General features: G+C 35.6%; 2 protein-coding genes and 1 long non-coding RNA gene across 3 annotated transcripts; 2 read left to right on the top strand and 1 right to left on the bottom strand.

Moving 5' to 3' along the window:
- Window positions 1–12,107: 12,107 nt before the first annotated feature.
- LOC143627132 (uncharacterized) lies at window positions 12,108–16,171 on the bottom strand. Its single transcript, XR_013152541.1, has 3 exons — window positions 15,823–16,171; window positions 15,676–15,744; window positions 12,108–12,411 (listed from the first exon to the last, which is right to left on the bottom strand). It is a non-coding gene; the product is annotated as an uncharacterized LOC143627132 (long non-coding RNA).
- Window positions 16,172–26,869: 10,698 nt separating this feature from the next.
- On the top strand, window positions 26,870–33,070 carry LOC143627158 (E3 ubiquitin-protein ligase HOS1-like). Its single transcript, XM_077097048.1, has 10 exons — window positions 26,870–27,007; window positions 28,046–28,433; window positions 28,525–28,659; window positions 28,726–28,901; window positions 29,020–29,412; window positions 29,514–29,672; window positions 30,484–30,975; window positions 31,787–31,924; window positions 31,998–32,485; window positions 32,572–33,070. Exons 1-10 carry the CDS (start codon window positions 26,936–26,938, stop codon window positions 32,747–32,749), a joined length of 2,619 nt encoding a protein of 872 aa, XP_076953163.1. The 5' UTR covers window positions 26,870–26,935; the 3' UTR covers window positions 32,750–33,070.
- Window positions 33,071–37,608: 4,538 nt separating this feature from the next.
- Window positions 37,609–40,658, top strand: LOC143627157 (transcription factor MYBS3-like). Its single transcript, XM_077097047.1, has 3 exons — window positions 37,609–38,346; window positions 39,190–39,398; window positions 40,113–40,658. Exons 1-3 carry the CDS (start codon window positions 38,046–38,048, stop codon window positions 40,656–40,658), a joined length of 1,056 nt encoding a protein of 351 aa, XP_076953162.1. The 5' UTR covers window positions 37,609–38,045.
- Window positions 40,659–72,089: the final 31,431 nt, after the last annotated feature.

Genomic DNA, 72,089 nt, shown 5'->3' with positions numbered 1-72,089 from the left:
TTTCACACTTATGTATGCGGTGAAGACCGGCATATCCGTGTGGAAAATTCATAAGTATAAATGTAAAATCATCAGCGTCGATGTTCTAAGGAGAATCATTTCCATTAGAAGTGGCTCTGGGCCTTTTCTTTACAAATTTGGAATTGATCTACATGCAAACTGTGTAATTGAGCTCCCTTCCATGTTGTTGGGATGGGAGTGCCATCGAGCCGATATGCACCTGGTTCGGGATCTCGTTGTTTACGCAGTATGTAGTCTCCAACATTGAAGCTGCAATTTTATTCGTGTTTTCCCCAACTGGGGTTCTACACGCATCAGCCTGCTCAGCGTTCATTGCGCCACGAGGTGCGCGAGCGTCCCATCTCTGACAAATGCTTCGACCATGTCCTTTACGTTTGTGCATTCTTCAGTGTTGTGGCCTTTTGTCCTGTGAAAGTCACAGTATTTGCTCCGATCAGCATTGTGACGATGTCGGATTATTGGAGCCTTTGGCCATGGGAGCTCCTCAGTGGCGAATATCTCGGTGACGCTTTTGGTGAGTGGCGTCCATCTGGAGTTCTGGTTCGACTGTACGTTATCCCTTCCGCCTAACCGATGTTGCAAGCCGGATGAGGTGTCAAAGTTTACCCTTGACTGCCAAATGCCTAGCTTCCGCTTTTTGTTTAGTCGGGCGGTAAGGACGTTGTTTCCTCTTGTTTTCTGGGTGTAGAGGTTTGTGCTCTGGGGGAGATCTCTACCCAGTTGCTTCTCCGTTTCCGCAAAGCGTTTAGCTGCTGTCATGATGGCGTCCCATGTGGATGGCATGCCATCTTTACCCGTTAAGGTGCGGATGAGCTCTGGGTCGTTCGGGCCCTGGATAAAAGCAGCGCGAACAAGATCTTCGCTAATATTACCCAGACTTAGCTTCTTTGAGTTGAAGCGAGTGATGAAGTCTGGCAAAGATTCATCTTTTTCTCGAATGCAATTAAGGATTGTCCATTGCTCCTCGGTATACTTTCTTTGTTGGCTGAAGTGTTGGCTAAACTTCTGCTGGAAGTCTTCCCAATTGTAGATGTGGTGGACCGGTAGACGATCGAACCACGCTCTAGCTGGCCCAACAAGCGTCATTTGGAACATGTAACACCACGTAGGTTCCGTCCAACTACTGACGGTTGCCCCCGCTATGAACCTGTTCAAATGATCGTCTTGATCAAATATACCATCGTACGTGCCGATGTTGGACATCTGTTTGGCACTTTTCGGGACGATTGCTTCCGCAATGTCCCTTGCAAATTTGGACGTTCCCGCCTTTGCAGCAGTTGGTGTAAATGTTTTCGAGAAGTCACGTGGATTTCCACCTGTGTTTTTTGGTTTGAAGGTTTCTTCAAAACGCCTTCTCGGTTCGGAGTCCGTTTCCTTACGCTTCCCTTTCGTCCTATGACGAGGGTTTGCGTCACTATCGGATTCCTCCGAATCATCGTCCAAGTATTCTTCGAATTCCTCAGGCTGTTGGAGTGAACGTAAGCGTTCATCCAACTAAGCTTGGAATTCTTTTTGACGTGCTTCCGCCCACGCTTTGACTTCATCGAGTGTTTGGCGGGGGAGCCTCGTTCTTTGTCTCCCTAACTGGGTATCGGTGAATCGCAGTGGCGATTATTTACTGCACTTGCCCCAGCTTGGGTAACTGGGGTAGTGTTCGTAAAATTTACTGCACTTGCCCCGGCTTGGGTAACCGGGGTAGTGTTCGTAAAAACTGTGTAGTCGCCGGTATTCCCCCCAGTAGTTGGGGTTGTGGTTACCGGAGTTTCTTTAACCATCTTTCCAGAAGTTTGAAAAAACTGAAAAGAAATGAAGTTCTAGCTTTTATGCACGGATAGCGCCAATGAAGAAACACTAATAGACCCCGGGCAGATTACGGATAATCTGGGGGTTAGATAGATGTTTCCCACGAGGGGTTAGACCCGGCAAAGATGGTTCTTCTGATAACCTGCAAAAAACAGACACCGTGAGCTCGTCACTGAGAAGGGGGGTACCTCCTTGTGACCACCCTCCGGCGTGAGAATCAGACTAGATTGCTCTTGAATATAAGTGTATATTAAGAGATTGCTAGAGCAGATATCAGGTATAATATGTAAGATACAAGATAGTATATGATGAGATGAGATGATCATACCATTTTGGGTATTTATAGCCGAAGGTAGGTTTCCAAGAAGGTGTAGCCGGCTGAATAGTATTCCTGTTCTACCAACTGTGGCCTACGCGCGTGCCATGCTGGTAGTTGGTGGGTAGGCAGCGGCTGACAGTGACCAGGCCTGCTGTGTACTATTCCTTTTCCACCAACTGCCGGCTATGCACGTGGTATGACAGGAGTTGGTGAGTAGGCAGCGGCTAATAGTGACATACAGTACAAGAGCATGCTGCTCGCCATACTGTTGTCAATGAGCTGTCGTATCTTTGGTCAGATCTTTTGCCCATACCTCGTCACGTACAGTACAAAAGATCTTCCCGTATCGTACGGACTGGCTTATTTGGGCGGGAGTATTCCCCCTCCCGCCTTTGTGCGGGATTGTTCCCGGCTTTGCTCAATCCTTCAGGTGACAACTGAATTATTGAGAGCTAAGTGCCTTGTGCGTGTAGCCTTGCTGCGCGGGTGGCCTTCCCTGATGGCTTGTATCCGCAGCTGCGGGAACAGGCGGAGTACTTCACCATTGGGAGGCATTTCCTGCGGGAACAGCTTGCGTACTGCGCGTAAGGACGTCACGTCTTTGAGCATTGTGGGTCCTGCGGATCCAGTTGATTTCTGCGCAGACGTCTCTATTCAAGGTGAGTCTTGCGGGTCCAACTGGGCTCTGCTGGGACCTACCTCTTCAGAATCTGTCTAAAAGTATTGTCTTTTTTGCTCATATTATTTGTAAGTTTTATTTTGTTTCAAAATATGAAATGTAAGTTAATGATATAAGTTAAATACACAACTTAATATGTGATTACAAAGTTCTTATAATTCCGTGCAAACTAAATAATCTAGGTGTATCAAAAACTAGATTAGTCTTGATCAATCGTCACTCTTAACATCCTAACTTGTATAACCTATTTAGGATGTTAAGAGTGACGATTGATCAAGACTAATCTAGTTTTTTGATACACCTAAACAGTTTAAGTTAGCGAAAACCACAAAATAACGAAGTCCAGGGGTAACGCCCATAGTTATCAGGGTTGCAAGTTTGCAACAACCTTGGTGGGGTCTAAGGAGCAAATAAGCTTGTGGCTGGGGTTTAAGTGTTAGGCTACCATATCAGCTTGAATTTTTTTTTTTAAATTCAGTTGTTTTGTAATGCATTTGTAATGCACTCGAAGTGGCTTTGCAATGACAAAGTTATATTGAGTTGTTTGAATTTGTTAATCGGAATTAACTATGTAATTTAGCATCAAATGTGGCCTTCATATTTGGATTAGGTCTTCAAAACTAAAGTTGGGTGATCTGAGTTAATTTGGGTATTCGAAACCAAAGTTGCCGATTTAAACTTACTAATGGAACATAAAAACTAAGGGTTCTTTATTTTTATTTAATATATTTTTAATAGAGGGTCTTGAATGAATACAAATAGTAGTGAGCATGAATCAGGTCTTACATGTGATAATTGAACTAATCATATTCGCTTAGAATACAATATGATAAGTTCCCAGGTTATATAAATACCAAAAAATCGGGCAAAGTTTTGCAAAGTAACAGTCATCTACCGCATCATAATATTGTCCGCTTTGGCTGGACAAGCCAGCATTGCCTCGCGGATTTAATTTTAGTTTCCCATATGGAGACTTTCCTGGAGGTTACCAATCATGATACTACTCTAACTTATGCACGCTTAACTATGAAGTTTTTCTCTCATATACTGTCATTAAGCGTCCAAAACGCGTTATTATGGGCAATGTATCTACAACCTTATAAAGATGGCTAATGGCTTTGTGCACCTTCCTAAACAATGTGTGATGTTAGTCTGTTACATAGCTTAGAAACTACACAAAACGATGATCACACTCACAAACGGTTCCAAGACCCGAGGGACCCGTATACCCGAACCAAGTATTAACAATAGGATCGGTTACTTGTCTTTTCCATTAAACCAGTTTAGGTTGGGTTCGATTGAACAACCACTAATAAAGAGAGAAAATGTGGTAAATAATAGGGAATATTTCATAGAATAGTAACCAACTTTCACAAGTGTTTCAATTAGGTCCCTTATGCATATTTTTCTTAAATCGGGTCACTAAATCTTCAACTCGAGTTTCATTGATTTTTTTGTTTGTTAAGAAAGAAATGGAGGATAATAATAAGGTGAAAGTAACGCTCAAAAAAGATGCGTGAGAGAGACGTGTGTGTGGTCCAACATGATGTCGGACGATGATTAGCTGTCCCCAGTGTTGCGTGTTATAAAGTCCCACGTGTTCCCTAAACCTCAATAATGTATCTCTTGTGGGTCCCACCAAACAGTGGGTTTTTTTCCCTTAAGCCGTACGAGGCCACTTCGTGCCTGCCCATGTGATGGCACGTGAACTTGGGCCAATCCCATGAGGGGGAGGTTCCATATCAAATATTCCTCCAATCAACTTGTTTCTTGTCCATTTACCATTTTGTCCTTTACCTTTATTTCTTTTCTTTTCTTTTCTTCTCTTCTTTTTTATTCATAATAAAATATTTAATCTTTAATACATGTTTGGTTGTTTATGTATATTGATTATGATCTCATATATAGTGAATTATAATCACACAATAATATATTTAATTATTCTGGTTTTGAAATAAATTAAAAGATAACAGGAGGGGTGCAAATAAGTCGAGCTAGCCGAACAAAGCTCGTTTAGTTATCAAACTCCAGCTGGAACTTGTGTATTTTTAAATTTTACTTCTTTTGAACTTCTATTTATTAGAGCCACACATTGGCTTTTTAAGGTACTACAAGGGACAACTTCAACTTAGGTTTGTTGAAGGTTTTTTCAGCATATGCAAAACAAGTAAAAACGTATATATATATTAAATAATCAATAATAAATTATCCAAACACGATCTTGAGAAAACAATTTACGAGACGAACTCAAGTTTGAAAAAAAAAAGAACTCATGAGTCGAGCTTTGTAAAAAGGGTTAGAAACGAGCCGAGATTGAGCCTAGTTGAGCTCGGGTTTGGCTAGTTTACACTCATAGCTAATACTAATGTAATTTCCTATATTGGAAAAACAGAAATATATCACAATCCAAAATAGAAATTATTTGTAATTAATAGCATTTTAATTATGTATATTCAAATCAAGATAATTTGGTGGGGTATAATATTAAATAGCAATAATCGGGGTGCAAGGTTCCAATAATTTGAAAGGAGAAGGGAGTTATGAGTTAGGTCCATTCATGTCTTCATCATTGAATCATAAAGAGGTTGGTTTCCACATGGATAGTTTTTGTGCATTACATTATTATGGTTTAACACATGATATTTTTGGTCACACATCATTGTCAACAGGGTATTGATTTTAAGTATGGGTTTTATCTTATCAATACCAAACTGAAAAAAAAAACATGAAAGAGTCATTAAAAACTGGTCTAACTAAAATATTGTATCAAATGGTGTTTATTTCTATTCAGAATGTTTTATTTTAACCAAATATTTTACAAATGATGTTGCGGAAGGATGGTAGGATTGTAGGAGTTGATTACTCGATCTTGAACGGGTTGGTGTGGGTTGGGAGCTACAACTTAAGCGAGCAATACAAACAGGTTGGTTGGCGAGTACTACAACCTAGAGAAGAAAGCACAAATATGACCATTGTCATTGGGTTGGGGTAATAAATTAAAATTATAAAAACTGAAAATTAAGAATAAAAATACAATGTTTACGAATATGGTCCTGGTAAACGTCTATAATATTTCGGATAACCCCGTCGATTATCAGATGTATCATACCCACAATCTTTTCCAAACTTTATATCCAAATCCTTGTTCCGAGTATTTTGAATTTTAATTTAACTCATCGAATTCGGGTTCATTTGTCATCCACCAATATAATCATTCTAACAAACTTATAATTTTTCTCACCAAAGTGAGAAGAGGATTCAAAAATTTATGGTTTGCAACTTCTAGGAACGTGAGAAGAGGATTCAAAAATAAGATTCTATTTAATATTGATTAACAAATGCATTAGTCATAAAATTAGAATGTCAAGTTGCATTGGACACCATGATTAATAGTCTTGTAATTCGTACGTGGCAAATCACACCACTAATCTCAAACAGCAAATTAACAGCAAAGCATTGTTTTTGCCCCGCTCGTGCAAACCCTAATTTGGTCAATGGTCAAAAATACCCTCTGTTATGTAAATATATTAATAAATAATTAAGTAATAAACAAACAACCTCAAAGTGACAAGATCTCTTTATTATTAGGTTCTCCTACTTGTCCCTAGATCTAATAATATTTTATCTTAGCTAATCATGCTTAATATTACCTAATCATATAAATTATTTAATATGTCTTGAAAGTATGACTAAAATTTGATATGTAGATTAAGGCTGAATTATGTGATGAACTCATGAACATAGTGTATATTTTTTCCCTCTTTTGAAAGATATAGTTATGTGTTATCCATGAGACTTAAACTCAAGATTATTGTATTGTCTCTGTCACTTGCCATCAATCAAGTGAACATAGCTTATAGTAATTTCGCTAATATATAAACATTTATATGTATATAATTTACTTGTTTTTTTTTTGTCTAATTTGCTTTGTAGCCATAATAATACAAGTGCTTTTATAAAATTTATTTTCTACTCACTGTTTCTTAATTTTTTAGTGTATTATCATACCTTAATGTGGATTCACATTAATTTATAACTTGTTCTTCTAACCAACTGTTGTCTTAAGCATCGTTGAAAAACATGCCGTACATTACATTTAGGGTAGAATTTGCCGTAACATGAGCTTACCTCTTAACAAGAATTATTATAGTAGGATCATGGCTAGAGTATTTGAGATACATTATTGCACTAAAATGTTCAAGGTTTATCTCAAGACCCTACTACTCATCGTATTAGGTTTGCCACCATTCATGACTTAAAATATCATGATGCTATTACTGAAAGACGTTTTTATCGGAATATTTTTGCTTCTCAATTCGGCCAAATCGCAATGATTTTTTGGACTATAATTCCAAATAGTATGAAACTTTGTTCCAAGTTCATAGTCAAAAGAAGTATGATTATGATTACAAATTCTTTGGACTTCTCTCATAACCATGAATCACATTGATACAAGTTGCATAATTTCTTGTAACATATGAGTGAAATGTTCTTGTTTTTTCAACTTCAAGTTTTCAATATAGTTTTTCTTTTTTTAAGGTTGATTATTATAGAATTTAAAAACTTTCATTGTTTTGATAGTTTAACCTTTAAACCATTTTGACTTGTTATGCATTCTTGTTCCAAGTAACTTTCGTTTAGACTTGAACTTTCGTGTGGACTTATCATCAAATTTACTATAGCAAATTCGGTGTTAAAACGTTTACATTTGAAGCCAATAGCATCTTTAAAAATATTTAATTTACTCATATAGGTTACTTAATTAAACACTAAAAGATTATGGGTTTAAGTCACAAGAGGTAAACAAAATTGTTTAAAAAAATAAACCATTTATGATTTCATTTATCTTAACAAAGTTATGGAACTTATAGTTTTGTACATGAGCTAATTCTACTAGAACAATATCGAATCAGAAATTGGGTTCGTATATAATCCAAACAATTAATATATTGATAAAGTGATCATAAACTCATTCCGTTTGGTTATAATTCCCAAAATGGGGAATCTATGTATGCTTCCTTTTCGTTTCTAAGTGTCCCCTTTCTTTCAAATAATATATATTATATTTTATCGACATTGGATCCACCCAAATTATGTATTTTTTTAACGATTAACGAATTCTTAAAATTCACTATATTATGATATACTTGCCTTTCGATCTGGGGGAAAATTCACCTAAGGGTAACGTCAGTGAATACTCATGCGATGATTGTGCAGTGAGGTAAAACTCGTTAAGTTCAAGTATCTAACTAGTGAACGCCACATACTCGCCTAGTATCTCATCATACACAGATGCTACCAAAACTAAATGAAGGGGCATGAATCAAACATGGGTCACATGAAACACCCTGTATATATTTTACCACTTCATCACCAGCTCATTGACCTATCTACGGCTATTTAATTTCCAAAATGAATTATGGGTTGGAAATTTCTGAAATAAATGCCAATGGTGTAATGGATGGATGGTATATTGGTATTACACGTGATATAAATTTGATGAACCGGCGAATTATACATAACTAATTTTGAACACAATTATTTCACTGGATCTACAAAATCATATAACCAGACTACTTGGAATAAATAATCTATACATTAATATATTATTAGATTCTGTTGACAACACTAAAATTCGATCCTATTGGTCAAGAATATATAAACCGTATTTTAAATTTTCTTATATTTTTTTCTACTAGTATCTTTATATTACAATGTACTTATTTACATATAATTTACTTACAAATAGCAATTATCAATAAAGTTGAGTTCCATTTTACCTTTTTTCTTTTCCACTAAATTTGTGCACTCTACACTCTAGGTCTGGGGTTTAAACCCATAATCTCCTATTTCACACTTTAATCACCCGACCAAAATAGGAATTACGAGTTCCGTTTTACCCCATAATTATGTTTTATTTGATTCTAAATAAGGCATAATCTGACACTAAGGCCATGAGGTATACTCTAACTCATCTTAATTCCACATAAGCTCCACATCATCATTTTTTTTTCCACTTCATGTCATCCAAAGGAAATGGTTTAACCCATTTAACTCTATCTCTCTCATATTAATACATAATTAAAATAACAAATCAATTAGTAATTAATACATAATTAATACATATTGTTCATTTTAACCCGTTAAAAGCATAACTCGTGGCCTTTTTAACAGACTTAACACAAATGAGGAGTAGTTTAATCTATATTTTTAAAGTGACATGTCATTTTAACTCATGTGAGGGTTAGTGTATACCTATGGCATAATAGTTAAATATTTATTTTAACTAAAAATTGTGTAAACCATATAAACATCTGTATATCGTACTCACAAACTTAAAGTGGGAAAGAGATAATAAGTCTATTGTGAGGTGACCGTTTTATTTATCTCAGTTAAAGAAGTAGTAGATATATGTATTCTCGTTGTTCCTTAGTTGTCTGTAAATGTAATTTTGTATGGAAAAATATTTGCTACGTGAGTATACTAGTTTAGGTTTTCTTATCATGACTCCATTAATGGTTTATATTACTTTGCTTTGCATGATTTTTATTACTAAAGAATTATGGATATTTAACATATAATCAATATGAGTATCTAGAGAAATCATGTATTTGTAATTAGTTTGAATTCGTAGAGTATATTTTACGAATACAATATTAAAACTAATAATTGGGCAGGTCATTTCAGGGTACCCACACGTGCACTGATGCATGTGCAACTGTCACCTATGATTAATCTAACCATTACTAAAGTTGTTAATGTGTGAAAAGCCAGCTTGGTATTTTCTTTTCATAATTATTTTCAATTTTTTTGTTGCTATTCGTTCTTTTTCAAAAATGCAAATAGTCGTGCATCACTCCAACACGGCAACACCGGTGCCTATAGCGATCGCAATGTGTTGGCAACTAAAATGGGTTATTTCGATTTCGATTACGATATATAGTAAGTATCTTCGATGATTTATGCTATTACGTTAAGACATATATTTTTTGTTTTAGATCATCTAGAGCTTTTTTTCAATCTTAGTTTTGACCATGATAAATATTGAACTGATTGCTTGCCTTTCATTCCATTCAATAATACAATATAAAGGTTTGTCCCATATTTTCAAAAGAGATTTGCATGATCACGAAAATCACAGGAGAGATAAACATCAAATATAAAACAAGATAAATATAAACAAGAGTTTCCTAATTTGTTTTACGTAAAGGTTAAGGCTGATTATGTTGATTTAGTGAATATAGAACAATTCACTGTTATTGTATCGGATGACATTGCACGAGAGCTAGGTTAGATTGGTGGGTCGGTTGAATTACCATTATCTAATTAATTCCAAAATGTTTTGAATATTGCTGACTTTACCACGATTACAAACAACGATAATCTACAAATTAGGATCGACCAATATGCAGACTGCTCAAATTTGGGAATTGGGACCGGCGCAGTGCAATGGTGAAAGATGGAGAGGGTTTTCATTTGGGATATATAATTAGTGAGTGATAAAACATATCCTCACATAATAGACATGTGAGAGCTTTCTCGTCTAAGTTTTAACGATCTTACTGTCGAAACTAAAGTGTGTTACAAAAAATAATCCAAATCTGTTAGCTGAAAAAAGTTTATTACCCAAACCAACTGCTTTCTAGAAACCACACGGACTAACGGCCTAATCAACTCTTATTATTATAAGAGGTGGTTGATTAAGCATTTTGAAAAATAATAATTATTATAATTAATTGGGCCAAAACATATCTGGGCCATGTGAGTGGGCTTAGCTGTTAACCATGTGATTACACATCATATATAATCTAATCAAATCCCATAACTTGGAGTTTTAACTTAAATTCGCACGTGGGATTCGTAATCATGAGTACAGAGTTGCAGTCCAATTCAAGATCATACTTCTTAATGGACCATTTACCATTTAGACCCTCATACCGGCAAATAAATTGAGGAGTAATTTGTAATTTCGTTGGAGGCAAATAGTTCTACTTTTATTTTACCTTTTTATGTTGATTATAATAAATTATACACACGTAAATGTATATAATAATTGGATTTAACTTTTGGATGATTTTGATAGTTTTGAGTAATCAAAATTGTTTTCCCATTCTCATTCATCCTTACAATGGAGTATCGCATTCCATAAGAGACTAAAGTTAGTAACAGTTTGCTACGTGTGAAATTTTACTATGCATGGTTGTTATTTATACAAGAGGTGTAAGTGAATCAAGATTAATTTAGTTAAAAACTCTATCAGAGTTGAGATTAAACGAGTTAGTTCCTAATCTGAAGGTCACAATTATGTGTGAAAGTGTAAATGCCTAATATTTTAAAAAACATATATTTTGAATCTATAATATATGCAAATATAATTATTATACACTAAAAGTTATTACGTATAACGATAAAATAATTAACCAAGTAATAAATGTTTTATGTAAATATAATGTTCATATATATTAATTAAATGGTTAAGCTTGAGTTTTTTACCCCAAGACTCGACACGAGTTTACCACAAGTCTTTCCAGTAAAAACGTAACCAACTTTAGCTTAGTCAAGTACTGATTAAACTCAACTTATTTACCCCGCCGCGTGGTCAAGATATACTTGTGACGATTATCAAAATTTCATACACCATAAATTGATACAAGATACATAATTTAATAGAAAAAAATGTCTTTTAACTATTGGTTAATACTTAAAATATCCTTTTGAAGAAAACATAATCTGCAATTCTGGACTTGTAATTTGACACCTAAAAGCCCAAAGTTACAATAAACTGAACTGGCCCAACATGATAGTTTAGGACTTTAGGCCGAATTGTATAAGCTGAATGCTATTTAGCCCATATAATTTGACTTGTCAGTTGTCACTCCCTTAAAACAACCACAAATTAGATTGTAATGGCTTTGGACCCACCCGCTCAACAGGCCCAACCCATTTGACCAAACCCAAATGGCCTCATTCTTGGTGAAAAATGAAAATTACCATAATACCATATCTGCTAAATTTGAATGGTCAAAAACAGGGTATAATCAGCAGTGAACAAGAAAATTACTCTTATACTGCAACCTTCAAGCAAAAGCCGATACTCGAAAATGTTGATGTTTAATTTCTTGATCAAGTTTTTTGATGTATATGAATGGAGGTTGCTATATAATCTTCGAGAAAATGAATTAAATCTTAGTTAATTATTAATGTAAAGCCGAGTAAGCAAAGTGATTAGAATATATCACATATTAATAGCGAACCGAAAAAATATAAAAACACAAACTTTAACAACTTGCCACTTCCTGACGACATGATCGTTGCTTGGATGTTTTAATTAAATTTCTACCTTTGTGACAGGAACCGAAACAAGTATGCATAACTCATAACCTAAACTAAATTAAGTCTTTGATTGTTATATATGAACTCCCATAAATTAAATAAACTACTAGTTTAAACCTTCTACACATTCATATCCTATCACATAAAGTTTATACCTAAATCAACAATCACTTCTGAATAAACCAGCACATTATCATACCTCAAACTGTGATTCCATCGATTATACACCGCTTCGTAATCCAACTAACCTCTGCTTCTGCAACAAATGTAACATTAACAAATTTCATAAACATGATATTTTAATCTAAAATGAACCAGAGTTCGAAAATTCGGGAGTAATCGACGATTAATCACTAGTCGGTAGGGGTGTGCAGCTATCAGGTAGAACCGAAAAAACCCGATAACCGACCCGAAAAAGGACCGAACCGGACCTAACCTATGCGTATCGGTCTGTCATCGGTTTCATATTTAACCAAATTTCGGTTTCGGTCTCGGGTTCGGGTCTGGACTGAATATTCTGCACGAAACCCGAACCGACCCGAAGAAAGTTGATAGTTAACCCTCTCCGTATGTTTCCACTGAGTACTTAGAGTAAAAAGGAGAAAAGCAGAGTAATTTTTGAAGATTTTATGTTGATGAAGGCGATCTGACTAGGTTTAGAATGGAACGTGAAGAAAATGAAGTGCAGGGTTTATAACCAGAATATTCTCCTTTCTTATTTATTAAACAAAATAAATAATATGATAAGACAACTCCTTTTCTGACACATGCTACATTTTTCACTATTAACAAAGTTTAAAAAGTCAAAATTTTTTAAATTAACTTTCTTTTGGCATTATTGATATTTTACTATTTTTATTAAATAGTTATATTTTAATTTTGTTTTTAATATATTTTATATTTGTAGCTTTAAAAACAGAGACTAATATACATGAAATAAAATAAATTAGTTTTGTTTTAAATTAAATAAACTATACAAATATAAAACAAAATTCATTACTAACAAATATAAGTTTACACTGATAATATAAATAAATCTAGCCTAATATAAGGCTGAGGGGTGTGGGGGGCGCGAGTGGGGGCGCCAGCCAATAATATTGTGACGTGTGGCAGAGAGAGAAACTTGATAAGATGGGTGTTGGTTGTGGTGCTCGCGCCCCGGGACATGGTGTGGAGGGGCGCGAGAGGGGGCGCGAGCGGTTTTTTTTTTTTTTTTTTATAAATGTATTAAAAAAACGTATTATTAAAAAAACTCATAAATTATTTAAAAAAACACACATTAATTAAAAAAACACATTAATATCTAAAAAAAAAATTAAAGTACTAAAAAAAACATTATTCTTATTCTTCGGCTTGGTCTTCTTCGATCAACCTCTTCCGGATACGTTCCTTTTGTTTTTCCATCAGCATTTGGTCGACCGGATTTAGGTTACTGAAGTCTCTTGTAAGGAAGTCCAAATCTCTCATTCTTTTTTTTTCCTTTTTGTCATTAGAGACCACCTCCATGGTTTTGTTGAATTTATTGAGGGATTCAACAAGATCGTTGATGTTTACGGCTTCCCCCTCAGCCGGTTTTTTGCCCCTGGCGTCCCTTCCCAATGGCCGCCTCCTCGGCGGTGAAGACGTTTCCTCCCCCGCAACGTTTAGGTCGAATCCAACCCGGCAATCCGACCCGGCGGAAGTGCTATACGCTCCAGACGAACTAGTTTTAGTCCGTTTCGGCCCTACTTCCGCATCAAGGTCCGGCGCCACCAGCTCAACCCACTTAGAACACCTTCTCAACCTCTCCCACACCTTTACACCGTCCCACGTCTTCACCGTCCCATACCTCCGCAGGCACTCCTGCTTCCACTCTTCGACAGTGAAATTATAAACCGCCAAATCGTCACTGCCACTTGGTCTCATACGACCGGCGTTCCTGTTGAACAGATTAGTAAACAAGGCTTCCCGATCCTTTTTAACTTTTTTATTAAAAATCATTTTTAAAAACGTTAAAACAATTACCGCAACGCCGATCCTCAGAAATGACTATCCAAGCCCGACACAGGGCTTCCTTCTCATCCGATGACCACGGAGTGGTTTTCCGTTTCGTCCTTCCAGTCGAAGCCGAACCCGACCCGTCCGTTGCAACTTGTTTTTTCCGGTGGACGCGTCTTCTTTGTCCCGCAGCTTCACCTTCTGGTTCTTGTGTCTCCGGAACTACAAAGTTAGGAGACGGTTGTATGTTGGATGATTGAAAGCCGGATGATTGTTGCGACCCCGAATAAAACATCGCTTGGTCCGGTGTCGACCATAAATCGTCGTAACTGTAATCTGAATCTAGGTTTGGGTACCAATTTCCAGCCATGTTTTTAAAAAAAGGTTTGGAAGATGGGGTGATTTTGGGTTTTGGGTGTGGTATGTGATATTGGTATGTAATATTGGTGTTGGTTTGGGTTTGATATAGGTTTTATAGAGAAAATAAATTGTATGTTATATTGTTGTTGGTTTGTGTTTGATATAGGTTTTATAGAGAAAGTAAATTTTTTTTTTAATAAAAAACGAGCCCAACGGCTCTATTCACGCAACCGAGAACCCTTCACGCTATTCCCAGCCGCTAGCCCATCCGCGCCTGCCTCTTTTTCCGCGCTCGCGCCCCTCTCGCGCCTCGGTGGTGTGGTGCTCGCGCCCCGGGCTTTTGCGCCCCTTCTCGCGCTCCGCACCCCTCAGCCTAAGAATACATCTAAGTTAAAAGGGGTCTGGTGGTCTAGAACTATAGAGGGTGGATAGGGACATTATTTCAAGGCTTCAATTATTTTATATCAATATAAAATTGTTTTATTCTTAACATTCTTGTGCCTTCTCTTTCTTCATCGATTCTCTGCATCTTCATCACTTCAACAACTCCATGTCTAAAACTTTGATGTTGTAGCATTACCTGGTCTCGGTCTATTGCAAAGGACCGACAGACCGAAATCCTGAAGGACCGAAACCCGACCCTCTACAACAGGTCCGGTCTTCGGGTCCTGTTTCTGTAGAATTCGGGCATCGGGTCGGGTCGGTTTTTTTAACTTTCGGGTCGGGTAAGTCACTTTGCACACCCCTACTAGTCGGCCAATGACCAACTAATATTAGCCAGTTAGCCAAATTAGTTGCTAATTGGCCAAATTGCCCCTACGGCCCTATCCGAGTCTAGTCGGATCAAATCCCCGGCCAATGAATAATTTCCGGTCAACCTTTATAAATTACATATAAAAATGTGTGTGTGTTTGTGTATAACTGAAAATTGCATATAAAAAAGTGTGTATCTTTAACTAAAAATTACATATAAAAACGTATGTGTGTTTGTGTATAACTGAAAATTGCATATAAAAAAGTGTGTATCTTTAACTAAAAATTACATATAAAAACGTATGTGTGTCTATATATATAAACATTAAAAACTGAAAATTACATATAAAAATTTCTTTCCGATTCCCCTCCAACCGACCGACCAGAGCCTAACAAGTTCTACAACACTGAATAAACATACAAAAACTACCTTGATAGCTGTTTAAGCTCGATACGAATCGGCCGAAATCCCTGCCAGGTACAATCCAGGAAACACATTCTGCAATATTCAACATAAACAACAATTCAATCATATACAGATATTCAATCAGCTAACAAATAACATCATAACACATACATCAATCTGCTTCTGTGCAACTTTACTCCTCTTCTTCGGCCTTCGAGACGGTTTCGATCCAGTAAACGCGTAGATATCTTCTTCGATCTCATCCTTCGATAACGAGATCCATAACATCCTCTTCTTCTTCATCTTCCTCTGTTCAAAATCGTTCATCTCCGTAACCACACCGTTACCGTTACCGTCAACGGCATCGATTACGTACCTCCGCGGCCGTAGATTCCACGGCTTCACGTCTCCGTTAACAGCCGTTGCCACGTCATCATCGGTTAACTTCACGCCGAAATTACCTCCGTCACCGTCAACTAACACGGCGTCGTTTTGTTCGTCGTTTTCCGGATTAAAGTTGTTACGATTCCAAGGCTTGACGTGTCCGTTAGCAGCCGTTGCCGTTGCCACGTCAGCATAGATTAAGACGGCATCGTCGGTTTCGGTTTTGAAGTTGTTAGGATTGCGGTGGTTGTTGAGGTCGGGGTTGCGGTTGTGGCGGCGGCGGTGGCAGTAGTTGTTGGTGATTCGTTGGCCCCAGGCTAGGAATGGAAGCGAGAAGTTGTGGAGTGGTTGGTGGTGGTGCTTTGAAGGCATGGTGGACATGATATGATAGGCTGTGTATTGGCAGATGGATGGATGGATTAGTAAAGAACCCTAACTGGAACGTAGAGTAGAGAGAGGAATGACGGAGGTGACGGAGTTGGGTGTGGTGAGTATACAAAACGCATGACCGACGGGATTATTTGTAACACCCCAACCCGGAACAGGCTAACGTGTTACTATTACAGACATCATAACAAAATTCGAATAAGCCTAAGTCAAATTATATTTACTCAAGTAACCGAAAATGAATAGCCTTTAAAAAAACTTGAACTTTATTATTATCTCTCATCACTAAATTCCCAGAATCCCGTATTACCTGAAAACAAAATAAGAAAAACAAAACAAGAAAACACGGCTGAGCCAAAAATTGCCCAGTAACGGAAAGAACAATAGTATAGGTAAGGACAGACGTAAGAGAATAAATATACGAACTTCAATTCAAACTTGAAACCAACCCTTTTTACCTAAACATATACTTAATAAAATTCGGATGTATGATCCGACACTTGGCCAGAACATGGTCAAACGCATGCGGAAATATATCAGAACTATAACAAAAACACCCAGAGCCAGAAACATATAACTTGTAACATATAATGTGTGACGTGTAACATATAACGTGTAACATTTAACTGAACTATAATTAAATGCGAAACATAATCCGATACACGATCGGGACGTAATCTGAATATACTCAAATTTAACCAAATGCGTATACACATATCAAAACGGACCAGAAATATAGCGAAACAAAATATAATTACTAAAATACACGACGATGATGTTAAAATAAATAGGTCGTGTAATACGGAAGCACCCAGAGCCTAAACAGAGGGGTACACAGCTAGCTAGTCCATGCACCAAAGAGACGGTGTGGGTGGCGTGCACACATTGTTCCATCTCAAACAGAAGTCAGGAGTCAGGAGTCAGAAGTCGGAGCTAAGATCGATCTATACGCCTCTAAGTGACCAAGGTACTACATGAGTACTTTCAGAGACGCCGTGAACTTTGATTACGCACTGTCACGATAAGTGCCATGTCAGGAGTCAGGAGTCGGAGCTAAGATCGATCTATACGCCTCCAAGTGGCCCTAATACTTCACAAGTACTAGTTAGAGACGCCGTGAACTTTGATTACGCACTGTCACGATAAGTGCCATGTCGTTGACGCCCCAACGACAAGTCAGAAATGCTCGTGTAACAGAGTACTGAACTAAAGTCGTATAACTAAATTATATTATATAAAATAACTGAACTCAAAATATAACCGACGCGTAACGAAAATCCGTACTACAAAGTAACGGAATAGAGTCAATACTAAAAGTGAACAAAAACAGAATCCGTACTCTGAAGTAACGAAATATAATTAATACTAAGAGGAAACAAAAACAGAATCCGTACTCTGAAGTAACGAAATATAATTAATACTAAGAGGAAACAAAAACAGAATCCGTACTACGAAGTAACGGAATGTATATATAATACTAAGAGTAAATGATAACAGATTCCGTACTACCAAGTAACAGAATATAATTAATACTAAGAGAAAACAAAAACAGAAACCGTACTACCAAGTAACAGAATATAATTAATACTAAGAGTAACAAAAACAGAAACCGTACTACGAAGTAACAAGAAACAGAATCCGTACCTTAACAAATCAAACGTAAACAAATTCGGGTAGTTCTCAATTCGTCACGAATTAGCACCTACATTAAAATTATCTTCCAGTTAACTTACAAAAGTTCAATTAGTTGGTTAACTGATTTTTCCGACGACGAGGACTTTTAAAATTATGATTTATTGTTAGAAGCTTATTGTCATGCTTGTTTTTAGTAATTATTGTCAAGAACGTTTAAGTTTCCAGAAGGTGACAATTTTACTAAACTTTATTTATTCATGTGTTGAAGTAATAAAAAAAAAACAATACATAATACTTTGTTTATTATATAATGCATCTACTATACATGTGTGGATAAAAGAACAAATCAAAAGAAATAATATATCCATACCCAAAAGCTTTAGTTCAAAAATTGCATGACAGAGACGTACATGAGTTGTCGTTTTTTTTTTCTTTTTTTTTTAATAGATATCAATTCAATATAGCTTACTACTTATCTTCTTCCAAATCAAAGTTCTATATTAATCATGTTTTAGTCGCCGGAATAACCAAACTCACACAAGCTTATTTAGGGAACGCGTAGCAGCAGAGAGTCGGAAGTCCTTACCTCAGTAACTGAATGAAACGGAACGAAGAGTTTGACGCGGGAATCGGGTTCCAATTTAACATCTTAGTCGCCGGAAACTAATCGATCAAAATTTTAAGAACCATATTCAACCAAACGAACGATTTATCAAAGAGTAGGCTGTTACCTTCAAGGTGGGGGATTCACGGTGGCGGTACATAGCGGCTTAATGCGGAAACACAGAGAGCGGAGGCGAACGGTGGTGTGTGACTACCCGCGGAGTCAGCGAGAACTCGAGGTGGCTGCGGTGCCCACGTTTCTCCGGCGAGTTGTAGGGATTACGGTGGTGGTGTTGACGGCAGGGAAATATTAAGATTTATTGGATTTTTAATCAATGAACATTCCTTGGAATTGTTATCGTATGTATCTATATTAACGAATTTGAAACAAAATCAAATCCCGATATAGCCGTATGGTTTGTTGAGATAGCCTTACGTAAGTCGGCTGTGAAGAGATGCAGATCATGTGTTCTTCAAACTGGTTTTCACGAAAAGGCAATAATGGTCCCTCTACTTTGTTTCATAATTTATTTCCACATTTACTTAGCAAACATTTTACTTTAGTGTTTGTTTTAAGTAACCTTTTACTTTTGGTTATTATTACTCATGTGTATGTTAAAATAGTATTTATGTTAAAAAGTTTAGCTTATATTTCATTAACGTTCTACCCATTTACGAGATACTAACACTTTTAATTAATGATGTACTTGGAGGTGATAAGACTAGTTCAAAAATTATATCTTGAAATTTTAGGATTAGGTGTGCTTATTATCTATCTATTTATTTAAATTGTTTATTTATATGAGTTTGCAACGATATACTACAATAATAATATTCAAATTCTACTTAATGGTATCATTACTCAAATCATAAGTGATAATATATATATATGTATATATATATATATATCGTTAACAAGTTAACCCACGTATATATATTATCTTACCTCTAATACCATTTGATTACATATCAAATTTGAGTTCCCAACGAAATTCTAAATTCAATACAATTTCCATTAAACCATAATCATTTAAATAATCATCTTATTTTATTATCATAAAATTTAGCTATTATAATTATTATCTGAAAAATTCGGATATTACATTATTATTCTTTTATTTTATTTTTAGGCCATGTGTGGTGGAGGAACGAATTGTGACACGTGGCGCCCAGTCAGCATGGATTGGAAATTTGTTTTTTTGGGTGTAATGATTTAGGGGCTACAAGTTGGGCCCACAGTGTCTTTTTTTATCATTTTCTTTTTATAATTAAACTAATTAATTAAAAACCAATTTATTTAAATAATTAAATAAAAATGTATTAAAATTAAAAAATAAATAAATAAAATACATAAAACTAAAAAAAACACACGAATAATAAAAATAAATTATAATATAAAAACACACCACAACAAAATACATATAAAAATACAAATAAAAAAACTAATCTATTCGTCTTCATCTTCATCTTCATCTTCATCTTCGTCCCCGTCCTCCTCCTCGTCTTCGTCCTCCTCTCCGTCCTCATCTTCGTCCTCAACAGGACGATTATCCCACACGTGTTGAACCAAATCCGCCTTCAGTTGGTTATGTATATCACTTGATGTGAGCTGGTGAATGTTATGCGTTCGTTGGTCTTGGGTTGGTTCATATAACTGTTATAGAACGCTTCCTGGTATATAGTGTTGACATATTGCTTTTCCCTCGTCTTCTAAAATCATATTATGCAATATGATACACGTATACATGGCATCGCTCATTTTTGCCAACGTCCATACACGAAAAGGGTTTTTCACATAATGCCAACGTTTTTTTAAAACCCTGAAACACCTCTCGATATCCTTTCTCGCGAACTCTTGTTTCTTCTTAAAATAATCTCTTTTTTCTTCGATAGGGTCTTGAAACGTCTTGACGATGATCGAGTACTCTGGATATATCCCATCTCCCAAATAGTATCCGTGACGATAGAATGTATCGTTGGCATAAAACGGTAAGACGGGTATGCTACGGCTGATGTAATACTCTAACACGGGTGACGCGTTGAGAACGTTTATGTCGTTGTTGGACCCGACTGAGCCGAAGTAGGCTGACCAAATCCAGAGGTCGTGTGAACAAATGGCTTGAAGACTAACCGTTGGCACTCCATGGTCACCACGAGTGTATTGACCTCGCCATGCGGTTTGACAGTTGGCCCACTCCCAATGCATGCAATCTATACTCCCGATCATGCCTGAAAAAGAATGTTTGCTTTCGTGTACATCATATATGCGAGTCAGGTCGTTTGAAGTAGGAATCCTCAGATAACGACGAGAGTATAATTGTATTATCCCTATACAAATAAATTATTAAACAATATTTATATTAAAAACAATAGTTAATACAAACAATTTAAATATTACCGATGCAAAAATTCTCCAACGCATCTCTCGTTGTTTTCTCAGTCATCTTTAAAAGTCATCGATTAATCGCTACTTCTCACTTCACTGATTTATTTTGGGCTAATCGGTCAGTTAATCGGGCAATGGTCAATTCCAGTAAAAATCGACAGTTTTTGGCGAGATTCCGACCAAAATCAGTGGTTTCAGCGAGATTCAGACTAACATCAATGATTTCTGGCGAGATTCAGACCAACATCAACGGTTCCAGCGATATTCAGACCAACATCAACGGTTTCTGGCAGGATTCAGACCAACATCAACGGTTTCTGGTGAGATTCCATAGAAAAAAGTGGTTTCTGACGAGAATCCAACCAATTTTCGTCCAAAATGTGTTTATGTATGTATAAAACTGAAAATTACGTCTAAAAATGTGTGCTAGTATATATAAAATTGAAAATTATACATTAAAGTCCGGTCCAGTTAATCCCAATTCGTCTATATCACCTCAGTGCATTAGCATTTACTCTATCAATCACTTACCCTTTAACCCCTGTTATGATTCGTTCCTTTTATTGTCTATCATTCTCTACTATCCAATTTTATTTAATATAAAAAAATTGATTAGTGATGGGAAAACCATCATTCAAATGAAGGGAAAAGACCACTTTTTTTTGGGTACTATCATTCCTAATATGGTTAGGGCCGGAGTGGTGTTCAAAGGGTGTCACTCGTGATGTGGCATGCCATATAGGAACATTCCCTAATCCCCCATCAACCATACTAGTTACTAGTTAGCTTATGGATGCGGGAGTGGGGTGGCGTCTCTTGCAACATCGTTAGCATTTAGAGCCCCGACACCATTCCAGCAGGGTTTTAAAGGGGCTTTAGCCCGTTCTGGCATGCGGCGAACGATGGACGTGGGGCATTAATTTGTCCATTTTTTAACATATACAAGCAATTACATTTAACTACATCAACTCAATATCACATTTTACATAAAATCCCACACCACCCCTTTTAAAGCCCATTATATGCTTCTACCAAGCATACGTGGCGCCGTATAGACTTTAAAAAAACTTAAAGACTCTTTCTCCAACCCACAACACATACTCTAAACAAGCCTATTAGTTATATTAATATAACATTAACGAGTCTATTATTAAAATAAGTATATGGGAAATGAATATAAACACTCTCTCATAAATTAAATAAGTTGAGCTAGAGACTAAACATGCTCACCCGTTCATACTCATGCCCCTTATTGTTTTTTTTGTTTTATTGTCACTATTAAAAATGAACTATATATTTGTGTCGCGAATAAATTTATATTATTTAAAACGAGATTATTAATCGAATCCATAAAGTTTAAAACCCAGTTGACAATTGAACTTGAATTAATTTGGTTTTTGGGCTTCAACCTGATTCCAAGTTTCAAACTGTAAAACTATCTAACCATCAAAACCATATTGTAGAAACTACCAACAACAAAAAAGAACCATCTAATACAAATACAAATACAGGCCAATTACAGTTGTTTCTAGAAACTACCGTTACTACCAGATCAAATCACCCTGTAATGGGTTGAACCCGATGTACAATTCTCTTCATTTACTTGCACCATCCTAATCACTGCTCAATTTCAATTATTCCGGTGTGGATAATTGAAAAGGAAATATTGCTTTTTGTCAAAAACAAATGGAACCAGAAGTAGCCCAATTGAACCCCATAATCAAATGGGGTATGGGGTTGGTTTCTTGTGATTGAGAGCTTTTGCTATATTCTTGATTATTCCAATTAATTGGTGGTTAAAACTTGTTGCACGCCAGATGTTCGACGAAATTACGACTTACGTTCGGATAAGTTAAAGGTTGTTCACTTGCATTTGGGTGCTTAAGGGGGTATTTTGAGTTGGAGTTCTACCCATTTTGCTTTATTTTGGAGTTATACCTCCCTCTTTTTATGCCTTAGCGGTTGTTGTGGGGTGCTAGATGGGGGGTGAGCAACCCGTAGTTGCTCCCCTCCTTCGAGTGTGAGGGGTTTGATCTTTGATTCTTGCTCTAACTCATCTCGAGTCGGGGTCTTTAGGGGTCCGGTGTCTTTTGTGATTTGTTTGTTTTCTGTTCTCGTGTGTACATGGCTACCATAAAAAGAATTCGAAACGTAAATACAGGAGGGCTTGGTCCTAGCTCCACTTACGGTTTAAGGCCATGCCCCTTTAAGCATTTCCACGAGTGTAAGGATGGTAGACTTGGGTCCTTGGGGTTTTTCCGCCTACTTGAGCACATGCAAAGTACCCATTTCAAAACGGATACTCGGAAGAACCTTTTAAAAGATGCTATCTCCAAGGATTTTGACCTTTTTATAGATGTTGGGGAAGCCCTTCGGGCGGGGGATAAATGGTTATGTGGGAGGTGCATGATGTTGCATGCCCTAAGCAGGGGGTGCAAGCATGCTGATGGTGTCTATTCTTTTTCTGTGGTTTCTGGAGATGCTGGAGAATTCATCGTTGGGATCCAGAAACCTAATCGTGTGTCTGTGGATAGGGACCCAGGTCCATCTGTAGGAGTGGTTGGGGATGTATCCCTTTTGGAACGGGTTTTCTCCCTTCTCATTCAAACGGTTAAGAGTATCCCCCAAGTTGTCGTTTGGTGTTTGCTCAGACTTTGGCATGCGCTTTACGCAAGGTAGTGGATTCACCAGGCTCGATTGAGAATTGGGTCAAATTACTATTGTTGCCGCGTTGTACTTTAAGGGTGGTGAAACCTTTCACTAGGCAGGAACGCAGGTTAAGGAATCGAAAGTCTTTGCAATGTAGTAGCATTCAGCAAGCACTTGCGGTGTGGAAAGATGGATCTGGTTTTGCTGACTTGGTTCTTTCTCTCTTTGATAACGTGGGAGGAAGCACTTTTTCTAAAAGAGATGTGGGAGGGGAGGAGGGTTCTGAAAACAGTCTCAATATTAAACAATGTCTCAGGAAAGTCAGGGATGGTCATTTCACAGCTGCAGTCAAGGTATTATGCTCAAGTGGGGTTGCCCCTCTCGGAGATTCAACCATGAAAGCCCTCATTGATAAACACCCAGTGGTGCTGCCTCCGTCCTTGCCTTTTAGCTCTGTCACCCTGCCTACCCTCTCTGTGGATGGGGACTGTGTGCTTAGATGTATCCGATCATTTCCTAAAGGGACCTCATGCGGGAGAGACGGGATGCGGGCGCAACACTTGTTGGACGCTCTTAGTGGTGAGGGATCAGTGAGTTCCATGGGTCTGCTCTCACCCATCACTGAAGTCGTCAACTTATGGCTAAGGGGTCTGTGCCCCAAGGTGCTCGCTGAGTTTATTGCTTCGGCCCCCCTTACCCCTTTATTAAAGCCGGATAATGGAATTCGGCCCATTGCTGTGGGGGCTATCTGGCGTAGGTTGGTTTCTAAAGTGGCTATGAAGATGGTTGGGAAGGAAATGACTCAGTATTTAGGGGACTTTCAGTTTGGGGTGGGGACCCCTAATGGGGCAGAGGCGGTGCTTCACAGCACGAACCGGTTTCTTAACTCCTTTCACGCGGACAGTTCTTTAGCTATGCTTACCGTGGACTTCTCCAACGCCTTCAATATGGTCGACCGCATAGCCCTTCTCCGGGAGGTTCATCATCATTGCCCGTCTATCTATCTATGGGTCCAGTTCCTTTATGCCCAGCCGGATAGGTTGTACGTTGGTGATGACTGTATAGGGGCTACTACTGGGGTTCAGCAGGGAGACCCCCTTGGGCCCCTCCTCTTACACCCTCTTGTTCTCCGGGTACAAAATGACTGTAACCTCCCATTTCATGCTTGGTACTTGGATGATGGGACTATTATTGGTGGTGCCAACGAAGTCGCTAAAGCTCTAGACATTATCAGCTTGGAAGGGCCATCATTGGGGCTGCAACTTAATATTAAGAAAACCGAGGTTTTTTGGCCAGCGTGTAATGGGGTGAAAGTCAAAGATGGGCTCTTCCCTAGTGGGATTGGTAGACCAGAGAGAGGGGTAAAGCTCCTTGGAGGGGCTGTTAGTCGAGATCCCTACTTTATTAAGGAGTTGGCGAGGCGGAGAGCATCTCGTGCGGTTGATCTTATGAAACTCTTACCTTGCCTTAGGGATCCCCAGAGCGAACTCCTCCTGCTTAGGTCTTGCATGGGGGTTGCTAAGTTGCGTTTTGGGTTACGAACATGCCACCCCCATATGATGGATGATGCGGTATCCTGTTTTGATAAGGGTATTCGAGAAGCCATCGAAGACATAGTTGTATGTGGAGGTTCGTTCTTTGGTGATCTTCAGTGGCGACTTGCATCTTTACCGATGCGCTTAGGGGGTTTAGGCCTTCTTTCGGCTCATGATGTTGGGGTTTACGCTTTTGTAGCGTCGAGGGCTCAGTCTTGGAAGCTACAGAATCACATCTTAAGGAATAGCGGAGTTGTCGACCTGGACTCAGACTACGTGCAGGCACTGGAACGCCTAAATGGCACTCTCCCAGACTTTGACATTGGCGGTTCTCTAATATGGACACCGCCCCACCAAAGCCTCAAAAAACTTTGGCGAATGCCTTTTTTGGCAAAATCGCTCAGAGCCTGGGAGAAGTTTTTGGATTGTCCTTCCGACAGAAGGCGGTTATTGAATGCTTACAAGGTCCTAATGCCCAAGATTTTTTGACCGTTATCCCGATTGATGGTTTGGGCCAAAGCACGTATGCGGTCGAGTATAGGGCCATTCTTAAGTACCGTTTGATGGTCCCAATGTACCCAGAAGACGAAACATGTCCGATCTGCCGTAAGGCTTGCCTGGATAAATTCGGAGAGCATGCGGTTCATTGCAAGGAGATGCCTGGGTTTAAATACCGACATGATTTGGTGCGGGATGTTCTTTGGGACATTTTAAGGCGAGCTGGGATATCAGCTAAAAAGGAAGCTCCCGTAAACTTCCTTACAGACCCCACGGAAGGGAGATCCACTCTACGACCGGCAGATTTGCTCGTCTTTGGTTGGGCCGGGGGAAAATACGCTTGTGTTGACCTCACAGGGGTATCTCCCTTAGCTGGTTTGAGGGATAATGGGTTTGTAGCTGGGCAAGCAATGAAAAGGGCTGAAACGAAGAAGGTGGAGAAACATGCTAAAGCCTGCGAAGAGAACCAACATGTTTTTGTCCCTTTGGCTTTTGATACATTTGGCTCCTTGGCACCGGAAGTTATCCGTTTCCTAACCAAGGTCCAACGGGTTGTGCATAGCAATGTGTCGACTCTAAAGGGGCAGGGGTATGTCTTTAGCAGGTTAGGGTTTGCAATTCAGAAAGGGGTGGCGGCGCAGCTTGTTGTCCGCCTACCTGCTATGTTGATGTAATATCTATGTTTCTATATAATGAAAAAAGTTTATGGGTTAAAAAATAAAAATCGTACAACGTTGCTTGTTTATGGATTTGGTCACGCTAAACAAAATTGAGTTAAAGTTTTAATTAAACTAGTTTAGTCAGTAAAACTTGATTAACCATTATTCAATATTCAACTCAAAATGATATTTTTGAATTTGAAACTAAACCAAATACTTAAAAAACCGAACCAAATCAGTTATTTCAGTTCGGTTCCCAATTAGTCGGTTTAAAACTAAATAGCGAGTAATAGCCGTAGGGGTCATTTCTTTCGGTCTTTCAAGTGAGTTGAAACTTTGAAATCCAGAAAGATGACCTTAACAAACTTTTGGGCACGTTTTAGCAGTAATAATTCTTAAGGGGCCTTTTATGCTCACATATTATTACTCTTTTTCTCATATACCAACACAGTAATAATAACAATAATAATCAAAACCCTGGCTCTCCCTCTGTATTCAAAAACCCCAAAAATCAAAGCTCCGACCGGAGAATAATAATATTATTATTAATGGACGGAGGAAGGAAACAATCAGCCACCAGTCTCTCACTCCAACCTAATTACAGCTGCCGGAAAGTCCCGGTATATTATTATTATTATTATTAAATCTGCACAATTAGACATCTGTAATTGCACCATAATCGATTCAATTAGTTATAAAACCTATAGAATGTCCATTTAAGTACACTTATAACTTATAGCATGCGCGGATGAGATTTAACCGGTATAAATTGGAGTATTCAAACTGTGTGAAATTGTTCAGTGAGTTAGGGTTTTTAGTCTGTAAACAATCTCGCGTCTAGTGGTGCAAACGAGCCTACCCGAGCCGCTCTCTAGCTACTTGACAGCGGATCGATAATGCTTAACGAGCCTAGCTTTATCGAGCTCAAACTTTGTATGGGAAGATAGTTTAGGGCTTTAGGCTAGTCGACTTTAACGAGCATTGTGTATCTTCTAGTCTTAACTCTTTTAGACTTCTATGTGTTCATTTCACACTACAGAGTCGAGTTCGAGCTGGATTTAGGCTCGTATAAGGTACTACACAGTGCACACTGAGCTTGAGCCCAAGTTAGGCTTGTTTAATGTTTTTCTCAGAACAGATACAAATGTATATAAATTAATTAGGATATAAATTAATTAATAGTAAACGAGCCAAGCCCGATTTGAGCTTGATTCTGAAAAAACAACTCATGATTGAGCTCGGCCTTTAGAAAATAGCTTGAAACGAGCCGGGCTTTGGCTCATATAAGGTACTGCATATAGCTCGAGCCGAGCTTAGGCTCGTTTAGGTTTTTCTCAAAATTTATAAAAATGTATGTAAATTAATTGATAGTAAACGGGCCGATCCTGAGCCGAGCGCCAGCATGAAAAAGTGACTCATGAGTCGAGCTCGAGTTTTAGAAAAATAGCTTGAAGCGAGTCAAGCCCGAGCTCCCAGAAGTCCAAATGAGTCGAGCTTGAGCCTGGTTGTTATAATTAATACGGTGTTTGTCAATCTTTTGGAATTTGAGTTGTCTTTTAAGTGTAATCTGAACAAAGATATGTTATTTTTAGTTATTTTTTCTATAGCAATGCACATGTTGGTTTGGAAGTTTATGCTGCTAGTGGCTTTGATTTCAGGAAGCATTGGAGCACTTAGCATCAATTGATCTGATAGATTTGTGCAATGAAGCTAAAGTTGAGCATTGCAGGGCTACAAGAGACTTAAGAAGCTGTGGATGCAGTGTTCAAAGTGTGTTGAATTCGTGTGGTCACGCTTCTTTATGTGAAGAATGTAGTCAGCGATGTGATGTTTGCCCCATTTGCAGAGTTAGCATACCAAAAACTGGAAACAGAATCTCGCTTCGCCTGTATTACGAGTGCATTGAAGCTGGTCTTATTTCAAAGAGATATGATGACAGGGTTCAAGAAAAAGATGGGGAGAAACAAATTACAGCTGATGTTGAAAGGCTGTATCTGCTTTTTGATGTTGCGATGGAGAACAATTTGTTATCCCTGATCTGCCGTTGTATCCTTTTCACCAAACAGATAACTTTTTGGTTGTAAAATTTGGCATGACCTAGTTAAGTATTCTGTTTTTCTTAACAGTTTATCAATAGATATTACAGATGTTTGTATGGATGAAAATGCTGTTTCTAGTGACCCGGTTGTAGCTTTGTTGCTGGATGAAGTGGTTGTCAAAGACTGGTGCAAGAGAACATTCAAAAATATTATTGCTGAGATCCAGCCTATTTGTATCCTTCAATATATTTTTAATATATTTAGCGCATGTTGTTTATTTTCTTTGACTTCTTTAAAAGATAATCTTAATGTAAAGGAAATGAAGGAAAGGTCAAATGTGCTTCTCAAGTTTACAGCCAGGCTAGGTTGCATATTAACTGTTCTTGAAGTGTTGGAATCATCTTTTAAGGGCTCCCTTTCGGCACAACTTCATGATATTAACCACCTACAGGAGACCATACTAAAGACAAAGCAGGTTTGTTCTTATTAAATTTTATAAAACAAGCATTTCTTTTAGCTTGCTTGATAATGGACTTTGCTTGATGATGCACTCTACCCATCATTTCATATTCTTTTTCTCACTCGAATCCCAGCATATGGAGATGATGATATGGTATACAAGGCATCAATATCTTGAAGACCTAAGTCGGCATGATAGTTTCTCATCATGGTGTTCTGATGTTCGTGAGAGAATATCAATGGCCGTCAAAGTTGCATGGCCGGCCCCAATTGGAACTTCAACTCCAGATGGCGAAATCCTGTTCATTCTAGATGCTTTATCAAATCTTGACAAACAACAAGAGGACACGCCAGATAGAGATTATGAACTAGAGACTGCTTCTTTGCAGAAAGATAAAGGTTTATTACTTTCTAGAGCCAAACTTGAAGGACTTGTAGAAAGCTATCCTTTTCAAACCCTGAGGTCGGCTATTGACATTCTTTTTCTATACGGAAGCTCAGATCTGGTGTTAGCAAAACAAGCAATCGTATCCTTTTTTATTTATTATACAATTTACATTATTCTGCTGATTTTATCTTGTTTTTAACAAAACAAAGATTTAATGTGCCCCCCCTTAACTTAAAGCAGTTCTTGTATTACCTGTTTGACCGACTATGGAAAATACCTGATGATAAGTGGAGATTCAGTGTAGATGACTTTTCTGCTACGTTTAATATAGCCCGGCATTCGATATTGGAATCGTTTACTTTCTATCTCCTTGACGATCACAGTGACGAGGCCTTGCAGGTGATTTTCTTCTCCTTCTCCTTCTCTTTCATAGTTTTAGTTTCTTTGCGAAGCTGTAGTTTATTCATTGCCAAATATGAGTTATCTTATTATATGTTTCTTAAGATTACCATGTAAGTTACACAGAGATCTTTGATTTATTTCACTAAAGCTTAATATATGTTTGCTGCTTAGTGAGAAGGAATCTTTTTGGTCATTGAAATAGTTGTTAAAGCTCATAGCTATTATAAATGTATAGATATGTTACATGCCAATTTGAAACTACTACTTTATGTTTTTCTATAGAGAAACAAAGTTTGAGACTTTTTTAATAGTGTTTGGTCATTGAGATCATGTTTGGTCTACAATAAATGTATAGATATGTTTCATGCTAATTTGAAACTACTATTTCCTGTTTTTAGAGAAACAAAGTTTGAGACTTTATTAATGGTGTTTATTGATACCATTGTGTCTTTCTCCACTATCCTAAACCAGTTACACAGTTTAGTTTTGAATGCCGACTAATGTTGCCATTTAAAAATATAGTCTTTCTACTAAGTAACACTAAAACATATTTTTTCATTATTAGTGGGACATATTGTGCAAAAAGGTAACCAAGTTTGGTCTGCATTCTATTTTGGGTAACCAAACTTTACTTTCATTCACCAAAATGCTCGAACATTCAAGATTCTGACCTGTTTACATAGTCAATATGATGATGTGGTCGCTGACGTGTCGATAAGTTTGACCATGCTGCTATGTTATATTAATGCCTCAGTTTTTTTATGGTTTTACTTTTACATTCTAATTCTTCGCTGGTGTCATTTCATAGGAAGCTTGTTGTCTTCTCCCGGAGATCGCAGGCCCCACAACACACCCGAAGGTAGCACAAACTCTATTAGAAAGACAAAATCTTGATACAGCTCTTATGGTATTAAGGTGGTCAGGAAGTGATAGTGGGCCTGAGCTGGTCTCACTTAATGAGGCTGTAACTGCTGTTAGGGTCAGAGTAGAGTGTGGACTTCTGATTGAAGCGTTTATGTATCAAAGATCAATTTGCACCAAAGTTAAGAAAGCAAGAGCAACACATGAGCTGTCTGATGCTGTTAACGGATTAAATAATGATTCTGAAGGCGAGGTGAATTGGTTGGAGATACTTGTATCAGAAATTTGTCTTCTTTGTATGCGAAGGAAGTTAGTTGACCGAATTATTGGATTACCATGGAATGTAGATGAAGAAAAACATTTACATAAGTGTCTTTTGGATTATGCTTTCGAAGAGCCTTTTACAAATGGAAGTCTCCTAGTCGTGTTTTATTTACAGGTATCATTTCTGTCTTGTCTCTTTCAAGCCTATGTATAACACCTTTTTGTTGCTGACATGGACTCTGGAATATTTGCACACTGTATACGGGTGCATGTGTCAGTTTTGGGCCCAAACTGAACAAAAAATCGTAAATTCGGTTTTTTGGGTTTTTGAAAACTGTCTGATTTCGGTTTTCAGTTTTACAATGGGTTCGGTTTTGGATTTCCCATTTGTTTTTTTATTGCACATTTGGATCTAAAATTTTTGGGCAACACCATTTATTGATTTTTTTAAAAATATTACTTAAAATCAGTTTTTTAGGTTTTGGACTCAAACTGTACCGGAAACCAAAAATTCGGTTTTTTGGCTTTTGAAAACTGTTCGCCTTCGTTTATTTGGTTTTCACAATGGTTTTCGTTTTTTGGTTTTCATGATGGGGTTCGGTTTGGTTTTGGTTTTTACGGTTTTCACAATGGGTTCGGTTTGGTTTTGTTTTTGGTTTTACCATTTGGGCTTAGTTTTGGGGAAAATTGACCCAAGGATTGTTTTGCTTATGTTTTGGTTTTTTCGGTTCTACCGAAATTTTGGGGAAAAGTAGCCTAAGATAATGAATTTGGGTCTAAATTGTTTTGTTAATTAATAGTTATTTGATTATTATACATTTGGACCTAATATTTGTGAGCCACATTATTTGTTAGCAACACCGAAACCGAACCGAATAATCGGTTTTTAAGAAAACATAAAACCAAAATGTAGGTTTTTTTTGGGTTCAATTATTTCAGTTTCGTGCCCCTCTAACGTCTTACTAATATATAATCTTCTGTTTTAGCGTTATCGATATGTGGAAGCATATCAAGTTGATCAGAAGCTTCAAAGCCTTGAGGAGAACTTCATTTCTAACAAAATTGTTGATGACGATGTAATAAACAGAATGCGTGCCACACAACATTGGAGAGCAGGATTGGTTGTAAGTTAATTCCTGTATCTAATATTAAATAAATTTTACCTACAAATGTATGGTTAACTTGTGATTTTTGTAGAACAAAGGCATACAACTACTACCAGAAGTCGAACAAGAAAAGGTGAAAAGTGGACAAATGACCGAACTATCCCCCACAAAGACCGACAATGTTTCAAACCCTAACCCTGATCTTATTGATTCTAGCAACTTAGCCCCTTCGTATGTTAACTCTTCTGTTATTCTTCAAATGGATGTTGAAAACCCGTCACCACCCAAATCAAACTTTGGTGGAATAACAAATTACAGTACTCCGGTTTCACATGTGAACAAATTTGGCGATGCAGAAAGAGGAATGAACATGCTCAAATCCATCAGTAAAAACTTTAAATTTGACGATGTTATTACATCATCTACTACACCATTAAAAGAATTTAACCGAGGCTCTTCAAAGGTTCAGAAGAACAAATCTCTCCAGGTTGACCATAACGAGTTCTCAAACCGATCGAGTAGATTCGGAAGAGATGCTGAGGTGGAGGCTTCAGCTGATCTTATGGATATGACGTGGAGGTACAATCTTTTTATTTTTCTCGATAACTGTCATGATGAATTTTTAATCGACAAAAATGTAATCTTTGATTTATCTGTTTTCTCAGCAACAAAGATGAAAGGCTTCCTGTGCGTACAGATATGAACGGTGGGCCCAGATGGAGGTCAGATGATGCAAGTGATAATGAGGATCAGGTGAGCGTTGATACACTGACAGGTGGTGCTACTTTTAACTCGCCCTCGACAGGATTAAGAAGAAGCCGGCGCCTTAGAAATAGAAAATGAACTGTTTAAAGATTTTGCAGACTTAAAATCGTCTTTTACTACACGCTCAATGATCCTGTTCACAGATTGATAGTGTGTGGTTTCGGTTGGCCTTTTTTGCTGGCATAATTTTGTATCTTATGGTTTAAAGATGATATATCCTATGAGTACAATTTGTGTTTATTGGTAAGCTGAGACATAAAAAGTCATATTTGGACTTTTTGTTGTTAATTTGAGTTTCAAATCTTGAAAAATTATAATTGAAATGGTTTATTTAGAGCTTTTATTTGGATGTTTTTTTGAGTTTTAGTGCAATTGCTTTTCCAAATAATCTGTTTGTTTAAGTTTTGGTGGGATAATATGTTCTATATATGTTGAACATGATTGTATGATATTGATACTGTTGTTATTGAGCATCTCATCCAATGTTTTGAATAATTGATACATGAAACAGCGGTTCACAGGTTTAACCAACAGGCTCGGTCTTAAATGTTGGTCAGTCGGTAAAGGGACGCGAAGGCAGCCCGGGGGGTTGACGGTTTATTATGCCCCCGTTCGCTAGTTCGTAAATAAAGTGACAACACTGATCTCTTATTGTTTTAAAAACACTTTGCATGATTTTCTTTTATAAGAATAAGTCGAAAACTCGAGCATAAAGTTTGTCTATTTTTATATGGCTTTACATACTTGTATTAATGAGGATGATTTCACATTATTAACGCTTATTATCTCAAATTATATGTTTAAATTTATTTGATAAATAAATAATATTTAAAGAAGCATAAGCTTAAAGAGAAATGTTGATGATGTCAATCATCACCGGTGTAAGTGGTTAGGGTGAAACATTGACTCTATCTAAAAAGGGTTTCATTGGTCATGAAATTTTCTTACATATGATGTGCTTTCTTCTGAAGGTGGTCGTCAGTATCTTTTAAATTCTTTATCTACCAAGTTTCATAATCAATATTAAAGTTATGGATAAATTGTATATAAAGAGTAAAATCAAGTGTGTATATATATATATATATATATATATATATAAAATACGTGTACATTTATCTTGAACCCAAGTGCATATATAAAATAAGTAAAATTTAACCCAAGTAAATATAATACAGTGTACATTTATATATATTAAAAAGAGGATTCATTCCTCCTCACAATTACACTATTCAATTTACTATTTAATTTTTTAATATTATACTTATTACAATCATTAATTACTAACCTATAAATAAAAGTGAATTTTATTTATTTTACCTTTTTTCCAACTAATTATATTATCTATACAAACTATGTATTTAAATATTTTTGGACAAGTATTAGTTTTACATATTTATTTGTCGGTTAAACGATTTTCTTAAACTTTGGTTTCTTATTTCTTTATAGTACGTTTTTACAATGACCGAAACTTTTTTCATGATCTAAAATATCCCATTGTCACATTGTTTTATACCACGTTTCGACGTTTGATAACGCACCTTTAAAATATTTTTTTGCTTGCTAATTTATGTTTAAGAATCTGTGTTGACACTGTTGATACTAATCGAATTTGCGTTGGTTCGTAGCAGTAACGTGCCGGATTTTTTTTTGTTTTACATGTGATGATTTGTTGTAATTTGGCATTGACGAGTTTATTTCTTTTGTTTAACTCCGATGTCATAACCTGATACTGGTTGACTTCGTGTCGACTCACTGCGCAATCTTGGTTTAACGTTTTCATGTATGTTTTTTGTTCGATTTAGTGGTCCCGCCGCAAAGCGCGAGATCCTAAATCCTAGTTTATCTTTAACTGCAAAATACTAAAGGGATAAATAATGTACATCCCTAGCGTATATGTGTGTGAAACATAAAAATGAGAAGCAAAGAATAAGGTAAAGATATATGTTCGTTTTTGACGTTTGATATTAAAAAACTGAAAAAGGAAGCCAAGTGTCGAAATAAAATTGGATAAAGTTTTATGATAAGATAGTAAATGATAAGATGTCATGTGTTTATGTCAAACAAATAGATCCCAACTACCACGGTTTCCCATAAATATAATTTCCACCAATTATTGGTATTTTAACTTTAGCTAAACAATTATAGTACAGTAATAATAAGCCCATTAGTATAAATCCACCCTATGGGAGATCACTTGTTGAGGGACTTCAAAACCGATTAAGAAAGCAATACACATAATTATAGTAGGTACTTTATGGTGTATCTGAAAGATGGAGAATGACAAATTATTCAACAACACTAATACTCGTCTGGTATATATTGTAAAGAGACTAAAGCAACTGTCTTTTTACGGATAATAAATTGTGCGGATACTTAATATATAACGAAATCTTTGGTGTTATAGTGTTTTGTATTTCCACAATGTTTGAATGGCATTACTCATTAGTGTCATGTTTATGCTATTGTTCTAGCATCTTTCTACTACTTGGTTTTTAATAAATACGTTTATGAGATACAAATGGAAATAGAATGCATCAAATAGTATAATTTTTAAATTTTATTAACTAGTAATTAAACTTATTTAAACATATTATATTTTTACTTTTAAAGCTACATTTTACATGAGAACAAACTCTATCACTCACTTTTTCGCACATCTTGATACATACACAAAAAATCTTTGATGCATAACTTTTAACTGACTTACGGTGGAGCATATAGACCCCAAACTCTCCAAATGCCATGTAGGTGTCGCATTAGATTTTTCTCTAACTTTCAAAAATGCACATTATGAACTAAAAACTTCTCAACCTGCATGACGAGCGTGATGGAAAAGTTCACTAAATCTGGAAACGATTCAGGGATAACCGCAAATCTTGAATCCATTTCTCGGTCCAAAGCTAGAGGAGGCAGTGCTCCCATACTGCCCCGACTAGACCTCAATTCGGGGGCCATACATGCTCCTATTTTAGAGTTAAATATCATAAAAATACAAAGACCATATATAATTTAAAGCATTAATTTCGTAGTACTATTGACTTCTATGTAAGCAACGGATGTTAATATCCCACGTGTCGACAAACACAGCCTCATACAATGCACCCTAAAACGTGGTGCTCCTGCAATTTGATTTATCCATTAATTTTGTTATCTGAATATCTTGTTGGCAGTGACATTTGGGACATTTATTGCTCACCTTTTGAAAAAGACGAAAAAGAAAAGTGTGATCCATATATATTTTTTTTTCTAACAAGCAAAGTATATGTTTTTCTTTAAGAATTTTGGTGATGAAATGGTGTTCTCTCTAACTAAGTGATTATGCGTGTTTAAATCATGTAAAGTGCATGTGATGATTTTCAGGGTATAGTATATGTCATTGGCGAAGTATAGTTGGGGGCCCGGGACCCGGCCCCCCTGTTTTTTTGCGCTGTAGTGCAAATTTATCCGTTTTCGGTTGAATTTTTTTTATACGTAGTGTAATTTTAGCTTTTTTAGGCCGAAAACTTGAGCCCGCCCCCCTCTCGTTTGTGAAATTTTGAGCTACCCCGGTGTCTCAGTCCAAGCTTCGCCACTACTACATGCAGAGTAAATAATGAGTTGTTTGATAAACAAAACAACCGCCAACAAGTAGAATAAACACAATAATGCAATTACAACTTTTATTTTTATTTTTTTAAGAAAGTTAAGTTACATTGAGATGAATGATTCATGGACTACCCATACATCTCAATGGTGGAAACAAATATGTAAAATATAATTAACAAAAAATGGTGGATGACTCGCTGCATGTATGAATAAAATAAGAAAACACGGATGATATCTAGGGATAATGAATGATTGATTTGGTGTCATAAAACATGCATGCATACACTCTTGTAGTCTTGGATATAAGTTTAGGTACCTAATCTTAACTAGTATGTACCAATCTTTCAAACAGATAGTTATATTTTTATTCTATCTTAACTCACATTTGAACTATCTTGATTTTGACAACTTCATTTATAGGGATTAATCTACTCATTTCTCACATTGAAACAAGATCAGTAAACGTATAGGCATGTCTTAATCTATCATGCCTTGTAATGAAACCAATTTGACCACTAAACTTACTAACGGGCTATGTTCATTTTAGTGAAGCCAACTAATAATGTCAACTTTAGAAACATAACCCGCATAGCCAACTAATGTCAAATTTAGAAACATAGCAGGGTATATCCACCGACCAAGTGCTAGATTTTACTTTTGTACTATAATAATCATATAACAAATCTTGACATCTTAATATGGAATTCAATGTATCTTTTATCATTTTCGTGACTCCTTCACGGAAAATACATCCTCCTTTTATATTAAACATCATATAACTACAAACAAACCCCATGCATGATTCTTTTACATGCGTGAGGTCCAAGAGGGTATCAGGTCGACTTAGGCATGATGCACACATTCTTATCTTGCATTTATGCAAGAGGTTCTTTCCACTACTTGCACTAGACGTCAACATGATCTTAGTTAGGGGTGAGCAAGAACCCGAACCATAACTGAAAACCAAACTGCTAACAAAGAATATTAACAAAAATTAACCATAACCAAACAAAACGACGATTATGCTTCAGTGAGTCTGATTAACCGACCATTCAGTTATGGTTACAATTAATGAATGTTCTTGACCCGACTTTTCCAAGACCGAACCAAACCTTGTATGTTTATGTTTTTCCAAATTTTATAACTCTCTTCCCATGTTTTATATCTCCATATTCCAACTTCGAACATTTAAATTTATGTTGCAACTATTTATGACATAGTCTGGAACACCATAACCAAACTTGAAACTGACATACTTCAGCTTCATAACTCCCTAATCGAGCATGGAACAACGTAACCGAGTCATTTTCAGGTTAAATAAAGAAAAACAACATAGAACAATTAACCAAACTTAAATGAAACCAATCCACAACCGACAGTTAACCAACCATTCAGTTATGATCATGTTTATGTTTAACCCCTCATAACCCAACCGAACCTACTTTGCACAAGCCTAATCCAACCATCCAAGTTGACACAACATACAAGGACTCCATATGCCAATCACTAAAACCATAAGGACACAACAAAACTCAAGACTTGTGGTTCATAGTATTTACTCAGCATTTATGTCCCAAATGGATCATGTTAGCTAGCTATCTCTGGCTTATATTATTCTCCTTATTACTTTTCATCAAACTCTTCATTCAATCCAAATCCAATTCCAATTCCAATTTTATTAAACACCCACCAAAATCAATCAAAACCCAAATCCCAAATCAATCAAACCCATCAAAAGCACCAATCTTTACACCCAATTCATCAATTTACAATCAACCCAGTAATTATTATGACGAGAAGATGTTCTCATTGCAGTAATAACGGACACAATTCAAGAACTTGTCCGAATCGAGGTGTGAAGCTATTTGGGGTCCGGATAACTGATGGGTCGATCCGAAAGAGTGCCAGTATGGGTAACTTGAGTCACTATTCCGGATCCGGTAGCAGTAATTTGTTGAATGGGTTTTCCGGTGGCGGTGGTGGTGATCTTGATTCGCCGGGTGATACGCCGGATCATAACGCCGCCGGTGACGGGTACGGGTCGGAGGATTTTGTTGCCGGGTCGTCTTCTGGACGTGAGAGGAAAAAAGGTTGTAACTTTGGTTATATCGATTATTATTATTATTTGTTATTTATTATTATTCGATTATGCAAAAGTTTGGAGTGATCATTTCGATCAGGGGTGTGGATGGTTTGGTTCAGTTATTAGTCATAACCGAAACGAAAACCGAAGCCACTGGTTAATCTATCTTATTAACTAACCGGGTTTAGGTTTATCTGTTCGGTTTATTCGGTTAGTTTGTCAGTTTGTCGGTTTTTGGTTCAATTTTTCCGGTTTAATAATCGGTTTTCGATTCTGGCAGTTAATAACCAAAACCAAATTAGGGGTAAAATTTATGAAATACATGAAATGGAGGTATAAAATATACAGGTATATGAAAATATGAATGTTCGGTTTGGTTTATTCGGTTAGTTTGTCGTTTTTTGGTTCGGTTTGTTCAGTTAGTTTGTCGGTTTTTGTTTAAGATTTGATTTGTTGCCCACCACTAATTTTGATCCAAATTTTGTGTTTTGATAAATTTTTAAAAAATGAGTGTTGATTAATTATGTTTGAACTAGACTACTAGAGTTATCAAATTGGTGTCTTATCCACAAGAATGTGTATTGATGATTGAATCATAGGTAAGCATTGTTCTAATAGCACTAATAAAGGCTATAATTATGAACTTGTATATGGTTACAATAAAGTTTGATGTTTAATCATTTAAAGTTATGCACACATTTGTGGCACATGTGTTTATTGCAATTATATGTTTTTCTTTTTTTTTTGTTTTTGATTCCAATAAACATTTAAATTGCAATTGATGACAATAATGACTAATGCTTTTGATGATGAATTAATATAGAGATGTGTTGTATTGTTTTGTTTGTAGGTGTTCCATGGACAGAGGAAGAACATAGGATGTTTTTATTAGGTTTACAAAAGCTTGGGAAAGGCGATTGGCGCGGGATTGCTAGAAACTATGTGATTACAAGAACACCGACTCAAGTTGCAAGTCATGCGCAAAAGTATTTCATAAGGCAAAGCAATATTTCTAGGCGAAAAAGACGGTCCAGTCTTTTTGATATTGTAGCCGATGATGTAAGTATCGTTTGTTTGACGAGTTGGGCTAGCGAGTCAAAATGGGCCGTTGGGTTTGACCTTTGAACCCGGTCGAATTGACCCACCCTCAAAAACCGGTTCCAACAGTTTTGACTTTTGTTGACCAACCCGAATCGGGTAAAATCGGTCAAGCTCAGTCTTTACCTTCAAAAACTGGTTTTAACCAAACCCGGTTGGCCAGAACCCGGATTTTGACTAATATTGACCAACCCGAACCGGGTTGGGCCCAAAACCCGATTTGTGCGCCTCGAGTTTCAACATGACAGATATTCTTTTAACTAAAATTCTAAATCTTTTGTTTAACCCATTTGAGATAAAACAAAACCCAAATAATTAATTCACAATTAATTTGGTTGAAATGGGCTATTGGGTTGTAATTACTATTTAGGCTATGCGTAGTGATTCTGACACGTGGCGCCCAGTCAGCAAATGGTAGGAATTTGTTTTTGGGGTGTAATGGTGTTATAGACATATATACACACACACACATATATATATCCCTCTCTCACAAACACAATATAATAATATTAACAAAACGTTACAAGCCGGCGACAAAATATTGCCCCCCGCCGGGGGGGGGGGGGGGGTTCGCCCATTACGGGTAGCCTTAGGATTTGCTTATGATTTTGAGAATTAATACATCATGATTTTAATTAATTTATTTTAATATTTTTTTTTATTGAATTTGTGTAGTCTCCAGACACTAATATGGTGCCTACTCATGGTGAGAACCCGTCACAACCCGAGATTCAATCTGTAAACAACCCGTTAACCATACCGACACTCGAAGAGGAAGAAGACGAAGGCGAGTCAATGGATTCTGCAAACTCAAACACGGTTGACTTTTCTGTTGACCCGACACCCGCACCTGCACCTGCAAATTTTGAGGGTCCACAATGCATGTACCCGGTTATGTTTCCCACCTACATGTCTCCGCTCATACCAGTCGCAATCCCCTACTGGCCCGGGCCAGGGTCGGTCCAAGACCAACCCACATCGGTCAAAACCGAGTCTCACGAAGTTCTTAAACCAACCGCGGTTCACTCAAAGAGCCCGATCAATGTGGATGATCTTGTTGGCATGTCAAAGTTGACTTTAGGAGAGTCACTCGGTGACGGTGCACCAGCTTCACTGAAACTGGTTGGAGGGCTGGCACGACAATCTGCGTTTCATGCAAGTAATCCCGGCGCACAAAGTTCTAATATTGATTCGAAGCATAATCCTATACATGCTGTTTAAGGTTTCGGTTTGTTTTTGTTTAATATTATGTTATAGGATTTAGCTATGTTTGTAATGGTTTCATCAGACCAGAAAATACTACGTATACAATGATGTTAACTTTATGCCTGTTTTGTGGGTTATTTTATAATGTTAGTAAATAGCAAATAAAGTAAGTTGTGATATACTAACCAGCAAAGTCATCTACTTGATTTAGTATTAAGCTTAAAACATGTGTGACTGAAACCGAAAGTGCGAATCTAGTCGTTAAAAAGGTCTCAAATTGTCATTTCATTTTATGCTTTCAAAAAGATTTAGACGTGAACACATTACTGATTATAAATATAAAACAGAAATTAACGATGAAAATTAATTTAGGTGAGAAAACGAGCAAGTTATCTTTAGCTTGAACGCAGGCGTAAAAAGTTATATGGACTCCAATGTGAATGCTCTTACCGAGTTGTAAATGAGTTACTAACCAAAAAGACAGTCATACTTGAAGAGTTGAAGTACAAGCAATCTCTAGATCTGTTAAAAGCATTAGTCATAGCCACAGGTAAGCCGAAAAATGACTATTGATAGAATGATAGCTGGCTTATTTAATTAGCATCTAATTGATGTGATTAATGCTTGACTTTAAATATGTTGCTATGACATATATTTATCTCGAATACATTTGTCTTAAAATATACGGTTTTATAGTGTCGAAAATAGAGTTTTATGCGTATTTTTGTTATTATGTTATAACTGTATGACATCAGTAGCAACTTTTTTAAATATCAACATATCATTTATACTCGATTTTGAACGAAAAATCTAACTCTAATCCTAAATTATTACACTTTTTTTCACAGTGGACATGAACCCTTACCCGATAAGCCTTATTTACGTGTTTGGTTTGTTTTATTTATTGAGTTCATAATTCTGAATCTTTTGTAACATTCTGATAACATGTAAAAATATGGAAATAGTTTTGCCCTAAATTTAAACTTTCATGGACATTTTTTTAAAGCCAAAATAACAATATAATGATTACAAATGTTTTCACTTTTCAGATACAAGTATACAATAGCTGCTTTAGATTCTTGTAGTTATCTATTGATCTTATAAGGCATTCAGTCATTTACTTTATTGTACACAATATCCTTGAGCAATGTATAAATAAAATAACTTTTATGTGCTACAAACATATGGTCATTGGCTTATTCAACATGCATCAAAAGCAAGTTTATTATTAATAACACTAAGCAAGCAATCCCGAGATAACCGATGATTTGTAAGCTTCAAATGCTAGATTTGAGATCTTCAGAGTATACGACCGATTTCCAAGCTGGATTTCTGGCTAGAAAAGTGTCCTGAATATATACAAAACACCAAAAACCAAACAATAATCAATCAAAGAGCTCATTTTGTCAATTAACAGTTGGTTCTTCTTAATCTTTATCTGTGATTGTTATCCATAAATGGCAAATTCCAGAATCTGCCTTCAACAGTTAACAATTAAAATCCAGATTTTAATTAAAATCCAAATTTTAATTAAAATTGCACCTTATTAACTACGAATTTCACATGTGACAAACCCAGAAGTTAAAAATTCTAATGAAGCAACCATCGCCGAATTTCACAGTTCGAGCCAGGGGCAGCTACCCCTTGGACCCTGCCTTCAATGGCGTTGCCCCAGGACCCGTCAAGGGGCATTGACTCCTAAGAATCAATGAAGTTCTAATACTTTGTATCATAACAAGCTCAATCAATCCACACCTCCTTACATTCACATTTGCCAACAAGTCAATCCAATTACACTAAAATATTTAGCAATAATCTTAACAAATCACTTAGGGGTGCATACGAGCCAAGCCGGTTGCGAACTACTCAAACTCGGTTTGAGAAAAAGCTCAAAACGAGCCGAGCTTTTTCGAGCTCAAGGCTCAAGCCAAGCCCGAGCCTCAAATTAAGCCCGTTTAGTAATCGAGCCCGAGCCTTGTATGGGAAGCTCGTTTAAGCTTGTCGAGCCTTGTGTATTTTTAATTTTTACACCTCTTTTGGACTTCTATGCATTAATTTCACATCACACATCCAAGCTCGAGCTGAGCTTTGGCTCCTTTAAGGTACTTCATAAGCACGAGCCGAGCTTAGTCTCATTTAAGTTTTTTCTCAAAATATATAAAAAATAATTTAAAAAAAAAGTATGTAAATTAATGAATAAACGAGCCATGCCCAATCCAAGCCCGAGCTTTAATAAAAGAGTTCGACACGTTATCATAAATTTAAACGAGACGAGCTGGAACCTAGTTGTGCTCAGCTCGGCTCATTTGCATCTCTAGACCTTCACAAACGAAGATCATTTGATCGTAGCAATCAAAGAATGTAACTTGACACACAGGGAAGGGAAGATATGAATTTTTTTTTAATTATGTGTGTTCATGAGTTAGAAGGAAATTAGAGAAAAGGAAATGATAACTATATTCTTAAGTTGGATGGAAAGAAAAGAAAAATAACACTTTTACAATTTTACCCCTCATCCTTAATAAGCAATCGTATCCAAAAACAAACACACACTTTTAATAAGCAATCGTCTCCAAAAAATAACCAACTAGTTTTAACAAGAAATGCAACCAACTAGTTTCAAAAAAGTTCAACTCGGAACCATTTTGGTCATAACCCAATTTGGTCAAGACCCGTTTTGACCATAAACAAATTGTTTTTCAAAACCACCCAAACCCATTTTGATCAAAACTCTTTTCAATAACCAAATTGGTTTTTATAAAACAACCCATACCCATTTTCAAAACCACCCAAACCCATACCATCTGCATCCCAATCAAAGAAGCTTCAATAACTTTTTTAAATCATAAATAAATACAAACAAGATAAAAGACCTTACAAACTTATGCTTTAGAAATTTATTTAATTTACTAAGTTGTAGGTAACCTGATTACGTCATCACATATTATTATTATTGCATCCTTTTCTTTTCGTATATCATTTCTCCGTTTAGGTATAATTGGGGTTTCAGTTTCATCAATTAAAGTAAAGTGGGTGAATCCTAGGATTTCATCCTAATTTAATTTAGAAAAGTTTGTAATTAACAGCGATTCAGTCTCAGTTTGTTTTGACTGAAATTTCAGTCCAATTAAACTTTGTTCTTGACCTAATAGGCTAATGAAGAAGATGAAGAAGCTGCAGATGAAAAGGTCGATAGAAGTTTTATTAAATGGGTAATATTGTAATTAGGTGTTGTTATCCTTAGTAATCATCCCAAAAATGGGAGGATAACTTATTGGAAAAATAGATCAATTTAATCCCTCCTAACTCCTTCTACTCATTTCCTTTCCATCCTAAAAAAAAACTCACGAACACCTATTTTTCAACTATCCTTAGTTTTCATTTCCTTTCCCTCCTTAAGAAAAACTCAAGAACAGGGCGTAAGTACGCTTTCTTGTCTTCTGTTTCAAACCTTTTCTGTTTCTTGTTCCATATTATCTTTGTCGCCGCCGTTGCTCTGTCGCCATTTCTTTCTCTCCGTAGGTTTGTTGGTGTTTAGACGCAAGGACAAATCTTCTTATAGTAACAAAAGTCAAACACCAAGTAGAGTTTAAATGGATAAAAAGTTCTAAATAAGTCAAAACTTTTTTCGAGCTAGAACCTCAAATAATAAAGCCCGAGCTCGAGCCTTATACAGGAAGCTCGTTTAGGTTTGTCGAGCTTTGACATTGTGTGTTTTTAAGTTCTGCCTCTTTTGGACTTCTAAGGTATGTTTGACAAAATTAGCTGGTGGCCGAAAGCTGTAGCTGGTAGCTGTAGCTTTTTAGATATGTTTAAATGTTCGGAGAACAAAACAATTGCATACACACTTGACGGAACAAAGGTGTGAGTTATACCCATCACTTTATTATTATTATTATTATTATTATTATTATTACTATTATTAATTAACTCGTACTCGAAGTAGTAAGTACGCTTTCTGGTATTCTGTTTCAAACCTTTTTTCTCTCTCGTTCCATGTTATCTTTGTCGCCACTGCTCCATCGCTGCCCGTCACCATTTCGTTCTCTCCTTCGGTTTGTTGTGGTGTATACGCAAGGAAAAATATCTTTGATTTTATATTACCTTTTTAAACAAAAATCCTTTTAGTTATCTATCGACCCTATATATTTTGAACTTCAAACTACTAATTTCACACTACACAAAAGAGATCGAGCCAAGCTTTGGCTTATTTAAGACACTGCACGAGTTTAAGCACGCTTATGGTTTTTATCAGTATATATAAAATAATAAGAAACGTATATAAATTACTTGGTAAACAATAAACCAGTTGAGCTCGAGCTTTAAAAAACAACTCACGATCCGAGCTTGGGCATTCGAAGAACAAACCAAAACAAGTTAAGCTCGAGCTTTTGTAAGTTAAAACAAGCTAAGCTCGGGCTTAGTCGAGCTCTGTTTTGGCTCGTCTCATTTACACCCGAACTCAGAATATTTAAGTTTCAAAAATTTTTTGTGTATATATAGTTTGTAACTTTTATTGGTTGCACATGCTGCTTCTTATGTTTCAAACTTCTTTTATTCTATCCTCTTTTATTTCAGTGTTAGCCCATAATTAACATGGGTAAATGGTAATACATGCCTCAAAATTTCCAAATGCTGATTTATAAGGTTCCTGAAACCTACTTTTAAATGGTAGTTGACCTAATTTGACATATGATTTGACTTCATCAGAATGACTATTCACCTTCAATTCAGTTTTTCAAGTCTTCAACTACCATACTCATTTCTTCAAGCATAATAGCATAAGATAAGCCAAAAGCTTGCAACTCCAAATAAAAAAAAGACGACAATGGTCAATAAACACAACGTGTCTAAATAACAGTAATGGCCGCAAGGGAATCACTAGCAATGGTTAATAAACACAACGTTCAATTTTGTGAATAGACGGGCTTGGGAGTGGGCTTGAGGTTGGGCAATCAGGGTTTGAAAACACAAACACAGCTTCACTCTCTCACCTTTACTTTCTTTCTTTTTTTCCAAACAAAAAACACTTTATTGCTTTGTGTAAAAACATCATAAAACCAAACTACATATTTAATTTCTGAGATAAGATACAACCAATCAACAACTAATAAGTCAGTAAGAAATTGATTAACAATTAACAATCTGTTACAATACCTAGCTAGTGTTCTATCCTACAATTAGGTCTTTTATCTTGCCAACCCATCCATGCAGACCCGACCCAAGCGCGTGATAAAGAAACATGACCCTTGCAGGTGAGGCAGGCCCATCGTCGTCCCAGCAGCTTGCCAACCCATCCGTCAACGACATGAATCAGATATCTCATCGATTGATCTTAGTAAATAGATTAAAGAGGCACTTGCGGCACAGCGGCGATATAATGATTTGGAGATGGACTACTTTCTTTCTTTGCAGCGTTGAAATAGGGTTTCTCTGAAGTTGTTGATTGAGATTTATATTTACATTCTTGTTCTGCTCGGTTTAACACTACGGTAATCACTTACTTTTACTTTTATGACATTTTGCACTTACGCTGTAACTGATTGCTTTTTGATTATTGTATGGAGGAGGAGAATCCGAATGATGTTTGACACTTTCTTCACCTTCCAGACGACTGTCTCCGAAATATCCTTGGTAGACTCAACTTTCTCGAGTTACGCGACGCGAGAGGAACCTGCAATATGGTATTCACGAGCTCTAGCATGGTATTCACGAGCTCTAGCATGATCATGAAAATGCACTTTTAAACATGGTAACAATGATTAGAGATCATGACAACACCATTGTCAACTTTGCTTTAAACTTCAATGAATACGCTGATGAAGAAGATGCGGAGAAGACACTTCTATTGACCTCATCGCCGTTTCAGAGAGTTTACTAGTGTTTCGAGTGTTTGAGCTGGGTTTCAAAACTTTCAACTTGTTTGATATGAAATCTGGAAACATTCTGTACGCACTTGTTGACGAGTTGAGAGCCCATGCCACCCTCTTTAGCACGCGATTGACCGTTGATCTGTTATTCCCATGACACCACATCCTCACATTTAACAATGTTGTCATTCAAGACGGTGTGGCACAATGTTATTTCTTTTCCAGTCACTCATATCCCTGGCCTCACCGCTATCCACTACCAATTTAAGGTACATGATAATGTATATATGTGTATATTGTATACACACTTTGTTTTAAACTTTAATGAATATGCTGATGAAGAAGATGATGGAGTTGATGAAGACTTTTCTATTGACCAAGTCGCCGTTTCAAAGAGTTTACTCGTGTTTCGAGTTTTTGAGCGCGGTTTCAAAACTTTCAACTTGTTTATATGAAAACCACAAACATTTCATACACATTTGACGGCGAGTTGGATAGTAAGTTACAAAGTCCAAACTTAAAATAATGTTGTAATCTATCACATTATGTCGTAGTGGTTGGCGTCCGATCGCATGGCAATGGTTTCACCGCCTTCTATCATGGTAACCAATGCCCGATTCGCATGACAACGATTTAGCCCAGATGTCATTATTAGTACCTGAAAAACATACTTAAAAATTTAGCATGATGTTGGCGAGTTCACAAGTTTTGTATCATAGTGTAAATATCGTTTTCCCATTAAAACACTAAAGAAGTATCCGTGGTTTTAGTACGAAATCATTTTTCTTGAACACATGTGTAATCATTTTCCAATCAAAACATAATATAAACATGGCCATAATGTGTAATATATTTATTTTATAAGTACATCTTAAACCCATTTCTCTAAAAATATGTGAGATAAATTTGTAAATTACATAGTATACTTATGAGTAGAGGAGAGAGAAATCGTTATATAAGAAAGTTAAAGGGAATATCTCATAAAATGGTAACCAATTTTCAAAAGTGTTCCAATTAGGTCACTCATGCATATTTTTCTCAAATCGGGTCACTAAATCTTCAAATCGAGTCTCACCAATTTTTTTGTTTGTTAAGAAAGAAATGGAGGATAAGATGTAGGGGTCGGAATTTGCAATATATGTAGTTATATTTTAAAAAAAATTGAAACACGTTAATTATATTAAAATTCAAAAATAAAAAATACAATCCACGTCGCCACTCAAGTCAACATCAATAAAAAGATAAAAAGATTTCTTATGTGAAACAAAAATTAAAAATGTTAAAAAAACATGTTAAAACCTTTAATTTAATAAAATATGAAAGTTGAGTGACTTAATTGAAACATTTTTTAAAATTAAGTGACCTAATTAGAACATTTTTAAAACTTGGTTACTATTCTATGAAATCGCCCTAAAGTTAAATTTGAGGTTTCACTTTTTATACGGTATAATTTTTTAATATTTTCTAAAATGGCTGTGAGTGAAGATGAGGAAAAATATAATGATAAATGTACAAAATAAAAAAATATTATTTAAATGAACAAAAATGATAAAATGTAGTAATTATATTATATTTTATATATATGGGTATATGACTGGGAATGAGTTAAGAATGGTCTAACATAATGAAAGTGTGGCCATCATATATGAAAACATAATGTAAATGTGGTCATAATGCAGATGAGAACGTACCATTATAAACGTGACCCTAATGTATGAAAACGTAATATAAAGGTGGTCATAATATAATATATAAAACAACACTTATCCTTGAAAACATAATTTAGATGTAGACCTAATTAATAAGTGAAGATGTTTTACTCATATAATGAAACATGTTCGCATTAAGCCCTCCTTTAAATTTTAAATACGTCAAATGTTCATGTTAAGCCCTCCTTTAAATTTTAAATACGTCACATGTTCACGTTAAGCCCTCCTTTAAATTTTAAATACGTCACATGTTCGTGTTAAGCCCTCCTTTAAATTTTAAATACGTCACGTGTATAATTAAGTTTGCACGAGAGCAGGCATCAAAAGATATCATCATATATGCTTGTATAAAAATATAGCATGTGCTTCGTAAATACGAGTTTTTCAACACCTGTATAGATTTTAGATGTATGTAACTAAATGCTCGTGTCATGAATAAGTATAGACATATATGTGGTACTGCATAAGTTTTATGAAAAAAAGTGTAATAACTAAACATACATACCTTTACTTAACCAAATAATTGTCCTATGTATAATATTTAACACAGTATTGAATACTGGTCATGCATGTTTGATGTAGTTTCCAAAAATCATGTTACATTATAATCGTAATTATAATCCTGTTTATTATTCAAGTGAAGAAATATTCTATTCATTATAGCATGTGCTTCGTAAATACGAGTTTTCCAACACCTATATAGATTTTAGATGTATGTAACTAAATGCTCGTGTCATGAATAAGTATAGACATATATGTGGTATTGCATAAGTTTTATAAAAAAATGTAATAATTAAATATACATACCTTTACTTAACCAAATAATTGTTAATTGTCCTGTAATACTGATCATGTCCGTTTGATGTAGTTTCCAAAAATCATGTTACATTATAATAGTAATAACAAGTTTTTGTACCTGCGCGTTGTGGCGCACGGGCATGCTAGTGAGTTAAACTAATGGTGGACATATGCGTTGTCTTATAGTTCATGACACATGATTCGAATATATAACAAAACTACACAATTATAGTCGTTTGGTATCATTAATGATAGACTATTTACAAAAGTTTTGACACTAAACACATATATTGACTATCAGAAGTAAGAAATTTTTATAAATTTTGAAAAGCTTAGAGATCTTTGAAGAGTTGCATGTTAAAGTACAAACTTTGTGATAATGTATTTAGCAACATGTTTAATATATGGAACAAATATCACACGCAAGCTTATATATTAAATCTCTCTAAAGCACAAAAATATGAAAAAAAATCGATCAATAAATAAATTAATAACACTGATATTTGAATGACCTGAAAAACGCCACAAATGGGATGTATGGCAAGAGCACTTATATATAGGATGTACCTGCGGCGTATCCACCATGCACTTATCATACTGAATTTGTCCCGTTTTCCAAAATCATTCCAAGTTCAGAGTTACTCCACACAACCGAACTTATTATGTTTACCATGCGAGGACTTTGATAATTACGTGTCGAACCATAATTACCTTTATCGTCGGATGGTCTACATAATCCGTCCCAATGTGTGGGTTTTAAGATAAATAGACGAATTCTTATATTAAAACTTGGAAATCAAGAACAATGAACTATAATGATCAAAACTAACAAACAAAATTATATAAACAAACCCTTGGGGTTATGGATTACGCGAAAATATTAGGTAAAAATCAATAAACTAAACTGTTGAAGTTTAACAAAATAAACAATGCTATTGGGGTTTAAAACGAAATAAATAATGTTATTAAGGTTGAAACGATATAACCGATGTTATTGAGGTTTAATACGAAAACAAAACTATTGAAGTTAAAATGAAATAAGCGAATCTCTAGAGTAACACAAAATGATAAAACATAATGAATGAAACATTAAAGCCATGAACATCGCAATAAATAAATGGAATATTTTGAGTCGAGAATAGCTGGGTGACTAACAACATATAACCAAATAAGTCGACACAACGTTGATTTCAAGAATAAACAACACTTTTGTTGTCAAAATATGAAAATAGATTAAGTGTTTTTTTTTTCAATAATGACAAGCTAAACAAGTGAAAATTTTATATAAAATAAAGTGTCAACATGAATAAATGCAACATTGAGATTATGAATAACAAAGTGAACAGTTGAAACTTCAAGATTGAGAATAACAAAGTAAAACACTGGACTCAAATTAATGAAACATTAAAATCAAGAATAACAAGATGGTTTGATAAAACATTGAGCGGGAAAACAACCAAACAGATAACCAAAACAATTCATGTAAAGTAAATATAAAATGAACATGTGATTTCTACTAGATAGCTATAAACATAGTCCTGGTTATAAATAAACGAATCCGTTTAGAGGTAACCGGTAATGGATAGCCAAAGGTAGAAATAGGGTTTCTATTAGATAAATATGTACACAACCATGTTTATAGTCCCAACTTCCACTAAACAATTACGTTCAGGGGAAATCGATCATAGACAGCGAGATTGAGGTAACAAAAGTATACCAATTCGACAAAGCGACTACATGTATTATAAATGATGCATGTACTTGTGTGTTTCGTGCTTGAGAGTAAACATGAATGAAAATAGGTTAACAATCAATAAATAACCAAACTCAAATACAAATTTCGTAACAACATTTGAAGAAACTAGATACATAATATTATTTCGATTATATTTAGATATAACTATATATATAAAAAATGCATGAAGAAGAAGTTACAGAAAAACAAAATGTAGGTTGCGATCTTGTCTTCTCGAAGGTAGGTGGGTTTGAGGTATGAAGGCTAGGGTGAGGGCGGTGCCTTGATTTGTTAACTGAAACTCGTTGGCGTTGAGGAAGAGGGGAAGAAAAATGATTTTTAACATTCATTTTAATTCATGAAAATCGGTTGCAAAACGTGATGCTTTTATAATTCAAAGTTATAATTTAATTATGATAATTGAAAGTCCTTAATTAGTACTAAAGCTTGCGAACTTTATGGAAAAAAAGTATGTAAAATAAAAGATTCTTCTTTGGTGGTGTCCTATGAAAACTTTAGAGAGAATAGTCAAATAAAATGTTTCGTTTTGATAGAAATGTTATAGCGATAATTTAATAGTCTCATGAGCTTAGGACTTGTTTGAAACAAAAGATTTTATTTAAAGATTTCTTTTAACCTTGGTAAAATATTATATATAATAAGAATAATAATGGTGATAATAATAATAATCATAGTAATAATAGTAGTGATGATAATAATAATGATAATAATAATAATAACATTAATAATAATAATAATAATAATAATAATAATAATAATAATAAACCATTTGATTTTAATTAAAGTATGTTTAAAGAAAATCAACTTGATTAAATACTTGTTAATTAGCTATTTTAAAATAGTCGAGGATTTTAAATTATAAGTGCAATGTGTTCATAAAATAAATGAATGAGGAGAAACATGTGTGGTAAAAAAAAAATAATAAGTATGTTTGATGAGTAGGAAATGACTAAGTGTTGGCGCAAGGCTAAAAGTGAGCTTCAAGTGGCTAGGGAATGCGGTTTAGAGTGTTGCGAGGCAAAACACAAGCTAGGCGTTCCTGATCTGTCAATATAATGTAGTAGGCTCGCAACATGAGCATATGGTAAAACATAATGTGTAGTAAATGGTTGAGTAATGAGTCGTGGAAAGCATTTCGATATTGTGAAGCGATTGAGTGGTGACGTATAAACGAGTTATACAAAGGTTGTGTGTTCCGTATTAGGCTTTTTTTTTGTTGGGTTGGCTTTGGGTATATTGGGTTTGTATTGGGTTTTAGATTGGTTAGCGCATAGATTTGGTGTTTGTGCTTGTTGTTGTGGTTGGTGTTGATGAGTTTTGATGCATTTGGGTCATCATGGTCGGGATAACGACTGCCTATTGCTTGAAAATTTGGGCTGTCACTTTACGGGTTGAGTTTCGAGGGCGAAGTCGAGGAAAATGAGAAGACATGTTGCGAAGCGGAAGTGATTACCGTGACATGGGACGTAAATATGCAATTCGAATTACCAACCAAGATAAACACTACATGAAACATTCCTGAAATCTTAATTACTCTATATAAATCATAAAAATAAATATATAAAATCACATGAAGCAAAATTTGAATTCGAGATTGAAATGTCTGTGACCCAACATGGGTTTTCGCATTTCAATAAGAATTTCATAGAAATCAAATTAAAAACTATATCAAATTTGAAATCAGAATATCCATGAACCATAATGAATTTTCGTATCCCAATACAAACTTAATATAAAAAGTAAAATTGAATTGAAAATCAAGTGTCATGTATCACAATGACTTTTTGAAATTTCAAATAAAACAATAATAATAAATGAATATATAACTACGAAAACAAATTGAAAAATCGACTAATCACAAAGGAAAATAATCATGTTTGATAACTTAAAGTAGCGGTTCGTATGACGTTTGGTATGGTACGTTTTGGCCTAATAAGTTCCAGCACCCTTTCCGAACCCTCCAAGTAAGCAACCAGGTCCCGCAGTTTATTGTGATTTATACGCATTGCTTATTCTTAAGTATAATACTACGGTGTCAAGGATTCGAAAAAAAACAAGTGTATCCTTCTTCCAGTTACTACATACCCGTCGAGTAAAACCATCATTAATGACAACGAAAAATCGAAATATAGAAACACGAATTATTACATTAAACATCACAAATTCGTTGAAAAATATAAAAGATTACAAAATTGCTTGGCATAAGCCTTAGAGTTCGTTTGTGAGTAAGTGTACATGCGACGTTATAAAATATGATAAATACACTTGAAGCATATGAACAATCTTAAAAGATGCGGGCACATAACACATAGAGTATACATGCAATTGGGGCCCTAAAAATAAACTATAACTATACTAGGTCGTTACGTTTAATCACCTATCTTATAGTCACGGCTCTGATACCAATCTGTAACACCCCGGCTTTAAGCGGAATACGCCCGGGTGCAATGTACAGATCACTCATAAGCTCGTAACACTATTAATAGTGACAATATATTTATTTTATTTCATAATTTCACAAGTACACAAATAGTTTGATAATGAGACAAAAAGAACATCACATCTAAATGAAGCAAATATTATTCATTGAAATAATCCTAAGGTATAACTAATTTTCTTGTCCTGTCACTTCATCGTATCAACCTGCAGCACGTTTAAAATAATATATTTTGTCAACAACACATGTTTGTGAGTTTTCATAAGTTTTTGCATATATAAATATATATATATATATATATAATGTGTGATTAAACGATCGTCATGCAATAAATATTCAAACATAATGTAAATGAAATCAAATAGTATCGTCCTTCCGTTCATTTAACCGAAGCCGCAGAAGTCGGGGAAATGAGAACCACCTTACGTAAACAACCGAAGTCGTAACGTTAGACGGCGCAGGTACGTCCCGTCGGACCCTCCCACTATGTGTATGCGTTTGCGTAACTTCCACCATAAAAACAGTAAACACGTTGCAAGCAAGTTCACTTATAATCATACACAATATGCAAGAATAATATTAACATGTACGATAAATGTGAATCATTTTCTAAATAAGTGCATAACTAACGAAATAAAAACTTGTGACATGCTACACCCCAAAAATATTAAAAGAGTTAAAAAGGGATTATGAAAAACTCACTTGTTAAGTAAGCGAGTCGAGAGAGAAAAATGTCTTTAAGCCAGTGAACTGAAAAAGTTCGGTTCAACAAATGGCCCTAGATAAATAAATATCTAGGCTTAAAAAAATAAGTTGCGTAAAGAAAATAATTTGGCGAGTACGTTCGGTTTATGACAAAATGATTTATAAAGAAAAAGTATTTTTGGTTTATTAAAAAGGTTATTGGTTATTTGATTTGTTAGGTAAATTTATTTTAGTCATAGAAAAATAAATGGGTTATAATAAATATTAATTAGTTTAGATGAGTCCGGTTTGTTCCAACCGAACAATTAATTAAGAAAACTAGTTTAACGAGTGGTTCGTTTTTTTGGTCGGACACGAACCCGGTTATTGAGTCGGGTTTGTGAGTAACATAATTTGAAAAAGATGAAGTAGTATGTAAAAAAAATGTTTGTTCTTGATTATTAGTTTGTAAAAATAAAAGTTGACTTTTAAACATAAAATTCATAAACCGAACATAAGCGAGCCGATTACGAAGAATGATAGGTCTCCATGAATGTGTTTTGCGTTATCATCATGGAAACAATCATTATGCGTAACGAAAGAAATAAACATTACCCGAGGATTGAATCACAAAAGAAAAGAAAATAATATTTCTTGAACAATTAACTTTTGAAGTTTAAACTTGAGAGTTGAGAGAAAATGAAAAGTTTGGATGATTTGAGTGTAAATTGGTTGTGCAAAGAATGTAGAGAATGAGTGAGCTTTATATAGGCTCCAAAATTGTTAATAACAAGGTCAAAATAAGTTAATTTGATGGCTAGTCAAGAAGCTAGTCATAAGGCTTGAAACATGGTTTTGACTAGTTGAATGTCTTTTATGACCAATTAAATTTCTTTGACTCAGTTTATAAAATAAAGTTGATATAATACTTATGATTAAATTTGTAACATCATAAATAACAAAACAACATAAAAAAACATAAGCAACATCATAAACATAAATACAAAAAAATTCATCATTTTATTAATAAATAAAGATCGGAAAGGTGTCGAAAATTTTAAATGGGTCGGGTTTTCGGGTTTTAAAAATGACGAATGTCACATAGAGTACAAAAAAGTATATATAATTCACCAAGTGGGGAGAATGGAGAAGATGGAACCGCCCCTAAACTGCTCAAGAAACTGTCATTCAAGTGCTTTTATACGGCTAAGATTTAACTTCAAGGTAGATCTATGGCTGAGACTTTAGGAAAGAGCAGTTACAACTGCTTCACTCTTCTCTAACCATATAATATATAATGTCATGATAATTCATTATCTGATCGCCGGAAATTTTTATATATGGTTTTATAAAATTGGAGAATGTAAAGCAGTTACTCAGTTATAATATAGTTTGTTAGAACATATTCCTGTTTGTATGTAACCCATAATAAGTGTGACTTATTAATGAAGTAATGGCCCATTAACCCAATAGTTCATAGGGTGTATGATTAGCAAAGGAGGAGGTACGTTTAGCCTGACCCTTAAGAAAAAACTCATATTATGGCTCAGTGAACAATTAGAATCATGTTCATAGTTACTAAACAATTAAAACGAAAGGTGCATTTTGAGAACTAAGCCCACTACTTGTACTTTGAGACTTATCGCACTAGAGTTGAGCCTGGGACAATATTGATACCAATCGATTCACGAAAATAATGATCCTGAAACTTGAAAATATTTGATATTGGTACCCGGCATTTCATGCAAAATTCAAAAAATACAAATACTGAAAACTCAAAATTTATTACTGATTCGACACCGACAATACCAAATCAATATCTAATTTGCTAATTCAATACTATATGCTCACCCCTATATCACATCATGCTTGCTATTAGCAGCCGTTATTTCTAAAAGGGAACAATCTTCAACATCACTTTAGTATTTTGATTATTAAAATTCATATATGTGTTACATCTAGATGTCGGTCACGGGTCATCCACCCTCCATCCGCCGAACTTCCTCTTCGAAGTATTTACAGCTTCAACCCCAAGTTTTGAAAATATTAACATTTTAAACCTCATAAATGAAAAGAGAGTTTGACTTATCTTTACTATATATAATACACCAAACAAATGCAAATTAAGACACTTTTAAGGGATCTATAATTTGTAAGGCATAAAGTACAAATGTGTAATAAAGGACAAAGTGGTCTTTTAAACACAATCAACACAAATTCATTTGATTTCAACAAATATATTACAAGTCTGATACCCCAACTTTAATCAAATTTTATTAATTTAAGAAATAATTACAACTTTTATCCCTTATAGTTAACCAGTTTTTACTCTAACTTTATTCTTTTTGGTTTTCTTGTTATAACTTTTACAAAAATATGATTAAAACTAAATTTGAACATACCCATTTAACGAGCTTATTTTTATTGACGTTTCAATATAATTTTTTTTAAAAACAGATAAACGGTTTAAATTGTACAAGTCATTAATGCATAAATATACAAGTTAGTTTTACAACTAAAATTAATTACAAGTATAGTACCTCAACTTACTCAAAATTTGTTATTTTAAGGATTACTTACAACTTTGCCCCCTCATGTTTATATAAATATTATTATCTTTTGATATGTTTTACAAAAATATGATTAAAAGTACTCAAATCATATAAATATCAAAATAATCAAGGCAAACTCGAGTTTAAGATTTTATTTTTAATTTGAGCAGAGCTGAGTCGGCTCGGTATGATGTTTGACTCGAGCTAGGCTTAGCTCTCTAATAACCTTTTAAGTGTTGTTTCCCGCTACATCGTGCGGGCATCTGACTAGTCTAATATATTATTAAAAGAAACATATTCTACAAATGTCATTCAACTAGGCCATACACGATGGTTTTAAACCGGAATGATAAAATGAAAAATATGTTGTGGGTGAGAATCAAACTCACTAACTTGATTTTAAAATGTTTATGGCTTACCAACTCAATTACGATAAATTGATGTTAACCTTCTATTTTCATGATAGGTATTGATTCACAACATTCCATTTTGATTTCTTTTAAAATACAAATACAAATTATCTAACAAATCTATATATTTAAAGAAATAGGCAATTACACATTCATTAATATTTATTATGTAGCACCTTATAATTTATAAAATTATAATGTTTATTGTTAAATTCATATATGTATATTTGATGTTTTCTATTTTTTTATTCGTATTTTACACAAGACACTAACCTAGTCATTATTAATATAGTATTTTCAATGCGATACATCTAAAATTAAGATGTTATCATACTAATATATTCAAATGTTAAGTACTCGCTTTTGTTGAATAGTAACTAGTGTTTTATCCGGCGGGTTGCGTCGGGACATGTGGATAAAACTCGAGCGGTGATAAGGCTTAGGGTTGTGGTCTCGACATTGAGGCGGTAATTCGATGCCATCTGAGTCGGTTTTAATTATGTGTGTTATGTTACCCGAACTAAAAATAAATATAAAACAAAAAAATAAATAAAAATTGAGGTAGACCAATGGGGTGGTGTCGGTCGGTAAAACATGTGCATTATGTTGGTTTTTGTTACGTTCGTTACGCTACCGGAATTAAAACAAAACGCGGTGAGTCAACGCAAATTCGGTTGGTTTCCGTCATGTTCGTTACGATACTGAAACTGAAAAAAGAATAAAAAGAATTCGGCATTCGGCCGGTTTTCATTACGGCACCGGACGTAAAAAATAAAAGAAAAAGAATAAAATGCGTGGACTAATACAGTGCCGTCAAGTGACCCAATAGGGTCCTTGCGACACCAAACTTCTTAATTATATATATTACTACTACTACTAATACTAATAATTTGGGATGTATCTAATTTGTTTACTTGGTAGTCAGAAACAATTCCATTAACCAAAAAATTATAGTCACCCTATGTTATAACATGTACGGTTAAATACTTGTCTTTGTTTAAGGCTATGTGTAATGGTAGACGTAAAACATGCAAATAATGACAGGTAAGCGACAAGGTAGCAACACGGGTTTTCAGATTTCATACCAAGTTAGGTGGTTTATGTAGAGTGAAACATGCATTGTGATCGTGGGATATATAAGGTCGAGAATGGAGATAAGTAACCGGTTTAATAAATTATAGCTAATGATTAAAGAGAGACTAAAAACAATCGTGAAAAAGCACTTCACAACTTTTGGCTTCCCATATTATACCGTGTTTAGCGCCCAATCACGCCACAATGGACTACTTTGGCACCCATTAACAACCCATAACACATATTCTAAGCACAATCATAAAAGTATAGGACGGCGCAGGTGAATCACGTAATTGATGCGTCGAGTTATTTTACTTGGGTAGATCCTATACACTAGAGTTGTGAAATAGGTGGGTAAGATCATATTATATGATAGTGCTTGTATGTGGTTGTTCAAATGACAAAAGTGGGCGTGATAATAATAACTTAAACCTTAATCCCTAAAAGTCTAAAATGTACTAGAGTGCTAACTAGTAAACTAGCGGGGGCAAATTTGAGCAACTATTATACTATTAGTTCGTTTTGATAACGTTATATGCAGGGGCGGACTCATTTGTTAGTGAGGGGTGTCCCCTGTCCCCTGTGAATTTTTTTTAGTGTTAATATACCGGAAATATCACGACCGACCCCTGTAAAAATTTGACCCCGACCTCTGTAAAATTTTGAAGCCGAACCTTGTATAATTTCTAGACGACCCCCATGAGATTTTGAGACTAACTGTCATAAAAAATACAGTGAAAATTTTATAAATATAATTATATAACGTTATATAAACAATTTTTCCTATTAATATCAATAAGTCCATTAATCCAATATCCAATCCAATTTTTAAGCCCAAAACCCAACTCAAACCCTACTCAATTTTTAGCCCAATACTCAATCCTATTCTAAAATAATATTTTCTTTTACCGCCTCTCACACCCTCTGCCTCACATTCTGAACGTCTGCCTACTTTATCCCTTCGTCTTTTCAAGCTTCAGCTAATCGGAATCGGAAATTCCGGCCACCAGCCAGGGGAGGACTCACGGTTACAAAACAATTCCACTATTCCAACTCGCGACATACATTGATAATTTGAAAGGAAATGATTTAAAAACTTGAATGGTTTTGCAAGTCTTGTTAAATTGATGGTTCAATTAAAGAAACACCATTCCTTTGCATTGGTGTATAGTTTATTAAAGTTCGCTCTCGTATTACCCGTCGCAATCGCAACTGTTGAAAGATCCTTTTCGGCGATGAAGTATGTGAAGTCCGATTTGCGTAATCGAATAGGTGATGAAAATTTAAGCGACAGTTGTATTTGTTATATTGAGAAAGACTTGCTTATCAATGTTAAAGTAGATGATTAATGGTTAGATTTCAAAAAATGAAAACTCGTAGAGAACAACCTTATATATTTGTTATCTAATATTTTGTTTGGTAATCCTTTTTTTTATATGTATGACCCGACCCGACCCGATTCGATCCGATGGTTGTATTAGTACCGACCATAAAAATACCCGACCCCTGTGAGAAAATTTTCTGGATCCGCCACTGTTCTACACTTGGTTTTATCATAAGTGCGCTTCTTGCTCTTTTAGAAATCAAGTCGCAGAGCGTACCTGGATTCCCTTTCCAAACTCATCCTCAGTTGATCATGTTCTCGGTTACTAGTCTCCTCATGTATGGTCTGGCTTCTATTGTCGAACTTGTCATTTGTGGTGCAGGTCTTGATCTGAAAGGCCCCGAACCCGGTAGCCCTACTTTAGCGTCGGATTTACTCATAAACACAGTTCTACAAATCAGAGTTTATTAAAACTTTCGCGGAATACAAAACATCAATCATTTGTTACAAGACATTAAATCTTTTCTTTGATACCATAACACAACACTTTATATTTAAAACATCTTTTCTTCTTTCTTCAGATGCCATCCGCTCAATCCATGCCATGTGCCATCCTCATGCTAACTCTACAATCAGCTCACCTGCGTGCATACTAAAAGTCAGCTACGCTGAGTGAATTCTAGTTAATCAGACGTCATACAATACATACACATATCATACTTTCATACATATCCGAAGATACATATCCATACTTAACCAATCACCCTACTACCATACATACATACATACCTACAATCACTAACCTCAGACTACCGAGAGTACGTTCATAGTCCACCGTCTATACCTGTACTCAAGGTCGTGAACACGAAAAAGGTCCGCAGTCCTTACTATGTTCACCATTTATGGTACGTGCAAGGTCCGCAGTCCTTCCCTATACCATCTTACATCCACAACACGTACAAGGTCCACAGTCCTTCCCTATGTTGCAACCTAATTCATAGCACGTACGAGGTCCACAGTCCTCCCCTATGCTACCACAATACAATTACAGCACGTATAAGGTCCGCAATCCTTTCCTATGCTGATGCCTATCTATAATACGTATAAGGTCCGCAGTCCTTAACTACGTTGTCATCTATTATCTGTAACACGTATAAGTCCCATCGTCCCTATCTACCTTTACATCTATCATCTATATCACGTATAAGGCCCGCGGTCCTTAACTACGCCCTCACCTGCCAAGTCTATGTCCAACAGAAGCTAGAGGGATTTGCCATCCTAACTTACTATGTCGAACGTAGAACTCACATACCATTCGTGTACCTGTATACACATACTTCATATATACAATAATTACATTATAGCATAAGAACACTCTAGGCGTTCTTCACCTCATTGATTTATCGTACTTCTTGTCGGCCCGTGCAATATCCGAAGATCGTTCACGCCCCGACAAGCATTCATTCATAACGATCATACATCATCCATTTATAACATTCTTATCTTTATTTACAACCTGACAGTACGCGCAATATCCGAAGATCGTTCACGTACCGACAATCAATCATTCATATCTATCACATATATCATATATGGCATACACTTACCACTTAAGGTAAGTGTATTAACTAATCACATCGAGTATGCACACAACCCCGAAAAACATAACAAGGAATGGGGCTAGAAACTCACCTGAATGCGGTTCCTTTCTCCATTTATCGTGGTTCCTCTCTTTAACTGTGTTCTGCTAACTGTATATGGGTTACACGTATCAATTAACTACTACTACTCATGTTGTATTTCTATCTTTATATAACCCACAACGAACGGGGGTCCGGGGGCAGCGCCCCTGGCAGCAGGGTTCTAGGGGCGGCAGCCCCTAGCAGGGTCCAAGGGGCAGAGCCCCTGGCTGGGGTCGAGCTGTCTTAACACATTTTTCATTATGTTTTTAATTTATTTTCTAATTTGCTAATTCCAGCGAACTTATCATTAAGCGAACTTAACAATAAGCGAACTTAGCATAGGCGAAGTTGTCATCAAGCGAACTTAAGCATAGGCGAAGTTCTCATCAGGCGAACTTAAGCATAGGCGAAGTTCTCATCAGGCGAACTTAGCTTAGGCGAAGTTCTCATCAGGCGAACTTAGCTTAGGCGAAGTTCTCATCAGGCGAACTTAGCTTAGGCGAAGTTCTCATCAGGCGAACTTAGCTTAGGCGAAGTTGTCATCAGGCGAACTTAAGCATAGGCGAAGTTCTCATCAGGCGAACTTAAGCATAGGCGAAGTTCTCATCAGGCGAACTTAGCATAGGCGAAGTTCTCATCAGGCGAACTTAGCTTAGGCGAAGTTCTCATCAGGCGAACTTAGCTTAGGCGAAGTTCTCATCAGGCGAACTTAGCTTAGGTGAAGTTGTGCAGCAGCCGCCGCTGTTCGTCCTTAATCCCCAAAATCATCATCGTTTCTTAACCAAACAAATCAATTTAGGTATTAACGGAATCGTCTAAGCAGCGCCTACAAACCCTAACCATTCAATCGTTCAAAACATCGGGTTTACAGGCTGCGATTCATGTATATACATACGGGTTTTTCATGCTAACGATTAACATATCAATCTGTAATCAATTTCAGTAAGTTTGACCTCGTTGGATTCGTTTTTACCATACTAAGACAGATCTATGATTTCAAGATGAATCCGAACCTAATTAAATGATTTCCGATCCTAAACGTACCTTAAACGAGTCGAACACGAACACGAGCTGGTCTTTGATGTTGCTTTGGTCCGTCACGACGATCTAGCACCAACAAGCTCGGGTTCTCGTCTCCGGAACTTGGTTCGGGTTGTGTGTGTGTTTTGGGTGTGTGTAGGGATTATGGAAAGATGGAATGGGAAGTTAGGGTTTTAGGATGGTTTAAAGGGTATTTATGTCTCTTAAAGCCCATGGACCTAAGACCCATCCCACCATCTTAATCCATGTAATTACCCAAGTCCATGATTCTTTCTATATTTAATATTAATTAAATATTAACATTCGTTTTTAAATCATGGACTTCTTTTATTTATTAATATAAAATTCGGGATGTTACATGATCGCTCTTCGGTTTATGCCATTATTGCTCACTTGGGAAAGATTGGTTCGTTGTGTGTTTTGGTTGCATTTTTGGCGTTTTTGTTCTATTTTTGAATCTCTATTATGTGTTGGGTCTAAAATAATGCATACAACCATGTGAAGTGATTGATAGAAAACTACTTAGTATACAAATAACGGTAGAAGATATATTAAGCTCCTCTGAATTCTTGTAAAAAAGGTGTTCATTTGGGGTTTAGTTATTTTCTTATGGAAGTTGAGTATGTGTTTGTTATTTTAATTTGTTATCTATACCTATATCTATAGTATATTATAATAAAAACAAAAAGGTAAATTATATAATTTTAATTATTTTGATGAAAGGTAAATTTATATAATTTTAAAAGTTTAATTGAAGCTTTTAAAACACACGATGCAATTTTTTAAATCAAAATATTCCTTGAAGTGTTTTTTTAATCTTTAATATGTGCATGTTATTTTTATATAATAATTTTTAAATAATTATGTTTTAACTGAGTTTTTAGTTAATTAGCTAATACCTCTTTACACTTCAAATACAATATTATAATATTGGTAAGAGGTTCGATTCTATTTTAGTTCTAGTTATCTTTATCTTTACTATATATAATATAGTAGAGAGGGACACACTAAGATGCTACATATTAAGGGATTTACAAATAGAATTACATATGGTACAACCTTGCATTAAGGCAAAATAGTAATTTTCATATTAAAACTCATGTTTATTTAATATAGTTATAATATAGACCCCTGAACTATAATTAAATTTAAAAAATAGTTATAACAATAACCCTTAATCTTTTACATATATCTTACTTTAATTTTCACTTTTAACCCAAGTACCCCATGATTTTTAAAACGTTAATAACTTTTTCATAGTTTAATATTTTTTTTAAAAAAAAATTGTATCATAAAAACGAGCATATTTTTATCTTTAATTTGAGTATGATATTGTCATAGTATTTTTCAATTAAAAAAATACATTTTATGTATATGTGTGTTTGCGGCCTGATTTTGATGGTTTTGAACTAAATCGTGAGTCAAACCTTTTGTAACATTTTTTTTGTCGTCGAAAACCAAGACAGATGCTTTGAAAGTTGAAAACAACTTGTCAAATGTTAAAAGAAAAAAAATCAACCGTCAAATCAAACCAATAAACGGTTTTACGGTTTCAAACCGAACAATAAACATCCATAAACTTATTACGTGATTATCAAGGTCTGCGTTTCCCGCTGCATGGCGCGAGCACCCGTCTATTTATTTATTAATAGCTATACATGAGGATACCAACACCAAGATATTGACTTGAATGACTTTAACATCTCATGTAGACATGCATATATAAACCAGTTAATCAGTTAAAGGTTAATGATCAACTAACCGGTTAGCTGGGTCGGGTACTACCCGGTTTTAAGCAAAAAACCCTAACTGGTATAATCAGTTTTGGGTACAACCGAATCGGTTAACCGGTAAATAACCGGGAAAAAACCAATTTTTAAAATTATAATTAAAAGACCTAAAACCAGTTTTGCTTAACCAGTTCTGAGGCCAAAATGAAAAACCGGTTACTAACTGACGATTTTTTACATGTATAAACCGGTTACTAACTGTTACCAGTAACTGGTAAGAGAATCATGTACCAACCGGATGCAAAGTGGTTAGGCTGTGCATCTCTATCTTTCGCAGCCTCTGCCTCTCCTCTAGTTTAGAACCCCCCAAATCCACAATAAAGACTAATCCCGTGAGTCCATGACCCATTCACCTTGGTTATTACCGAACATGGACAGACTCAAAAGGACAGGAACGGACCCCTGATCAAGCCCTAAACCTTTTATGATGGCCCAAGAACGTTGGAGGTCTTTTAAAATATCATTAACTATATATTAGGCTAATGGATGGACGCTGAGGTGGACAAAAAAGCGCGTAAATATCTCACTATTTTTTTTAATTTCTTTGATTTGGGATTTTTCCTATTTTCTACAACACGACAGACTCACATCTACATATTCAAGTTGGAGAAGGATCGGTTCGCGCCACACCCTTAGATGAGAAAAATGATCTAACGGTCTCCAGTTGGCATACACTTGTATAAGTTACAAAGTAAACATTGGCCAAACTCAAACCTTTCTATAAACATAATATATATTTCACAATTCTCCAGTCTCAACCAAAATATATTATAACATGAGTTCGTTAACAGTTGAGCAATCCGGAGAAGAAGCTATCGTCATCGACGTCATCGATATAGAAGTAACAGAAACCGAGCATGTCCCCGTTTTCACCACCAGGTATTTCTTCCAATGCCTCGATAGCATATGTAATCTAGCAGCAATATGCAGTGATCTAGTTATCGTACTTCTCGGGCCTGGGCCTGGCCCCGCAGCAGTTGGAGAAGAAGCTGCAGCAACCGTGCCCCATACCCATTGCCCGTTAGCTTTTACTATCATATGTTTACTTGCTTTTGTAGGAATCAAATCCCATGGAGACACTAACTTTCCATTCCAAACGCACCCTTGGACCATCATGGTGTCTATTACTAGTCTCCTCTTGTATGGCTTCTTGTCTAAAGCCGAACAATATGTTTCTGGTGCACATATTGATCGCACTTCTGTTTATGCCATTATCGCTCGATCTTGTTTGTGCATTTTGGTGGCATCTTTGGCATCTATGTTCTATTTTTGATACTTAATTTTCAAGTTGTTGTAATATAGCCGGTAAGATTTGCATATTTTTAATTTATTTATCTGTAGGTATTATTGCTAGCAAGATATATTCATGTAATTCGAATTGGAGGATATATATGTACATATGTTGGACAATATACCGACGGCTCAAATGAAAATGTTTTTACTACTTTTACTTTGTTTCTTTTATGTTTTTAAAGAAAATTATGCGTTTATTTATTTTCAAATAACTAACGTATTAGACTTTTAATTTAATATAGTATAAGTATTATATAAAATATCTAAATATTTTGAATAGTTATGCGATGATCCGTTTTTTAAGTCCGGCCAGCAAACCAACAAACCAGCCGACTCATGTGTAATGGTTAATGTCTTTTAACAAGCATTTTCCGTCACATCATCCCTCTTTTTAGCCAAAAACATGTGTAATGGATAATGTCTCTTTATTCTCATTCACCTGATACCAATTGTAAGTCACGCAAATGGATCCGTCAATAAAACACTTTAAGAACAACACCAAATATATCTGAAAGGTTAAAATCAGTAGCAAATTACACTGAAATCTTCAAGATCACAACAACTACAACCACAATCTTGAATACGATTGACTTTTAGACCTTGATTACCAATTCCGAACACAACAACAACCAAGCACAAACCCCAAGCACAATTAACACGTGTAAATAACACAAAATCAGATGCAAATTCAATACTTGAATCGTTTATATCAAAACAAGCCTTCAGAGGTTCAAAGGCTTTGATAACAATTGTAAGTTCCAAAACTGTGGCTCAATTACAATATGATACCAACAAACACACGTTAAGTAGATGGAATTTAGTTAATGTGGTGATTCAAGAAACAATAAGATGAAGAACACAATTAACATGATGAAATAACTTCAATGCACACTGTTTACTATTGATGAAACCGTCTGATACATAAGTTGTGAAACTGCTAACCCTTTAGAATGGATGGGATTTCTTATTATGATTTTTAACCTTATGATCACATAAACAAAACTATATATAGGGTATATAGCCCATTGAGAATTTAGAAACCGACACATGGTTAAGTCCAACCTTCTACAGAATCTTTGGTAGATCAATACGCTCCGTGGGTGAGGCTTGGCATGGTGCAACTCAAATGGTGTTTGTATTGAGATGATGACACTTTTAGGCTAAGGGTAGTGGGGCTTGGTTGAGCCCAGTGGCGGACCCAGAAATTATTTTCTTGGGGGGCGACATCGGGACTTAACACTAATTTTAAGGGGGGCGATCGGGACACATACAAATAACACTAGAAAATAAAATTTAAGGTGGGCGACAGCCCCCCTTAGTTTCCTAATAGGTCCGCCTCTGGTTGAGCCCCAAGTGATCCAATATATTTGCGCCACGTAGGCGTTGATATGGCACATGATTAAACCCCTCAACCAAGCCCTAGAGGGTGTAGTGGTCCAGGTGATCAGGGGCTTGATTGATTTTATTTATTTGTTATTTTTTTTTGTTATATACACAAATATAAATTAAAATACTTCATTAAAACATAAATAACAAGGAAAATAAAAAAACTGATCGGGTTGTGACATCTCAATGAACTCTTGAAACGAATCGTCGTCCATGTAGTTGAATCCCTCGGGAAATTGAGTGTCGTTGATGTTGATATTACCCCAACCCGACATGGTTTGTAACTTGATAGATTCTTAAATTATTAGAGAGAAATGCAGTGAGAATGATGTGTTATTATAAAATGGGGTAGTTATTTATAATGTGTTATTTGTAAAAAAAAAAAATTAAAATAGCTCTTTCCTCCCGCAGTCCCAGCCACGGCGGACCACCGCGCCCCAACCACCTGAGGGGTGTAGCGGTGTTCGCGGGCCACGTAGGCGGCCGCGCCCCCCGCTCAGCCCCCACTACCCTCAGTCTTATAAGGTTTATTATGCTCAAACGCTCATTAATTGTTTCTGATTTATGAGCTGATGTTGTGTATGGGTAGAGAATATGGTTTAAATTGCTATGATCCCAACATATTTTAACGGCTAAGATCCCAAACTAATATAAATGTACTTCAGGTTTGACTCATGGATTGGTTTTTTGTTCACTTCTAGTTGTTACTATATTCTCCCAAGTATATGGACTATTTATGTAACTATATTCTAATATTTTCATTGTTTCTCTTACGTGGTTGTCTTTTCTTAATTTATTATCAGATTTTCACAATAGATTGTTATTGTACTGCTTATGTGGCTTATGTGCTATCGTGCAAACGGTCATGAACGCTAATCGAACGGAAATTGTTGTTTGTATTCGTTCGTTAAAAAATTGAACTTTTTCACAACGCAAGCGAACATGTATTGTTTAAAAAACAATAAAAAAGCAACATCCATATTCCAAAATATTCGTCGTAACCACCTTAATTAAATATAAAGTTAAACATCTGTTTAATTATATATAAAGTTAAACACTTGAGATGATAATCATAAATATAATCATCCCTTAATTGGTGGTTTTATTTTTGATAATGTAAACGCAAAATTAGTTAGATTTGTTGTTAGTTAAAGCACACAAGACTTTATAAAAACAAACCTTTAACAAACAAACATAAATGAACAACATCTATTCATGTTTGTTCATTTAACTAAACTAGCAAAATTTCTTGTACGTGTTTGTTCATTTTATAAACAAACGAATGTAAATGAACTTTCCGCCTGAATGGTTCACGAACTGTTCGTTGAACACAAAAGGGACGAAATTGGGCTTTATGTTAGGGTTTAGTTTATAATTTTTGTTATGAAAAATGTTAAAATAAAACGGGAGACAAAAATGAAAAGTACGACAAGAATTTGGGAAAAAAACCATTCAAAAATTCAAAAAAAAATAAAAAAAAAATCATAACTCAATATATATAAAAAAAACTAAAAATACTAAAATATCCCCCCGTCTTTTCGTTTAAAAAAAAGACACAATGACGAAAATAAATAAAAAAAGACAATGCTATCAATAGAAAACCCCCAAATTCAATCCAACATTGCCAATATTATTTGAGAATCGTCATTGCCAATACTATTTGAGAATTAGAAAAAAAATGCAAAAGGTTATCAATAGAAAACCCCCAAAATTCAATCCAACATTAATCAATGATATGAGCTAAATTAGACATACAATATATAAGTATTTCTTACACTTTTAAATTGGGTTTGAGTTGGTTTTCATTTAATATTATTCTAAAACAATTCATATTTGAATTTAAAGCGTTTCAAAGGACAATGAGCTATTATGAGAAAAAAAATTAGTTTTGATTATTATTGCAATTATTAATTACTAAATAGTATTGAAAAGCTACGAGGAAACATAAATATATATATTGACAATCAATTCTTTTTATTGTTGCAATTATTTTAATCAAGAGATGAGGATGTTATTTGTTTATCTAATTATCTATGCAGGAAACATGTTACTCGAGCGGTACGTCTTCGAAGTCAACAAATATATAGTGATGAACGCACACAAAGAAAAAAAAAAGAAACTAAAAGGCCCTCAAGAAAGAAACGTAATTATTGTTGGCCCACGTCTAATTGTTTTAGCCCAAAATTAATTTGATGGAATTGGAGTTATTTTAACCTACGGCTGTTAAAAAGTAAGAAGATATAAACTCTTGGACAACAAGCAAGACAAAACAGAAAACATAACCCCACAACCCTAGGGACGAAATCAGGGAGCAACTAAGAGGGCAACTCAAGGAAGGAAAAAAAGGAGCAAGGGCGTCTTGGTTTGAGCAAAGAGCGTCTGGGTTCAACACCTACTCACCCAAATATCATTATTATTGGTTTGAATTTATTATTATCATTATGAATTCATTATTTGAACCAAGTTATTTTCTTTTGTTCTTGAGTATGGTTGTCGGCTAAACCCTTAGACCGCCTAGGTTATGATGAACTTTTGTTGACGTTGGATTTAGTTTGGATTTTGTTTTCGTCTATGGTTTTTGATTAAGTAAAAGGTTTCTTGAATTTTATTTGATGCATATGTGTGCTTGGTTTTCGTTTGATAAATTTTATTATTCCACATTATCCTTGGTGATTGTATGTCATATAATATGATTTTGTTAGGTCATTTACTGTGTGTTCTTGACTAGTTTATGATTGATTTGCAATAAAATCATAGGAATAATATTATTAGTCAATCTAATAAAAGTGTGCTGCTAACCTAAAAAGCTGTAAGGTGATAGGTTATTGTTAGATCTTTGTTGATTAAGATTGCTAGATTTAGTTCTTCGTAAGGAGTCCGTCTAAGTTTGATTAATTAACGTTGTCTAGCGAGTCAAGTGAGTTCTTTAAACTACCTTTGATTTCCGCGCTGTAAGGTAAGATTTCTTATAGAGGTACTTGTCATAAAATAAATTCCGTAAGCGAGTCTAATTAAACCGGTATTTTTAATAGCTTATTAGGATTCCATATGTGTTTTCTTGAGAATGGTTAAGGGTCTGTTCAGTTTCCCATTAAGTTTAAGATTCTGGTTCCATAACTTAGCATTTTCCAACCATTTGATAATTGATGCATTAGGGATTCTAGCCTAGGTGGTTGTTCGTCATCATCTGAATTAAGTCCGGGTTAAGTCGTCTTAAGTTTTATTAAATAGTTTTAATTAGTTAAATATAGTTATTAGTAAAATCCCCCTCAATAATAATAAATAAATAGTCGTGTCAATAGTTAAGTCTAAGTTAGCTAGTTACCTTAATTTAAAGAGTCTCGTGGGTTTGATATCCGGACTTACTTAGCTGTACTAGAGTCGACCGGTTCACTTGCCGGTTAGTAGTTTTAGTTAAGTTAAGAGTCTTGAATTATTACTTAGTGTCTAGATTAGCTTATTTGTAGTTAATAATAATTAGACTACTTTTAGCACATCAAGTTTTTGGCGCCGTTTCCGGTGACTCTCGTTAATTGGACTTATTTGATACATACGTGCCATTTGTTTTATTTTCGTTTGAGTCGTAGGAGTCTAAGTAGTTTTTTTTAGTTTGTTTGAGTCGTAGGAGTTAAGTTAATATAGTTTAGTTTAATTTCTTTTAATTAGTTTAGTTTTCTTTAATATATTTATTTTTTATTTTACTACTATTTGGTGCTCGTGATCCTTTTCTGTTTAAGTTTATCTTTGCATTGATCTTCATGGATTGTTACTACGGGGCCAGAGTTGAAGGAAATCCTCATAAAGATCAAAGATGTTTAACTATATGGGAGTCAGAAATACAGGCAATTATGGATCACATAGATAAAAACAGCTATCAACCTAAATTCTGTGTGGTGTATGATAAGATGGGGAATATTTTCGGTTGTAAAGACTCATCTGGCGCAATGATGGATCACATACCACATCCAGAAGAGATATTATACGATGTTTTACGTGTCACCCATAACATTAATGTAACACCCCGACCGATGGCGGATTATACATCGGGGCGCCACGTATTGTTTCATTACTCGCGACACTATTTGGGTGTCAATATTTAATAAATACATTTTCTTGCGCACGCGCAGAACACAATTTCACGAAGTAACATAAAATTAAGCATATCATAATTCAAAATATTCAAATAACATAAACTTGTCTTGTTACATTTTAAACTAGGTCCAAAAGAAAAGAAAACATCCTATGTGTCCTCAAGCTTCCAGAAACAGCTACAGCAAACCTGAACATGTGTTAAAATAAAACGTCAACACTTGCGTGTCGGTGAGAAATCAAGATTAATACATATAAATAGATAACAATATCTGCGCGCAACATGTGTAAATCGGGTGTTTAACAAGGGTGTAATCAGATTGTGATCAAGCCTAAATAGATCATAGCTCATAGTTCAATCCGTGCTCCTAATTGAGCACAAAAACAAGAAATCATCTGTGCACGTGTAAACAAAAGAAAACCGTAAACGATAGGTCTCCCGTGTTCATCTAATGGATCCATGAAAACTTCGGAATAGGCCGAACAAAGCGGTTAATGATTCACACATACAAATAAACAGCCAAGTAAACGTCCATAACACATGGGGTTTTGCGCGACAAAAGTTCATAAACAAGTTTAAGACTCAAGTTTGTACGAACACATGAACATCCCAAAACATTAAAAATAAAAAGGGATTAGGTACGAGATTACTCACATGTAAACGGTGCGTTGAAAGATAATGCAAGAACCAACTTTTAAATAAGCACAAGTTAACCTATAAATAAGAGTTTATTGGTTTAACGATTGGTTTTTATGTCTTGATTATATGTTAGCATAGTAATATGTATCTTTAACAAATTATTATATATTATATATTACCGGAAATCTGGGCAGGACGAGGGAAAAGACGACGGCAGAGAGAGGAGGCGGCTGAGGACAACGGCAGAGAGCACAAGGGAGATAGATATGGGGAGTGTTTAAGTGTAGTGTGTGTAGTGTTAAGAAAATAGCTATATTTATAGGCAAACCCTAGGAAACACAATCCCTAGAAAAGAGGAAAAGATCTTATCAAATCAAGCAAAAGATATTAAAAAGCATAAGAATCCAAAAGCAAAAGATATGGAAAGATATGGCAGCAGGGGAACAGGAAAAAAGGGCTGACAGGTTACAGGTAAAGCAAGGGAGGAGTCAGATAAAACACTGTTCAAGGCATGCAAAAGAAGATTTCAAAAGATTATGTCAGTCACTTTTTCTGTCAACCAATAGGGTTGGTGCGCATGCTGCGCCGAAAGTGGCTTTTCGGACAGATGTCGGAACTGACCTAAAGAGCTCAAACAAAAGATAAGATATCAAAAGAATACAGGCAGACCTAAACAGAAGACAAGACTTAAGGTTTAGCGCGAGAAGATTCGAGCGCACGCGCGAGGGCGAAGGTAGACAAAACAAGCCTTAGCGCGTCGCGGGAAGAACTATTATCCTTAGCGCGCCGCGGGAAGAATTACAATTCTTAGCGCGTCGCGGGAAGAAACACAAATCCTTAGCGCGTCGCGAGAACTACCGTTCTTAGCGCGCTGCGGGAACAGCTGGTCTTCACGCAGGCTTCCTTAGTCT

Source organism: Bidens hawaiensis, unplaced genomic scaffold, assembly GCF_021521415.1.
Source record: "Bidens hawaiensis isolate Kalapana, Puna unplaced genomic scaffold, B.hawaiensis_p1.1 tig00004599_1, whole genome shotgun sequence".
NCBI classification, from domain to species: Eukaryota; Viridiplantae; Streptophyta; class Magnoliopsida; order Asterales; family Asteraceae; genus Bidens; species Bidens hawaiensis.
Note: the sequence above shows the minus strand (reverse complement) of the source record. Positions and strands in the feature narration are given on the sequence as shown.

Excerpts from the sequence above, each read along its gene's own strand:
- LOC143627157 (XM_077097047.1), top strand. The coding sequence starts at position 38,046 with ATGACGAGAAGATGTTCTCATTGCAGTAATAACGGACACAATTCAAGA. Across the intron at positions 38,347-39,189 it reads TGGACGTGAGAGGAAAAAAG|GTGTTCCATGGACAGAGGAA; the intron begins GTTGTAACTTTG and ends TTTTGTTTGTAG. Across the intron at positions 39,399-40,112 it reads TTGATATTGTAGCCGATGAT|TCTCCAGACACTAATATGGT; the intron begins GTAAGTATCGTT and ends GAATTTGTGTAG.
- LOC143627158 (XM_077097048.1), top strand. The coding sequence starts at position 26,936 with ATGGACGGAGGAAGGAAACAATCAGCCACCAGTCTCTCACTCCAACCT. Across the intron at positions 28,660-28,725 it reads TGCTGAGATCCAGCCTATTT|ATAATCTTAATGTAAAGGAA; the intron begins GTATCCTTCAAT and ends CTTCTTTAAAAG. Across the intron at positions 31,925-31,997 it reads ATTGGAGAGCAGGATTGGTT|AACAAAGGCATACAACTACT; the intron begins GTAAGTTAATTC and ends TGATTTTTGTAG.